At 43.7% G+C, this 72,089-nt stretch overlaps 1 protein-coding gene across 1 annotated transcript; it reads right to left on the bottom strand.

Annotated features, from left to right (window-relative positions):
* Window positions 1-24,170: 24,170 nt before the first annotated feature.
* CYRIA (CYFIP related Rac1 interactor A) lies at window positions 24,171-55,373 on the bottom strand. The gene is given in 13 exon segments (XM_082218402.1): window positions 24,171-25,779; window positions 27,760-27,830; window positions 29,253-29,379; window positions 31,071-31,150; window positions 31,272-31,388; window positions 32,269-32,346; window positions 32,474-32,610; window positions 33,958-34,063; window positions 36,099-36,220; window positions 42,951-43,016; window positions 43,019-43,030; window positions 43,209-43,288; window positions 55,338-55,373. Coding segments are annotated over 12 exon segments (1,050 nt in total). The 5' UTR covers window positions 43,279-43,288; window positions 55,338-55,373; the 3' UTR covers window positions 24,171-25,715.
* Between the last annotated feature and the right edge of the window lie 16,716 nt (window positions 55,374-72,089).

Raw genomic sequence — 72,089 nt, 5'->3', positions numbered from 1 at the left:
CACAAGAAAAGCTCAGTCCCTAGTGAAGGCCAGCTGAACCTCAGGGGTTGTGGGAACTACCAGAAGTGCCCTGTGAGAGGATCTCAGTGATCAAGGTGGGAAATATTCTCTTGGGATTGCATGTGAAACGTGGGGAAGGCGAGGAACCTCAGGCCAGAAGGCTGGACCTTGGGACACCCTCTAGGCCAGTGATGGCCAAACTTGGCCCTCCAGCTGTTTTGGGACTACAATTCCCATCATCCCTGACCACTGGTCCACCTGCAGCTAGTCAGCTTCAAGGACACAGAGGAGAAGGCACTGATAAGAACCAGCTGGCTTCAGCCTTCTTAAGCAGAGCTCCCAGCAGCAGTCAGATGCTGGAAACAACGCCAGGGGTGCCCGGTTCTACCTTGTTGCTTCCTGCTCGCCATCTGGACCTTTGGCTTCATGATCATCGGATTCCCTGACCGCTGGATGGTCTGACTATGTGGACTGTTGTTTGCCCAACCCTTGGAACAGACTTAACATTGCATGCCGACTTTGCCAAGCCTATATCAGAGACTCTTCTGTTTGTTTGGCCTCACACACTGCTGAGTTCTGCACGCTATAGCTCAAGCATATCGAGCGCCGTGGTGCAAAGATCCCTCCAGTGCCCCCCCCCACAACTCCAAAACATGGGAGAGGGGGTGGCTGGCACTTGTTGTAGCTTCCAAATCAGGCACAAGAATAGCCCCACATGCAATGCATTACAGTACTCCAGGTGTGAAGTTACTAGTGTGTGGGCTGCTGTGGGAAGGCTATTCCTGTCCTGGACTGGACATAGCTGGTGAACCAACCCAAGCCACTCGCTGGGAGTAATGGGTGGTCCAAGCCACTGATGTCATCATGTGGTACAGAAGGTGCCTTTCCTGAAGGAAGAGTTTGGATTTGATATCCCACTTTATCACTACCCTAAGGAGTCTCAAAGCAGCTAACAATCTCCTTTCCCTTCCTCCCCCACAACAAACACTCTGAGGTGGGTGGGGCTGAGAGACTTCACAGAAGTGTGACTGGCCCAAGGTCACCCAGCAGCTGCATGTGGAGGAGCGGAGACGCGAACCTGGTTCCCCAGATTATGAGTCTACCACTCTTACCCACTACATCACACTGGCTCCCAGGAAGGTGTGTTCAAGTGGATGCCTCCATACCACTGCTTCCTGGCTGAGAAGAAGTCTTCAATCTAAAAGTTGGCAACCCCTGTTATAGATAATACTGAGTCTATAAGAATAAAAGAAAATTTGTATAAATTAGCTTGGAGATGGTATTTAACACCAGTCAGATTAAAACAAATAAACGAGGAATATTCGGTGTTATATTGGAGGGGATGCCAGGAAAATGGGAATTATGCTCACATGCAGTGGGGGTGTAAATCTGTACAATTTTTATGGCAAAGGGTGTTTAAGGAGATAACAGAAATCACTGGGTTAAAGCTGACCGAAAGTCCAGAGGTAGCATTATTATCAATACACGATGGGGTGGAAGTTTCGCAGGCTATGAGGAACTCACTCACAAATTTATTGAAAGCTGCACGAATTATGACAGCTAGGAAGTGGAAGGGGCAAGCAGAATATAAAATGGCAGAATGGTATAAAGTGGTGTGGGATATAGCTATTAATGGTAAATTAACATGTGTCATTAAGGTAAGATGGGGAATATGCAGGAGAAATGGTTTTGAGGAGATACGGAGGGTGTTTGTCGAAGTTGTACTGTTAAAACAGAAAGGGGTCAAACAACCATAAGAGGTGTTGAAGTTTTGGGAGGCTGGGTAGTTACAATGGAATGGTCTTGGTGATGGGGTGCACATTTTTATTTATGTTTCTTTATGATTAGTCCTTTGTCGAAATAAAAAATAAAAACAAAAAATTAGGAGGGGGGAGATAATACTGAGCTACATAGACCTAGCCTGTGGTTTGGTATAAGACAGCTTCCTAAGCACTGGCAAAGATTGCACAAAACCATGAATTTGCAAAAGAAGCACAATGGCATTCCATCCTCATTCTTTGCTGAGGTTTCGGGGTGTGTGTGTTTTTATTTAAGATAATGCCTCACTGCTAAACAACAATGGGAGGTGAAAAATAAAGAGGGGAATCCTCTCTCTGATCATTTTCTGTCCACCTCTAACAAATATTTAACTGTTAACATAGCTCTCAGATTATGCCTCACATCTTCAGGAAATGTCAGCTCCCTAGTCACACAGCTGACCTCTCCAGCATTCCTGACATTGCTTCCGTCAAGCTTTCCTGGCTGAGATCCATAAACAGTCAATTTAGCTGACATGAAGAGGGTTCCTCTTGACACCTCAGGTTAGAATTCAGGCAAGGTTTTGCTAATCTAGGTCATAAAACATTTTCTTAGCTTGTTGTTCTTAAAAAGGTGCCCAGAGTGAGCTCCACTTCCCTCCTGACCTAATGATATCAGTCTGTCAGAGCTAAATGGGAAGAGGAGCAGCCCGGCTTTTCCCTCAAATTGCCCTCTGGTTTGTTTGTTTTCACAAATCATCTGTTGTGATTGTGACAGACCAGTTTTTATCTGAACATCCAAGTGTCCCTATTTTCCAACAACATCCCTGATTTAGAGAAGCTGCTCCAGTTTCTGATTTGATCCTGGAATGTCCCGCTTTTCCTTAGGATGTCCCTATGTAGGTTATCTGAAGGCAATTCTGTATAGGGAAGTTTTTAAAAAGGTTTTATGTTATTATATATGTTGGAAGCTGCCCAGAGTGGCTGGGGCAACCTGGTAAGATGTGTGGGGTATAAATTGTAAAATTATCATTATGGAATGGGATGGCCATATTTTCGCTGGATAGATGTTGGAGGGTATGAAAAAATATTTTATTATTTGTATCCTACCTGTCTGACTGGGTTGCCCCAGCCACTCTGGGCAGCTTCCAAGAAAATATAAAAACACAGCAAGACACTTAAACATTTAAAAATTCCCTATACAGGGTTGCCTTCAGATGTCTTCTAAAACCCTGTGATAAGAATTTTAAGGTCTTAGATATGTAATAAATGTTCATAAATATACCAAGCAAACATGTACATATATATATAAACCATATGTCTGAAAACCCCACAGAAAAAAAGGCCTGAACAAACTTACCTCAATTATTTCTCTGCAAGGTCAAAGTTGGAAACCTCCCCATTGTCTTTTTCCTTCACAAATCCTGTCTTAAGGGCATATTTAAGATATGAATAGGGTGTGAGCCTGTGACCTGGCTCAGGAACTAAGTATTTATCATTACAAAAGACTGGCCAGGCTCCCCAGGCAATCCAATCAAGTGACCATTAAACAGGCAACATGGCAGACAGGAGCTAAACAAAGCACTCAGATTTCTGCTGTAGACCTCCCTTTCTGTGATGTATGTATGATGTTTCTGGGTGTGGTCATGATCTACAGGGTGGCAGTTTCAAAAGTCTATATAAGGGCTTTTACACCATTGTTCGGGGTTCCTCCTCCCTCCTGCGTGTGGTGAGGACCCTGTTGCAACAGATCAATAAAGATCAGGCTTACTAGCTGCTTTGCTTCTCAATATTCTCTGGTTGGACTCTGTTATTTTTTCCTACCAATAGGGAACCTACGTAAGGACTCTATATGTGCTCTTGAATACCCCATAAGGGGAAAAGGGCAGATTTTTTTGTTTACAACAACCCCAAGAACACTTCATTCAAATTAACTTTAATGGAGCCCATCAAATGATTCACCACTGTCTCCGGAACTGTTTTATGCATAAAACTTTTTTTAAAAAAGAAATCTTCACATGCAAGGTGCAAATTGAAAGATGAACTTCAGGAGCAACATAGGCGAGCTAATACACATGTGAACTTGTTTTTCAGATATTTGGCAAGGAAACCTTAGTGGTTGCATGGCAGGCTAAAATTCAACTAGTGAAGCTGTTCTCTGCATATACAACTCCCCTATCAATGTGTTGTGATGGACTTCCAACTGCTATGCATAAAGAGAGCCTTTTCCTGGGAAGCAGGTAGCAAGTAGACTGCTCCATTACCCTGTGCAAAAAACAAACAAACCGCTTGTGGAAAGTAACTTGGTGGGAGACAAAGTAGCCAAGAGAATTGGCCAAGAAGGTGACTAGAGAGATCAAGACCACCAAGGGAGCCTGTGGTTGAGCTGCAATTTACACCCAGGTCAAAAGCCAAAAATCTCTCTCTTTGCCCACACTGGCCTATAAATCATGTTCAACAGACAATTTCACCCTAAGCAGAAAAACATGGATTTATTATTATTTGGGGTGGGGTGTGTGTTTAAAATGAATGCTACAGTAAATGAGAAAGGTCCTTATACATCCGTGAATTGCACCGTCTTATGTACGAGGGTCTCGCTGCCCAGTGCAAGAGCTGAGGGGGATCACTACTTTGCAAAGTGCTGCTATTATCAAGCTGCTTTAAGGAAAACTGATAACTGGAGAACAAAAGGATGAATAAGATCCATCTTTCCTGGGAGGCGGGAAACCTCATGGCTTTGCTCTGAAAATAGAATGGGTTGCTAGGCAGAGAATTCTGTAATCAGAAAAGCTTCTGATAACTGAAGGAAGGGGGATATTTGGTATAGTTTTTGTTTTTTTAAAAGATGCCTGCAGTGATATCCCTAAACCAGGGGTGGCTAAACAGTGGGCCTTCAGACATAGTTGGACTACAACTCCCATCATCCTTGCTCATTTGCCATGCTTGCTGGGGGTGATGGGGGCTGGAGCCCAGTGGCATCTGAATGACCACTTACTCAAAGCTTGTGTTGTCACACTCAAACAAGCTAGAGAGGCAGAGAATCCCATCTCCTTGGAACTGCATACCTTCAGGTGCCTCATCGCTTCCTGGTTCTGTTTACTGGCCTTACAATTTACTGTGACGGAATCTCAGAACCTTAAAAAAGAAGACAAAACCTGTGTACACACCATACATTTAAAGCCACCACTACCCCAAGAATCCTGGGATATGTGGTTTGTTAAGGATACTGTGAATTATAGTTCAGTGAGGAGTAAACTACAGTTCCCATGATTATTTCGGTGTACAGACAAGGGAATGTGCTTTAAACGTATCCCCTCCCCCAAGGATCCTGGGAAATGTAGTTTGAGGGTACCATGAACTATAGTTTGCTAAGGAATAAACTACAGTTCCCAGGATTATTTCAGTGTTCAGGCAAGGGAATGTGCTTTAAACGTATGGCATTTATGCAGCCAGAGGGGGTAAGATGTTAGCAATCTAAAACATCCATGAAATGGTTGAGCATCTTCTTTTGAACAACTTAATGCTCAACAAACATAAGAAAAGCTGTGTTTGCTTTCGGATTGCACTGGTGAGCTAGTAAGCAACACATAACCTCACCACGCCGTCGTAAAACAGCAGGTAAGAAAGTTTTCAAAAATGAAATGAAATTGGTAGTTTGAGGCATACAGGATACAGCGTTGACCGTATTAGTCCCTCGGGCGGGGGAAGGAACGATGCGTGTCAGTTGCCGCTTAGGAAAAATCCCGGGTTAAAATAATACAGGTGAAGAGGAAAAAACTCCACGGGTCACGGAGCCTGAACATGGCTTATGTTTCCAAGCCGCCTTGGCTCTGCGCTTAATGGCACCTTTTGCTGTGTGTGTCTCTGGAACTTCAGAGCTGCTCCCTGTAGCCTCTCAGGAAGTTGTGTGAGGTTCTTTCACAGTCCATCTTTTAAATGACCCCATTGCTCTGGGTGCAAAAGGAAGACACAGGGAGAGACCACATGCCCCCAGCTGCCCTGTTGCTGATCGGGAAGAGATTAAGTCAAGAAGCTGAGCATCTCCGTCTCCTTCTCTCTCTCTCTTTTTACAAAATTGCAGCAGTTAAAAGGAATGTTTTCCTTGACAACCCCCCTACTAAACTGGGATTAACTTCAAGGCTGCAAAGTGGCAACAGCTCTAGAGTGACCAGTAATCAAGACAATAGACAATGCTGCTTTCTTTAATCTCAGGCCTGTTGAAACAGCCCCTTGACAGGTGATGGATTAGCAGAAATACACAACTTCCTAATGTCTTCATAGAAACACTGTATGGTTTATCTTCAGGCACACTGAGGCCATTATTTTGCCTCTTGCAGGGCCTTCCTTCCTTAATCCTACTCTTTTCCTTTTGCTGTGGATTCCTTCTCCTTGGTTTACCCTTCTCTCTCTCTCTCCCTCTTTCCAAGGCCGCTAGAATCCCCTTAATCAGCATCTAGCCGGCTGCTGTCACAGCAGGAAAATGGATAGGATCTGCATTGCAGATGAATCGCCAGAGAGCCAGATTAAAGCTGTTTCGACTGACTGAGGCTGGGGCTGGGGCATCCTCCTTTGCGAATGTTGTCGCTGGAGGCACTTTCCTTTGTCTTCAGCTCTGTGTGTGCAGTCTCTCTCTCTCTGTGTATGCAGTTTGATGCTTTCAGCTGTTGGTGCCAGCCAGTTATACTGCAGCGGACAGATGGTGCAGGCTTATCCCCACAGAGCAGCCACACAGCACCACCAAGCTAGATATCAATAAAAAAGCGGATGTAACTCTGGACGGGCGATCGGCATGCCTGCTGGACAAAGGGAGTTCAAAAGGCGAAGCTGTTCTCAACCAAAGCCAAGACAAACGGTATCAGGCTAATGTAGGCTGCCTATAGGAGGAGAACCTTGTTGTAAACAAAATCTGCCCTTCTTCTCTTATGGGGTATCCAAGAGCCCGTATAGAGTCCTTAAGTGGGTCCCTATTGGTAGAAGAAAATAACAGAGGCCAACCAGAGAATATTGAGAAGCAAAGCAGCTAGTAAGCCTGGTCTTTATTAAAGCTGTTATAACAGGGTGCTCCCCTCACATGCAGGAGGACAGAGGAGGACCCAGAGCAAAGGTGTGCCTGCCCTTATATAGACATTTTAAATTCCCTGCCCTGGAGCTCAAGACCACCCCTCCATACATCATACCTACATCACAGAAGGGGTGTAACCCAAGACACCCACACCCACCCATCATACCTACATCACAAAAGGCAGTCTACAACAGAAATTTGAATGTTGATGTTTTTCCTGTCTGCCAGGTTATCTGATAATGCCTTATCTGATTGCCTTTCCTGGTAGTCTGCCCATTCCTTTGAGATGGTGATTACCCAATTCCTAAGATAATGGGAAGGTCCCCTCACCCCCCCCCTCCTTGCGGAGAAAACATTTGGTCAGTGTGGGAGTCAAAATGGTTTCAGGGCGGGTCTTCCTGTGCTGCTCCAGACATGTGGTCCACATATCTATATATGTGCTTGGTTGGTACATTTATGAACATTTATTTTATATATATATATATATATATATATATATATATATATATATATATATGACCTTAAATTTTTTATTACAACCTCCACATCTGGGTCTCCTTCTTTAGCGATCACTCGTAGCCGAGTAAGATTGTCTTCCATGAACAGTGAGTCTGTAAGTGACTGCGGAGGTCAATTCTGGATCCACACATCCTTCCACAGTGGGGGACATAGGTTTCCGGGAGGGAATTGATCACAGTGAGGGTTTGCCAAGCATGCCTTCCTCTTAGCATGTTTCTCCCTTTCATCCTGAGTTCAAGCATCTTCAAAGCCCATGACACCTTTGGTAAAGGCTGTTCTCCAACTGGAGCGCTCACATTTGTCATTCCCATTTGTCAGTGCTTATCCTACATTTTTAAAGATTTGCCTTGACAACGTCTATACCAGCCTTGACAACGTCTATACCAGCATTATGCTTTCCATTCTTAAGTTGGGAAAAGAGTAGTTGCTTTTGGAAGACAATGATCAGGCATCCAAACAACACAAGCAGTCCAACGAAGTTAGTGTTATGTTACAATATTTTAAAGGTCTCAGATGTAGAATAAATATTCATAAATGCACACATATCTAAATATATAAACCATGTGGCTGAAATAGTACAGGAGAGCAATCCTGAAGCCATTTTGACTCTCCCAATGACCTCAAATATTCCTGTGTAGTAAGGATTTCTATATAAAAACAACTTGACAATTTTGCAGGTGTCAGGTATTTTACTTTCTGAAATATGGCACTGTATGATTACAAGAATGAGAGACAAATTTTAAATACAAAAATATTCAACTTGGGAATCTTAGGAGCAATTATTCAGGTTTTGCATCCCATACTGCCATCCGTGGAAGGAGCATAGCACTGAAGGCATTTTGAGTTCAGTGGCCATGCTGTGGGTTGTATTCAACATGGTGCCAAGTTGAATGTGCCGTCAGTGCAAGGTTTTCTCTTTGTGCAATGGAACATTCTCCCCCTCTTCTTCCATCCCTTCCCACTCCAAATCTGTTCTGGGGTCCCCCCCCCAACCTTCTGGAAGAGATTTGGGGGCAGTGCAGAGCATGCAGAGGGAGAGGAGAGGGGGAAATCTCCTTGCACTAGCACATAAGATTAGTTGAAGGGTACCAGATTTTTTTCAGTGAATCCGGGGACACTTTAAATAAATACTACACGTTTGGGACGTTGATGCTGCAGCGATGGCGGTGGCAGAGGGGCAGCCGCCACCTTGACCTCAACTGCCATGTTTCCCCTTCCTCCGAGGCTTCTATCTCCTTTCTCCATGCGCCTGGGCAGCCCCTGAGTTGTTGGTTCTTCGGTGGTGGTGGAGGTGAGGAAGTGGTATGCAGTGGATCAGGCATGGAAGGCGGAGAAGGAGGGCCAAGATCGGTTGCGGCGGCGAGGCTTGGGCAGCGCGATGCCTTCCTTCCCATCGGAGCAGTCCCAATCCGATTCCTACTTGTGTGGAAGCAGGAGGGGGTGGGGATCCCTCAGCTGGGAAGGGAGGCTTCCATTGCCTAACTGAGAGATCCCCGCCCCGCTCCTGCTTGCACGCAAGTAGGAGTTGGGAGGCTGCTCCGATAGGCAGCGTGAAGCCTCCCTTCCCAGCTTAGTTGCTGGGGTCAGGGAAGGTGGAGGCAGCCCGGAAGCTGTATCTTAGAGCCCTTGCACCACCATCATATGGGGACTTCCGAGCAGCTCCTGAAGCCAGCCAGAGCCAACTGCTCCGGGCTGCTGAGACTGCTGTGCTTCCCAAGGACATTAGATGAAATCCAGGGATAGAATTTGTCCGGGGACTTATTCGCAAATCCGGGGACTGTCCCCAGGAAATGGGGATGTCTGGTGACCCTAGCTTAGTTGAATGCTACCCCATACTTCCAGAAAATCAAAGTGGGATACCTTATGCTTTCAGAAGCATAGCAGTAGGGTTACTCATGCAGCCTTACTTCAAATTATATATTAGATAATATTAGTAGTACAGGAAGCTTGCAACTTAAGTGCACCCAACTTGTACACATTCAGCGATTGGCCAAAAAAAAGGGGGGGTGGAAAGGGGGTAGGTGTCAAGGGGAAAGGATTTTGGCACAATTCAAACAGGAAAGGGTTTAGGTGTTTGCAAACAAGCCAGGTACTTACATGAGTATAAAGAGTAAGAGCAAAACAGGAATGAGACATTAAAATATTTGTACATTTATTTGTTATTAAAATTTACCTACTGCTATTTTCCGCGTCGCTTTAAACTGGTTTTTTTTAGCTGATTTTATTGCATTCTGCCCTGAGACATGTGTGATTGAATTAATTAATAATGCAAGATATTTTTAGGGATCTAGATCGATACTCTTGCCAGGAACTGGATAATGTACCACAAAAAGTGTCTCTCAGTATGAGCTAATCAGCTTTTATTACATCCCTCATATGCAGCTGAAAACTGAAAGCTTTATAGAACTTCATAGGCCGAAACGAACCACTATTATTAATTTGCGTCTCATCCTATTTTTAACATTTTATGAGCGCTCTGGCCATGTTACAACCCGGAGAACTTTCCGGGCCTCGTTTCCTGCCACAAAGGAGAATGTGACCACAACCTCACCCCTACGCTTGTCATTGTCACATTATTCTGGGAGCAGTGAGCTTTCGGATGGGCACATTAGGAATGTTCAGAAAGTGCTGGAAGTACGAGTCAGAAAACTGGAGCTGCGGAAACAAGGCATAACACTGTTATAGGAATTCTAAAGTCTTATATATATAAAATAAATGTACAAGGCAAACACATACATAAGCATATAAACCATGTGTCTGAAACAGTACAGGAGAACAATCCTGAAGCCATTTTGACTCTCCGAAATTGACCTCAAATATTTCTCTGCAAGGAGGAAGGAAATGGGAAAAGCTTTCCAATTGTCTTTGGACTGTAGGGGCTTATAAAAGGTAAAGGGACCCCTGACCATTAGGTCCAGTCGTGGCTGACTCTGGGGTTGCGGCACTCATCTCGCTTTATTGGCCGAGGGAGCCGGCGTACAGCTTCCAGGTCATGTGGCCAGCATGACTAAGCCACTTCTGGCGAACCAGAGCAGTGCACAGAAACACCATTTGCCTTCCTGTCAGAGCGGTACCTATTTATCTACTTGCACTTTTTGATGCACTTTCAAACTGCTAGGTTAGCAGGGGCAGGGACCGAGCAACAGGAGCTCACCCCGTCGCGGGGATTCGAGCCGCCGACCTTCTGATCGGCAAGTCCTGGGCTCTGTGATTTAACCCACAGCGCCACCCGCGTCCTTGTTGGGGCTTATACCTCCCTGTAAATACAGTCTGCCAAGTATTTGTTAAGCTGAGCACACTATCTATAGGAGTAAGAGATTCAGAAACTATTTACCATCTCAAAGGAATGGCCAGGCTACCCAGAAAAGGCAAAGAGATAAGGCATTATCCTGGCAGACAGGAGAGAAGCAACACACTCAAATTTCTGCTGGGGACCGCTTCTTTCTGTGATATATATGTATGATGTTTTCGGGGGTGGTCTTCAGCTTCAGGGGAGACAATTTCAAAATTCTATATAAAAGTTTGCACACCAATGTTCTGGGGTGTCCCTCTCCTCCCTGCTTGGGGTGAGCAGGGGACCCTGTTGCAACAGTTTAATAAAGATCAGGCTTACTAGCTGCTTTGCTTCTCAATACAGTGGTACCTCAGATTAAGAACTTAATTCATTCTGGAGGTCTGTTCTTAACCTGAAACTGTTCTTAACCTGAAGCACCACTTTAGCTAATGGGGCCTCCTGCTGCCACTGCGCTGCTGCTGCACAATTTCTGTTCTCATCCTGAAGCAAAGTTCTTAACCTGAAGCACTATTTCTGGGTTAGCGGAGTCTGTAACCTGAAGCGTATGTAACCTGAAACGTCTGTAACCCGAGGTATCACTATACTCTCTGGTTGGCTTCTGTTATTTTCTCCTACCGACAGAGAACCTACATAAGGACTCTATACGGGCTCTTGGATACCCCATAAGTGACAAAGGAGCAATTTTTTCTTATAACAAAACAACATGGCTACCACAGAAAAAGAGGCAGGGCCACAAAAAAGTGGGGGTGACCCCTATCTGCTCTCTCATCAATGAGAAAAGACTCCTATTTTAGTTAGCACGACACAAAGCTTTTTACACCTCCATGTTGTTCAGAACAGAAGGGAGGGCGGGTGGGATTTTTTGGCAGTTTTTCTTTTAAAAAAAGGTAGAAACTTATATTTGTGTCCCCGTCCGTCCCCCGTCCCCCCGCAAATAGCTCAACAACTTTTGTTTTCACTTTTTGAAATATAGCACTTTTTGAAATATAGCAACCCTGGTTTAAGGGGCACACTTAATGTAGACAAGGCTCAGCCCGGAGAAACAGGAACTGAGCATGAAGAACAAACAGTATCTCACATAAATTATATTTTTCAGGGGACATTTGTTAGTGTTTGCAATGTAATTTCGTTGGGAATATATTTCACAAAGAATAGATGATGTCGGGAAAAGGAGCTGACAATTGGGAGTTGCTAGGTTATTTCTACGAGTTCTTTCTTAATACTTGTTCTTCCAGTAAGAGGAATATTATTATTATTATTATTATTATTATTATTATTATTATTATTATTCCACTTATCTGACTGGGCAGCTCCCAACAGAATATTAAAAGCACCAAATGTGGAAAAACTTCCCTAAACAGGGTTGCCTTCTAAACAGTGCAATGACTTTTGTGATGCAAGAGCTGAAGTACCTGTGGGTACTTTTTTCCAGCTCAGTGTGTAAGACGCAGCAATGGATGAGTGGTGCTCACAAATAACTCCCTCGAGCGCTTTTCAGAGCAGGAGTGTTAACACTTAAAACATGGCCGGAGTCCAACTCGGTAACTGTACCACATACACGCCCAAGTATAATTTCAGCTGCAATGAGAAATCTCCTTTGTATCCGCCGGAATTAAACCAGCGAGGCTTCGCTCAGGAGCAATCCTGTGGCCATCAATCAAAACACATCAAAATTAAATGAGAGTAAGGTTACTCCTGATAAGGCAACAGCTCTTCATAAATAGGGTTGCCAGAATCTTACCAGGAAGGAGGCTCTATGCACCTTTTAACTGATGACGAACACTTTCCCTCCAGTTTTGTGGTGAGGAAAGTTTCAGCTGTCATTATTTCTGCCTGTTATGTCAATCTGGACTCTTTGACCATTTATGCATTGCCTTTATCCTGAAGAGTGCTCTCGTTATGAAACAAGCCCTTGTAACATGGGAGGTGCCGTGAACATGGAAGCCAGTGCTGGATTTAAAAGCGTAGAATTGGCTGGTTAAGGGAAATAATTGACACAAACATTGAGATTTGAATTATCACTTCAAACGTTCAGGGCTGCTGTTTTCATTCATATTAGAAGCGGGAGACTGATGACCCTTCTCATATTGCTATTCAGCTGTTGTTGGACTACAACTCCCATCATCCCTTGCTAGGGGTTGTCCAACAACAGCTGGAGACCCAAGGTTGAGAAACACTGCTATACTACAGCTCCCATCATCCCTGACAGGCTTGGGGCTGATGGGGTTTGGAGTCCAAAAGACATCTGGAGGGTCTGGGGTTGTCCTCTCTTGCTATCCAGATAAGCTTCATGTAGGGAAATTTGGATGCTGACATGGGTGATTGCAGTTTCCAAACACATATCATTATGAAGAAGCAGACCTATGTGTGATTTTTTTGGACTTACAGTGGTTACATACGCTTCAGGTTACATACGCTTCAGGTTACAAACTCCGCTAACCCAGAAATAGTGCTTCAGGTTAAGCACTTTGCTTTAGGATGAGAACCGAAATCGTGCTCTGGCGGCACAGCAGCAGCAGGAGGCCCCATTAGCTAAAGTGGTGCTTCAGGTTAAGAACAGTTTCAGGTTAAGTACGGACCTCCGGAACGAATTAAATACTTAACCCGAGGTACCACTGTATAGGCATCTAGATGTCTAGGTCTAGACTTCAGGTCTATGCAGATGAAGCGGATCTTCTTTGCTAAGGCAAGACACCAAGTGTTTTCATTCTTCTCCCTGTATTACAATATCGCTGTGTGGCTTGGACAAAGAGAATGGGTCACACTGAACGTCCTCCAGAGAAACCAATAGCAACAAGTACCAGTCATTTAAACCATTGCTCTCATTTTCCAGTCAAATGTCGACAGCTGCAAGGACAGGTGAAGAGCATATCTGGTTTGCCAGCTAGCAGCTGATGCCGTTGGGCGGGAGCCAGACGATTACATTTTATGTGTGTGTTGGTCCATGCTTTCTTGGGCTCTCTGGGCCATTCCTATGCTAAGAGTGAGCAAGCTGACAGAATGCCTTTATTCTATTTGCATCTGTGAGTGCCCACACATTTTTTTTCCCAGCAGGCAGAGGAGATGATCCCAAACAGCTGAAACTGCTAGCCTCAAAGAAGCTCAGTTTTGCTTAAGAGTTGTGAAATAGCCAGGGACAAGTACTGTATATACCATGGGGGGGGGGGGCGGACGTTGAGCAGAAAGTAGATTGGGATCTACCAGCAAATCTTTGGATGGTTTGCAGAAGATTGGCAACAGCGTCTGACTCCTCAGTTGTTCAGCAATGGCAACAACAACAATTAGGTATTGAAATTAGGTATTAGGTACAGTGGTACCTCTGGTTAAGTACTTAATTCGTTCTGGAGGTCTGTTCTTCCTAGAATCATAGAGTTGGAATAGACCACAAGGGCCATCGAGTCCAACCCCCTGCCAAGCTAGGTTAAGAGCAGTTTCTTAACCTGAAACTGCTCTTAACCTTAGGTACCACTTTAGCTAATGGGGCCTCTCGCTGCTGCCACAGCACAATTTCTGTTCTCATCCTGAAGCAAAGTTCTTAACCCGAGGTAATATTTCTGGATTAGCGGAGTCTGTAACCAGAAGCGTATGTAACCTGAGGTATGTATGTAACCCGAGGTACCACTGTATTAGGTATTACAATTAGGTATTGAAATGAAGAGAGCTTGGCTTAACCAGAAGTGGAGTGTGTGACTTCACAAACAGCATTCAGGTATTGAGAACCAATCATAGTTAATTTTCCTGGCTTGGAGGGTACTCAGAGGCACTCTCTTTTTCCAGTTCTACCTGTGTCTTTTGCAACATGCCTTGGATGGTAGATCTTTGGGTTCCAGCAGTGTAATTTTTCTAGAAGAAGAGGTGCCGGAACTCACCATGAACACCTCCTTCGTTTTCTTAGAATGTCAATGGCACCTACCTGAGAGGTGCTGGAACTGAGTTTAAAAAAGCCCTGGTTTCTAGTATGAAAAAGCTCCCAATTAGATCCGCCAAGCCTGAAATTTGTCCACCCCTTCTCCATACCAAAAGCATTGCCTGTGGTATCCGACATCGGGGACTGTGAAATCCGTAGCGCGTAGGTGCCATTTGGTCAGAACAGTCTGGAATGCAAATTTGCTTCATTTACCTCCAAGCGTCCAAATCAGGTACATTTCCCGCTGCTGAAACTGCTGTTCCCGTTTCCCCATTCATCAAAGTAGCGGCAGATGGTGTCAGCGTTTATGAATTAAGCAGCCTTTCAAGCACAGCCAGACATTAAGGTGGAATATTTCCTGGACTGTCAAGCGTGCTATAAAATTTGTCACCTTCTTTGCCCTGTAGCTGTTAGCCGGGTTGTTTTGTTTTATGATAAAATCCCTGAACTCCTAAGTGAAAGCAGATTTGCTACAAAGGCCAGTAATTAAGCACATTAAAGCTAGCTACTGAGAGATACAAAATATGAGCAGCACACTGTTTCTGTTCTGAAAACGAGCTTCTGTGAAATGCAGCTCTTTGATTCTGCATAGTCCCGTTTTGTTATTTGTAGAAGGCTTAAAAGAGGGGGGTGAGACACTGAGTACCACATCTATCAATTAGACATCACATGTGGGGCCTTCAACAAAATATTGCAGTATATTCACACACCCTGAGTGCTCTTGTTCAGGGTTCTAGCCAGGCAGGCCTTCCTCTGGGATACCTTTAAGCCCAGCATGGGTCTCCCACTGTTGTTGAACTAGAAATCCCACCATCCCTAGCTAGCAGGACCAGTGGTCAGGGATGATGGGAGTTGTAGTTGAACAACAGCTAGGGACCCAAGTTTGCGAAATATTGCCGCAAGCAAGCAAATTTATTTTCTCTCCATTTCCACCTTGGTGGTTTGTTTTTCGTGTGTGGCGGGTTTTTTTTTTTGGTAATTTTGCAAAATTGATACTCTCCTTCATTAGTGGTTCCATTTTGTTGCCATGTTTGTTAGTGCTTACTACCTGAACTTGCTATTGGTGGGAACAAGGAGCTGTGTGTAAGCTATCCAGAATTGGCCTCCACAGTTGCCTACAGACACATTATTAAGATGATATTTGTGGAAGACAATATTACTCGGCTGCGAGTGATAGAAGAAGAAGAAGAATCCACAGGAGGGCACCCGCAGTTTAGGCCACAAGCAATGAACATCTCTCAAGAAATCCTTTGCATGTGCTCGTGCTGCTTCTAAGCATCAGTTGAGGGGGGGGGAGAAACCCAAGGGATTTTGCACCAAGTCTTTGCCTCCAAGTCCTCCAAGTCTTTGGTTTTAGTACAGAGACCTGTAAAAGTAACCCTATAAATATGCAGTGTCAATATATTTATCATTCACATAGCCTCAGCATGCAAAGCCGTGAACATGAAAGAACAGACAAGGTAGAGATAAGAGGCCAGGGACTTATTAATGAGTAGCCAAGAAAGGCTATGAAGAGAGAGAGAGAGAGAGAGGTGTAAACACTGGAGAAAGGAGCTAAGATAGGGCTAAGGTTCTTCAGGGAAGGTGTGATCTAGGAATTGAACAATGAGATGGCACAGAATGGACTTTTGGAGCAATGCAATAGCCTATCAGGTGACAAAATAAATTTTGTCAGCAGCATTATTCAAGCAGACAACTAGGGTGCAATAACGTCTACAAACCACAAGCAGTTTTGTTCCATTGTTGTTGGTAAAAAAAGAAGAGTACACCAAGGGGTGAAGCAGGTGTAGCAACAGCAATGGGATCTCAGGAGAGATGATCAGAGGATTATAGCGTCTGCCTACTGAAAAGGATTCAAAGGGCTCTAATAACAAGAATAATAGTAGTAATAATAATAATAGTTTATATGCCGCCCATCTACCTGGGTTGCCCCAGCCACTCTGGGCGGCTCCCAACAAAATATTAAAAACACAATAAAACATTAACCCTTAAAAACTTCCCTGAACAGGACTGCCTTCAAGTGTCTTTTAGAAGTCAACCTTGACATTTCCTTGACAGGGCGGGCACCACTACCAAGAAGGCCCTCTGCCTGGTTCCCTGTAATTTCACTTCTTGCAGTGAGGGAACCACCAGAAGGCCCTCAGAGGAGGACCTCAGTGTCCGGGCTGAATGATGAAGGTGGAGATGCTCCTTCAGGTACACTGGGCCGAGGCCATTTAGGGCTTTAAAAGGTCAGCACCAATACTTTGAATTGTGCTTGGAAAAGTACTGGGAGCCAGTGTAGATCCTTTAGGACTGGTGGCCAGATCTATTGCCTTTAACTTATGTGAAAAGGCACCACAGAACATAGCCACTGCAATGTCTCTGGAGTTGGTATTTTTTAAGATGAGGTTGACTATAGCGGGCAGACTTGCTTTCTAGGGGAGCCCCCTGACTGCTATGACTGACCATCTTGTCAAGATTCCCATGTCTGCTTTCCCAAAACAGGTTCCAAAACACTTTTGACACAGCATTGTGTCCCAGTTCCATCAGACCCTAGAGGAATGAAAGATGGCCTTGACATCAGGGGAGAAGCATGTGGCTGTTCCAAACCTGCTCAAAGTTATGTAGGGAGAACTCGAGATAAATTCACCCCTGCATTTTCAGCAAAACCTTGAAAATAGCCCTGACGTACTTACCGGGGAAAATAAGAAATCAAGATAACAAACTTTTTATGAAAGAATGGAAATGGTTTCTTGAATATTTTACAAACAAACTGCAAACAGATAAGAACATTGACACGATTATTGTATTAACCTACAGCTTTATTTTGCTGAAATAATTTTCAATTTGATTTTACAAGTGTAGAGTTATAACAATACAAAATGCATACCCAAATTTAGAGGTTTCTCCGAATCTCTAGACTTCCCATCTTCCCCTCCATTGGTCTCATTATAAACCTTTTCAACAGCATATTATTTCATCATCCAAATTTTATGTCTCTCCATTTTGTCTATAATATCTTTTATATTACAGTTATCTGAAGAAGTGTGCATGCACACGAAAGCTCATACCAATAACAAATTTAGTTGGTCTCTAAAGTGCTACTCGAAGGAACTTTTTTATTTTGTTTTTTACATTACAAGTGTTATTGTAATCCTGAAAATATTCTCTTCTGCTTACAGTGGTCTCTCAAGTAAATTATAAATTTTCCCCATTCTTTATTGAAGTTTGGGTCTTCTTGGTTCCTGAACTTTCTGGTTAGTTTTGCCATTTCGGCATAGTCCAACAGGTTAGATTGCCATTCTTCTCCCCTAAGGACTGTGTCTTCTTTCCATCTCTGGGCTAGTGTAATCTGCAGCTTTATAAGAGTATCATTTAAAGTAGATTAACAAATGATTAAGTTAAGTTAATTTGAGATATGCAGAAAATATAAAAAAATAAATTTAAGGGACCCCAGAAAGAGAGGGAAGGATGTCGAGTTTGGAAATGTTAAAATGATTGTAAAATTATTAAAATGTATAAAATTGAAAATCATAATTTATTTTTTTTAAAATAGCCCTTTCTTTTATTTCCTGTAAGTTGTTACCTTGTCCAAGGGTGGACTTTGGTAATCTTTCATAGTATGGCACCCTGTACAAAGCCAAAATTTGGTGCCCCAAAATGGTCTTCAGTCATGGATCTTCTCAATTTTGCACCCTCTTGGCTCAGCACCCTGTGCAGAGAAACCATCTGCGCCACCCTAAACCCGACACTACCTTGTCTCCTTCTTTACTGGAACAGCACCCTTTTTTGTCATTATTTGAACTTTTGAGAATAGCTTACTCCCTGGTGCTACAGAACAGGGATGGGGAAGCTTTCTGCCCTCTAGATGTTGCTGGATTCAAAGTCCTATCAACCCCAGCCAGCACAGCCAATGGTCAGGGATGATGACAGGGGATGGAGTCCAAAAACATCTGGAGGCTCTAGAATGGCTACATTAAAAATAAAAAGGCACTGATGCAGACTTTAGCAAGAGAGGAAAATAGAAGACCCTTTATTTCTACACAGCACATAATACACTAAATTATTATGTCAAAGCAATATCACAGCAGCATGCCAGACAGTTTTGTTGGAACTCACAAAAAAATGTTCCATTGCTTTCCTTTCCTAGGTCACTCGTATTCCCATTTCACAGCCTGATTTTGCTGCATAAAGGGCAAGGAAGTTTGCCGAACAGAGAGACCTTAAGAGTCTACAATATCAAACAGAGAGATGACCTTAAAGGAAAACATATTCCTTCTTGGTTGGGGCAGCGGTGGGGCTGAGGGACACACACAGGGAAAACTATCCCAAACAGAAATATGGTTTCTTTGCCACCCTTGGTTATTTTACTCACCTATCTCTGCTTCTGCGGTAACACATGTTTCGCATGAATCTATATTGAGATGAATTTTAACCTACAAATAAGTAGATACAGCTATGCAGGAGGGAATTCCTCCAGGATGATGTCAAGTTTCTTAAGCAGTCAAATTAAAAATAGCACATAAAACCTGACCAGTCATCTTGGCTCTGAATCCAACCAACACATTTGGGAAACATTATCGGGCTTATCAGGGGGAAACATATCACAGTAAATCTGCTTCTGTTTAAACACCATTTTATTATTCATTTTTGACATTTTCCTTTTTTCTTCAACCAGTTCCTCCTTCGCCCCCAGCAGATAAACATTAAGCCTGAGTTGAAATGCAAAACAACAGTGAAAGATTTCCTCCATGTTGCCCATACTCCCCCCTCCCCCCCCAAAGTTCCACTTTGAAGTATATATGAATTGAAAATGTTACCATTTAGATAGAAGCTCTAAGCTTCTAGGAAATGCAAAGCTGAAATATTTTGAGGTGGACTACTACTCAAGGGCTCCCCGATGTTTGATGGGAAATGGATAAAACGGATTAAAAGTGACCCATGTTATGCATACAGTAAATTATGGAGTACAAATCGCTATAGCACGAGACAAGGATACAATAGGATCTCGTGCTCTTCTGCATCAACAACAGATTATTCGTAAAAGCATGTATATTGCAAACTCTCAACCTACATGATAAAAGTGCATCAAGCCAACTGACGCAGACCAGACAAAATATTGATCGTACCTAATATAGAAGGCTTACATTGTAAGAATTTTTCTGCAGGCAAATGTGGGCTGGTGAAAATACAACCATTTTCAAGGTAAACAACCTTCCGTCCCCTATATTAAAAACCACTGATCTGTGCTAGTTTCATGACAGCTGAAAATGACTGTGCCTTGACACGTGCCAGTTAGATAGTTAAGATAGTTTTTGCAGTTAGCAGGAAAAAATCCTAACTGGGTGTGTATGTGGGGTGGGGGGGTGGGGGGGAGAGATGATAAAAATTGATGGGGAAATGAGACCACTTCATCAACATCTTACCACATCCTTTCACAATACATGTCATGTGAAACCAGGGTTGAATCTACACCTATATTTTTAAAAAACCACTGTGAAAATGCTTTTTAAAAGAAGTATGTGTGTGTGTGTGTGTGTGTGTGTGTGTGTGTGTGTGTGTAAAATTTGCCTTTAGCTCACTCTCACCATCTAGTGTCACATTTGTATAATGCACTTAAAACACACGTAAAGGTAAAGGGACCCCTGACCATTAGGTCCAGTCGTGGCTGACTCTGGGGTTGCAGCGCTCATCTCGCTTTACTGGCCGAGGGAGCCGGCATACAGTTTCCGGGTCATGTGGCCAGCATGACTAAGCTGCTTCTGGCGAAACAGAGCAGCACATAGAAATGCCGTTTACCTTCCTGCCAGAGCGGTACCTATTTATCTACTTGCACTTTGATGTGCTTTTGAACTGCTAGGTTGGCAGAAGCAGGGACCGAGCAACGGGAGCTCACCCCGTCTCAGGGATTCGAACCGCCGACCTTCTGATCGGCAAGCCCTAGGCTCTGTGGTTTAACCCACAACGCTACCCACGTCCCTTAAAAACGCACTTAAAACGTTCTATTTGCAGCTGTATAGCGGAGTCCCTGCTCCCAGGTTATCTTCCTGTGAGGAGAGCCTTGCACTATGCAGTGAGGATCACACACCTAGACACTTCTGATATTGCGCACAATGGAAACAGGGTCTAGGTGTGCAGGAATCCCACGCACCTACTGCCGAGAACCTCGCACTTCAGCACAGATTCTCTACCTTGGTATTGCTCCCTGTTCACACTTCCCCGCTCTGAGTGTGCCAGTATTGCCAAGAGCAAGGAAACACAACAACAGTTGCTTCCACTCGCTTTGCCCTTGCGGGCAGTCTGGGCCTGAAGGCACAAGGCAAATCAACTTGCAATGGTGGCAGTGACAAGGTGGTAGACCCCACAAAAGATCTGGAGCGTGCAGTGTGTGTGAAGGCCTAATCCAGAGGTTCGGGGGTCCATGGCTCCCTTGACCAGCTGCATTCTTTCTGCAGCACCCCTGTGGGTCTCAGGAGCCCAGTTATATCACCCCATGTCTGCAAAGCTGGCAGCCTCTCACCCTTTTTCAGACTCCCTCCCTTGTGGAGTGTTCCCTCAGCCTCCTCTCCTTTCCTTGGGAGTCCTCTGGGCAGCAGCAGCTGCTGCCCCTGGTCTCTGAGCTGCCCACCCCCCGCCCCAAAGAGAGGTGCCTCAAGGGCCTGGGACTTGTCTGTACATTCCCAACAGCAAGGGCTGTCTGGCTGGGCTCCCTTGTCCGCTTGCTTGCTTACTCCGAGGCCACCTCAGCTCCTGGCAACCAGCACCCCCTGACCAGCCCCAGAGGTACCATTTGCTTGGAGCCAGGGCTGCTGCAACAAACAGCCACACAAGCCTTTGGGAGGCAGAGACGCAAGAGGGCATCAGAAGAGGGATGGAAAAGGGGCAGAGGCCAGTGTTGCCTGCAGCAGCCCTGACCATCATTCAAGGTACCCCAGGGTGCTGCGGCACACTGTTGAAAACCACTGGCTTAATCTATGTAATCATTACCCCAAGAAAGTGGGGTCAATGGTCATGTGTGTTTTATCCATCCATCGGATTACATATTATAAAGTAACATTCCAAATAGATAACTCTTCATTAAGAAACAATATAAGATTCAGCTCAAACCTCTGAAATAAAATTGCAACCATCACACAATAGTTTTTGGAACTTTTTTTTTATTACACAGAAGGCAAATAACTCTCTTCTTTTGGCTTTTATAAACAGAACTCCATAGTTTAAACATTAATTCCAAGTACAGTTAAAATCAGTCCTCAACCATGAATAAAATTAAGGAAATCTGTCACATCTACTGCATGTGTCTAGATCTGGACAGACTGTCAATTTCCCCCCGATAGGGAATAGGTTACTTTGGGCATGTATGTACATTTGTATGTAATTTGAGCAATGCTTAGGATGTGTGATGACCACATCTTGTCCTGGGTCGAGCAAAGGAAAAGAACAGGGCTACACATTTGCAGCAGAGCCTGGCTGTGCACAAATGTTATTGGCTGGAACCAGTGATGACACAAAAACACCCTTCGCCGCCTCAGAGCCATTTTCAACTTTTTAATTTTTTTAAATGCACTACTTTTCAACTACATTTTTTTTTAAAAGAGAGACAAATGCACATTTACTTTAATAAGCATACATGCAGCACTTTAAAAATAGAAAGTTGGGTGGTCTGCCTAAAATATAGGCAAAGGGGCAAGAGATTTGGTGACTTGAGTTTCCAGTTCACTGAGTGGTGCAACAGTTGCCTTTGAATGAGGCAGGAATTTGCCCTACAGGGGAGCAAAGTGCCGCAATTTCTGTTTGTCTGTCTGTTTGTGTATGCACCTATTATTATTATTATTAGTCTACTCTCACATATAAAATCAATCAAGAGAATTGGTTCCAAAACATTAGAGGTTTGATCAATGGGTCTGAAGAGCAGCCAAGACTTTTGAGTTCTGCACCCAAGCATTACCTGCACCCTACAGCATCAAGTACTGACAGTAATTATTATTTAAAACAAGCTTCAGATTCAAGCTGCATAGTGCTAAATCCTATCAAAGATATAAAAATAGAAAGCTATTCTTGCCCCTAAGCACCTAAAAAAGCTGGATCCCAAATAACTTAATGTAGTCAAACCAACTTCAGTGTAACTACTCCAGAAGATTTAGTTTCTGGATTTGTAGGAAGTTAAGTTATTATCCCAGAAGACTTTCTGAACCATTCTGGGCCAAAAATTTCCCTAAACCCATACACACTCTAGCCAGCATGCACAAACCTTGTCTAATTCAGACAAATAAAATACAAAACAATCGAACGAAAACTGAGACTCATTGCGGCACAAGCGGCACAGGGTCTAAATATATGAATACCATATTCCATATACACAAGCAAGGGATGTTATTTTTGAAATCTTATAAGCTAACCACCTCACAGCTGCTGCAGATCACTCAGAAGATACAGTCAGAAGAGGAACTGGCAAAAGGTTTTCGGTATTCCTTGAGTTGGGACTCCAGTGGGAAATAAAACAAATGCAGCTCACAGTGAAGAATCTTTGTTTCTTGGAAGTGTCACATTGGGGGAACTCTGGACAGCCAAGAAAAAATAACGTAAACTCTCAGGTTTCACACAGTGGCTAACAGCCGTAAAAGGAATTCGGTGGCATTTGTGTAAGCAACTGGGCTCTTTGCTTACAGTGGAATCCTTGCTTTCTTCCTCTATTAATGTCTACGCACCTTCCACTTCAGTGCGGCAAAACAGCACACAACAATGTGCAAACCCCCCAAAAAGACAATGCTGTGCAATGAGTTTGGCTTACATAAGCTGCCCGTCATTTCCAAGTGTAAGAAAAACTGTATTTTGTCTCCTAGTAAATTAAGAGCTAGGTTCTCATGTCATTATAGATGGGTAATATGAAACATCCCCCAAAGATCCATAATTATTAGCAACTAGACCCTGCTTCCAACTGCTTTCTAAACTGTATACAACTTTGGGATTTGTAGAGTATGGCTTTTCACATGTGCAATCTGGGAGTATTTCCTTCCAGTGAGTTTCCCCCATCATGCAGAGAGTTGGCATGTGTGAATGGTGATCCCCTGTTTGTTAGGCATATACATACAATGGCAGGAAAAAGGCCCTCCTTGTTTGTTTAATAATATGTTTGAATGTCAAAGTAGTATTATGTTATCCCTGTGACACAGTTTCTGCCGAGAAAGGGATTCATGTGAACATTATTTCCCCCCGAATTAGCTTTTTGCTGACAATGAGCTTTATGCCAAGGATTTAACCACAGCAGTTCAGGCTATGACAAAAAAGACCTTTGCTGATGTGGTCAATGCTTATTTTTCTTAAAAAAATGTTTAGGGGCGCTCTCATTTTGACTCAAGAAAAGATAGTTCAAATCGGGAAAAATAAATACAGTAAATGGACCAAAGCACAAAGATTCACAAAATGTTTAGGGGTATGCGTATCCCTGTGTACCCCCAGGAAAAAAAGCACTGGATGTGGTCAGTACATCCTGCAAATTATATGGAGAACCAGTTCCTTGCAAGCTTCCTATGTGGTTCTACAACCATCCAGTTCCCTTTCTCGGCCAGCCATAAATTTACGCCATAAATATAAGGGGGACTTTACCTGTCAAATCCAAATGTAGTAGCGGAGAAAACAGAAAGCTGCTTATCATTTATTTTGCATTTATTTTCAGAAACTTTCCACATGGCTCAAACTGAACTGTAAGGGCGGCTGTGCAGCATTCAAAATGTACAAAACGATAACAAAGAGATTACTGAGCTGGACTCATTCAAGTAGCTCAAAGTGAGCCTGAAATAATGTGATGTTCATGCAAGATAAATCCAAGAAACAGTGTCTAAAATAATAGCACCTAGCCAATCTCTTCCACTGGGGGTTATATCCCGGATGAGCAAACCCTAAACTTGTGCATATTCGTGGGGTGGGGAGGGGGAAAGGACACAAATGCAAACTGCAACATTGGTGTGTTGCATTGTTAAAAGTGAGTGGCAACCCCGCCCCCCCATCACATGCATGATTCTCTGAGCAGCGGAGCAAATCCCTAAGAGAAAAGCAGGGAACCCCAAACACAACAAAGCCACTCTCAGTGCCATCGGTATGATACAGAGCATATAAAACTAGGCAAAGATATATATACAACAGCATTGCCTGTCTCTCATTGGTCCCGATTCCAGTGTACATCTCAGGTTATTAAACCGAGGAAAGCACAAGCTTTGTGCCCGAGCGTTCCCATGTTCACACTGGCCCTTCTTGCTTCTTGTGTGAAGTCGGTTTAAGATCCTAGCTTGTTCTGGTTTCAATGTAACAGGAAGCTAAAAGTCCACGCAGGAAAAGTGTTGTGAACTCTGGCATGCCAAGGAGGTGGGAGCGAAGAGGCAGCAGCACGCCGACATCCTGATTCGATAAGCTGAGATAAATACACCCAAACGGCGCCGTATATTTTTTTATATCGATAATTTACATTTCCAACTATCTGCCCAAAGGCACACTGCAGACGCAACGCTACGTAAATTTTAAAACAGCTTTAAAAAAAATATTAAAAATTAAACGTGCATGCACAGGTTTCAGTGCAAACCCAGCGAAAACTCTGTCAGGAGTCTTTCTCTGCAAGATGAAAGTGTCAATGGTTGACCACTCCACAGTGCCTGCAGTCAATTGCTATGAAGATCTGGTTTGAAGGGAGAGCAGAAGAGCCTCCCAGAATCCTTAGCCATTGGCCATGGTGGCGGAGGATTCTGGGAGCTGGAGTCCAGCAGCATTCGCAGAGGTGCACGTTCCTCAGCCCTGTTCTAGAAGCTTCCACACCAAGATCTTCAGTGGCACGTTTCCATGTGTGGAACGGTTCGAAGACGACAATACAGAATTACTGCATACATCCACAGACAAAAGCCAACCAATAAACACATAAAAAGCAAGGCACATAGACCCCTTTTTTGTCATTTATATATTCAAATTAAGGTACCTCTTTAAATTGCCAAGTGGTAAGACTAGCATATAAACTGGACGCTGTACCATATGGAGTCAGTCGGTCAGGTTATCGATACAAGTCCACGGAGTGCATCAAGGAGAATAAAACCAGCCATTATGTTATTTAAAGTAGGCAGATGTATTAACACCACACACTATTAAATTATGTAAACAAACATCTTTTTTTCTAAATAATACAAAAGTCCATTTGTCAAAAGGAGGGCGCTACTGAAGCATAGCTCGAACTTGTTTCGAAGTAGACTCGTCGTTCAGATGTTTCGTGGTGAACCTGGAAGTTACAAAGACAGAGTCAAAAGACTATCCTGTGAATTTCAGGCTCCGTCATGCACCTTGATAAAGCAGCAACTTTACAGAGCAATGCTTATGCACATAAACACACACACACACAAAAAAAAAAAACAGTCCCGTTGTGTTCAGGATCGCAGCTCTGAACACGCAAAGTGCTTTAGATTATTCAAATTAATGCTCTCTGTGGTTGTCTTAGCAAGATTGTGTCCCAGAAGCTATGAAAGGCCCAACAGCATTAAATAAAGGCAAGCAAAGTTAAATGAGTGCATTGATTAACAGCAACAAAGAGGGAAACGGCATTCATCAAATTAAATGAATAAAGTAAATGGCATTAAATAAACAAATACAGGAAGACCCATGCATGAGCATACCTGCATAAAAATACATAATATAAAATAGAAGAATGGTATAAAAAGGTGTGGGATATAGTTATTAATGATAAATTGACATGTGTAATTAAGGTACAGAAGTGATTTTGAGGAGATATGGAAGGTGTTTGTAGAATTTGTACTGTTAAAACAGAAAGGGTTCAAACCACCGCAAGAGGTGTTGAAATTTTGGGAGGTTGGATAATTACAATGGAATGGTCTGGGGGGGTGCACATATTTATTTATTTATAATTATTACTTTGTCAAAATAAAAAAAAAATTAAAAAGCAAATAAAACTCCTCCACTAAGACTTGCCTATTGTAATGTTTCTATAACAAGGGTAGCCAACATGGTCTTTTTCCAGATGCTGTTAGTTCTACAATTTCTGTCATCTCCAGCTACCATGACCATTAGTTAAGGATTTTGGGAACTGTAGTCCAACAACAAATGGAAAGCACCCTAGCAGCTAACCCTGTCTTATATGCAGCACAGCATGAAATGAGTAATCAAAATACTGTATTTTTCTGTCTATAAGATGCCCTCATCATGCATAAGACACCCCCTATTTTGGGGAACTCTGATTTAAGAAAATGGGAGGAGATGGCCCCCATGTATAACACCCCCCCAAATTTTGGACATTATTTTTATGGGGGGGGGACCTAGTCTTATACACGGAAAAATATGGTAATTTGTGAATTGAAATGCTTACACAAAAAAAGGAAATGGTAGAACTCTGATGCTTGCTGCACCGGAAGTACATCTGCCTTCCCTCCCTTACCTGTCAGCCCTGCCTCCATCCCCTTCCTTTACTGCTACCTTCCTGCCATGTTCCTTTCTTAAGTCCCCAAACCTACTGCTTGAATTGCAAGCGTATTGTTCCCTCGATAAACTAATCTACCAGTGGAGTTTGGCTTTTCAAATTTCAGTGGTGCTCTACGATAGGTCAAAATTCGGCATCCACCCATCACCCACCTCTCACTTTCCGTCCTGTGCATGCACTGCCTCATAGTTATGGCACCCCACTGGGCTTGGCACCCGGTGTGGGGGAACAGGCCGCGCTGCCTCAATCCACCTCTGCTCCCAGGAGATTACAGTGGTACCTTGGGTTACAGACGCTTCAGGTTACAGACGCTTCAGGTTACAGACTCCGCTAACCCAGAAATAGTACCTCGGGTTAAGAACTTTGCTTCAGGATGAGAACAGAAATTGTGCTCCAGCGGTGCGGCAGCAGCGGGAGGCCCCATTAGCTAAAGTGGTACCTCAGGTCAAGAACAGTTTCAGGTTAAGAACAGACCTGCAGAACAAATTAAGTTCTTAACCTGAGGTACCACTGTACAACCAATTCTGGTGCTCTAAAACCCAGAGGTCTCGTCTACCCATTTAACGGTATGCAAGCCTACCCTGCTCTGTATAGTTACCCCTCCGCCTGTCATGGCAAAGAGGTCTCACATTTATTCTGAAAACAGGCAGGAGATGGTCTTTGATGTCCAGTCCAGCAACTTTTATTATTTTGTTACACTTCCGGTGTGGTAAATCAAACACGATGGACGATCACATGGTTAAAATGAAGTTAGGCAAACATAATGGGTACCTGAGAGCATTCAAAAGGCCTTCAACTGTGTCTGCTGGCTCTTCCCTTAAAACCTTTATGCAGCCTTTCATCTGCGAAGAAGAGAAGACATGGAAGAATAAGGGCTACTATTTGGATGCATGCATGAAATACCCAAAAAGCGTAAGAGAACGGACAGCTGTTATTCTACCGGTCAGAACGTGTGGACCTTCCTTGAATGCTGTTCCCAAAAAATGTGCTAGGTCACAGCAACACCTTCCCTGCTGGGAAAGAACAGATGGGAAAGTCCTACCCATAATATGTGTAGAACCTGAACCTGGTGCCTTCAGAACTTGGTGCCTTCAGAGTCAAGATTTACCAGCCACTGTATTATGCACAGCCACTAAGAACGCAGTCATCACTGAGATTTGGAAAGGGGAGGAACATTCAAGTTCCCACAAGCCTGCTGATACCTCGCTCATGTGTGCAAATGGCGCTGTTTGGGCTACAACAAAATTCATGCTCACAGAATGAATTTGCTATTAGTATGCCTGATGGGACGGCACAGTCTTTCTCAAGGAGTGCATTTCAGCAGTTTCCAGGACAGGGACAACTTGATTGCCGTTGTTCATGCATTGGTAATCATGAGACTTATTTACTGCAATGTTTGCTTCAATGGTTGTTTCCCCCACCCAAGACCCTCAATTTGAAACTGAAAAAAGATTATCACCTTCCTATTCCTACACTTGGGATGTGGGTGGTGCTATGGGTTAATCCACAGAGCCTAGGACTTGCCGATCAGAAGGTCGGCGGTTCGAATCCCCGCGACGGGGTGAGCTCCCGTTGCTCGGTCCCTGCTCCTGCCAACCTAGCAGTTCGAAAGCACGTCAAAGTGCAAGTAGATAAATAGGTACCACTCCGGCGGGAAGGTAAACGGCATTTCCGTGCGCTGTTCTGGTTCGCCAGAAGTGGCTTAGTCATGCTGGCCACATGACCCGGAAGCTGTACACCGGCTCCCTTGACCAATAAAGCAAGATGAGCGCCGCAACCCCAGAGTCGGCCACGACTGGACCTAATGGTCAGGGGTCCCTTTACCTTTTTATCCCTACACTAGCGTCCTATCTGGATCAGGGGCAAATTGTGGTTGGGTGGGTGGGGAGTATAGTTGAGCCTTTAGTGAAGACTTATATTCTATAGAAGGCATTTGGGGAACAAGACTGATGTTTTTAATTATTTGTATGTTTGTGTGTTGGATTTCAATGCTACATTGTATTATGCTTTTATTCAATGTCACAGGCTACAACTGAAATTTGCACGGGACCATGTGCCAAGCTCTCTATTGCAAGTTAACGTTGCATTCTAAAAAGCAAACGTGCAAAAGAAGTCATTTTCCTAAGGCTACAAGTACAGCTCATGTGATTGATGCCTCAAACCACAAGTGAAGAAGACAACATGAATTGAAGTGCACCCCACTTCAGAACACCCCACAAAGCTTTTGCAGGGGATCGCAACACCTTGCCATTCATTATTCTTACATCAATCTTTGAGGCTTTGGAGAACGCTCCCACGGGATGGACGTGGTCGTAGAGAATGATGACGCCAACCATCACTCTCATGCAGAACATAAGGGTTTCTTCGCTGGTGAACCTACTTCTGTATTCTCTGAGAAAGGGGAGAAAATGCTATTATTCTGCCTCTATGTCACAATTCAAATTAAAACCTTCACTTTCAAAGCAGCACAAGGAACCTTGAGACACAATCTAATAAAGTTAAAAGAAAACTGCCAATAAAAACGGCTGACAGGGCAGACCATGGGCAAATCGACATGTCTACTGCCCCTGACCCCATGGTATGTTGGCACAGTTGTCCTACCCACAGGGATGAGGGGTAGCTGTTGGAAGGGGGTGGGGGGGTCTGGCCTTTCCATTCCAATCCTTGCACCCCACCCTGTGGCTGTACAGAGACTTCCTCCATTGCTGGACCCTGGGTCCAACTAGCAGAGTTAGAGGTCTCAGCTTGCATGGTGGGCTTCCATCACCTCGTCCATCATTGTGCCTCTCAGAAGCAGCCGCTGCCAGCAAAGAGGTGCCTGGAAGGGAGACAGGCCCACTGCCTCAGGGGATGCCAACATCAGGCTCCAGACTTGGCCAGCTTTCTTAAAACTGGGAACGGTAGAAGAATTCAGTTCCTTCCCTTCATTTCCCAACTGATAATGATGTCTCTGTTGTTCCACAGGTAATGGCAAAGGGCACCCGAGGATGCAGTAAAAAGTCCATATCTTAGGTGACCTTTTAAAGAAGAGATTCAAAGCATGGCTGAATCTCCAAAGACGGAGGTGGGGGAATCTGTGTGTGCCCCTCCGAGTTCTCTTGTGCTCCCCACGTCTGGTGATTCCTGACAACTGGCCATGCTGGAAGCGGCAAATGGGAATTAAGAGCCCGGCAACCTCTAGATGGCCACAGGCTCCCCACCCCTCAGTCCTAAGATCAAAGGACTGTCCAAAAAAATTACTTCTGCCACACATTCCAACTGAGGAGGCAGCAAAAGGCGCAATTAAAAATAAATTAAGAAAAAGATGATGATTGAATATGTTTGCATTGTCTATGTGTAATCATGTCAGCCTGGGTGATGAGTGCAAGGTTCATTAGGTTTCCCTGACAGAATGACCAATCTTCAAACATCAAAGCTTGTAAAAATACACAATTGACCAAAAGGGTAAGTCATGTGGAAAGTGACCTGTTTTAAAGATATTTGACCCCTCCCTTTTTTTTTGGTCCTGCCGTAACTTTTTTTCTTCTTTCTTTCCCTCTCCAACTTTAAATATTTGTCAGAAGGACAAAGCCAGAGCACTGTGGCCCTCAGAGAAAGCGGGGAAAAGAAAGACTTTCTTCTTCTTTTTCCAACAGTGCAAAAGCTCGTCTAAACCGGGATGGATTTGTATTTTAAAAAATAAACCATGACACATCATGACACTATGACTATCCCTAGATATTACAAGGGAGAAGATGATGACCCAGAGCTGCTGCTTTTGGTTTAGTTCTACCACATATGCAACAGACATCATTACCAGCAGCGTGTAAAGATACACTCATTTTTTTGTTCCACTATAGTCTCTGCTCAAACATGATTCTAAAGTCATGCAAAACCAATTTTCCAGAAACAACAATGGAGTAAAAGTACATGGCATGGTCTTTTTCATAATCTCCAAAATAATGGCTACCTGTCTCCAGCTTCCCCAAAGGTTATAAAAGTAGCATTCAATTACAAGCTTTTGTTAGATTTCTTTGAACTATTAAAACAAACAAACAATCAAACAGACAGACATTTATTTCCCTTGCTCATATCTAACTTACGGCGTTTCCAGCATGACTTTACATACGCTGGCCATCGTACTTAGACAATCTGTCGTATTCTCGATTGGTAGGGTTTTGTTCTGCAGAGGTTAAACCAAACCAACAACAATAACAAAAAAAAATTAGGTCAGTTATTCAATATTTCTCTGTAATATGCTATTGGTTTTTGGTTTTTTAAAGAAATATTAGATCGTCACTCACTTCTGCAACAAACTGTGTTGTGGCATTGCTCAGTGTTTTCAGCACTGGTGTAGCTTCTGCATAAAACAGGGACATTCTGTTAGCCATCTCGTTGTTCACTTCGCTCTCAATGCCGAGCTGATGAAAACACAAGGGAACACTGATTTTTTAAAGAAGTTGCTGTGTGCGTTTGCACATAACGCTAAGCCCCAGCTTAGTAAACAAACCACGAGTTGTCTCCTTGATGAGCAAACAAGGCACCCTTTCTTTCTCAACAGCTTTGGTTTGTTTTCCAGCTCCTCTTCTCTCTGTTGCTTGGAGGGGCCACACAAACCATGGGTTGTGCAAGACTGTTGGGTTCACCAAATGATAGTTCAAACAAGCCACGGTTTCATGTCAACATAAAACCCATAGCTTCAAGCTGCCGGAAAGCAAACAAACCATGCTTCGTCTGCTGGGCTAGGTTCAGACGTTGACACCACTTTGCCTCAACCAACTGTGGCTTTGCCTTATATGCAAACCACATGTGCCCAACCCGTTGCCTGAAACAAGGGATGTGCAGTTACCAAGTTCTTGTGCAAAAAAATGAAATCTGCCTTGATTGCAGATACAGCAAATGAACAGGAAAACACATGGCAAAGAATGTGTTTACAAAGTAAAATACATCATCATCATCATCATCCCTTGTATCTCCAGACAGAACAAGGAAAGCCTCCTGTTGAAACCCTAGTGGGCCACTCATGCACCTGGTGGTGCAGAAAAACTGAGGTAGATGGACTGTATTTAGTATAAACCAGCTTCCCACATTGCCAGACTGTCTTCTAGTGAAGCAGCAGCCCCAAAAGGAAACCAGGTTTTCGGCCATTAAATAATCTATGGCCTGCTGAATGTGAGGTGGGGAGGGGACTGTTATTATGATTATTTTATTATTATGCTGCGTAAATTATGTACTGGGATCTTTGAATAAAGGGCGGTATAAAAATTGAATTAACAACAGTAACGACGACGTTTCACTTACGTGCATATTGTTTATTCTGTTGCGATTCAACGTCCTCCTATAATAGCTGAAGTCGTTCTGTATCGCGGGGTTTCTCATCTTAGTGCGAAAATAAAAGGGGGAAATAAAATTTAAAAATCAAGAAAAATAAGCTTCCAGTGCTCTTAACCCAAAAAGCCCCTTAAACATTTTATGTGTTAGCTGACCATCCCGCCCTTGTCCTTACCTTGAGTTCGTCAAAGCGGAGAGTGAAATGTAGGATCTCTGCAAACTGTTTTGCTAGAGCTTGCTCTCGCTCTAAGTGCTGAGTTGGTGCATAGGGAGGGCTGGTCAAGGATTCCAGTAAACTCTGCAGCGCTTTCTCTGAAGATGAAGAAGGGAGGAAAGCAAAAACAAGTGAAATTGCAGATATATGTCTCGTATTTCTTCGAAAAGAGAGCATTTCAAACAAACATGCAAACCCATTTTTCTACTAGCACAAGGCTCATTGATAAATATTTTTTACAAATGTATCTGTTTGGCCTTTCCTAAACCACGTAAGTGTGCAAAATATCTTTTAAACATGGAAAAACTTAATAAAAGTTGCTTCTGGGTGAAGAAAGCCAATCATCTTAATGGAGTTGGATTGCTGGGATAGCTCAGTTGGCAGAGCACGATACTCTGAATCTCAGGGTTATGCGTTCGAGCCCCACGGTGGGCACAGAAGGGGGTTGGGCTAGATGTCCCTCAGGGTCCCTTCCAACTCTACAATATGAAGATGTAATGAATAAATTAATTTTTTTAAAGGTATGATATTGTTAGTGGAATGAGCATCTTTAATTGCTTTTTCCTCACCAAATGATGATTGAGAGGTATCAGTCTCTTGCTTACGGACGTCTGGCAATACAGCTCCATTACAAACAATATCAAAGGGGATTTTCAGGTTAAAAATAAGCCTCTAAAGTCAGAGTTTCCCAAACTTGTTTTTGGACTACAATACCCATGACCCATGACCCCTGGTCCTGCTAGCTGAGGATGATGGGAATTACAGCTGGAGACCAAAGTTTGGGAAACATTGCTTTAAATGAAGGGCAGGGAAATGCACAATTGCTTCGTTCTAAGTGCAAGACAGGGACGTGGGTGGCACTGTGGGTTAAACCACAGAGCCTAGGACTTGCCGATCAGAAGGTTGGTGGTTCGAATCCCCACGACGGGGTGAGCTCCCGTTGCTCGGTCCCTGCTCCTGCCAACCTAGCAGTTCAAAAGCACATCAAAGTGCAAGTAGATAAAGAGGTACCGCTCCGGCGGGAAGGTAAACGGCGTTTCCGTGCGCTCTGGTTCGCCAGAAGTGGCTTAGTCATGCTGGCCACATGACCCGGAAGCTGTACACCGGCTCCCTCGGCCAATAAAGCAAGATGAGCGCCGCAACCCCAGAGTCGGCCACGACTGGACCTAATGGTCAGGGGTCCCTTTACCTTTAAGTGCAAGACGTACACCAAAGGGCAGAGGGAACCAAATACCACTGTCAAAACAGCAGAGCAAAGGGTTGTTCAGCAACACACTAAATAAGTTTTCCTGACTTGTGGTCCCTCCAGGGATGTTGCTGGGACTACAGCTCCCATAATCCTTGGCCACTGGCCATCATCCTGGCTGGGGGCAGCATGTTGGGAAAGGCTGCATCCAAACATCAGAGGTGAACAAATTCTATGGAAACAATAGGCAGATCCTCACCTAGCCGGAGAGAAAACTCATAGAACCGCTTCAGCCTCACAACCAGAGGACACACAGAGTTCCAGGCTCTCTCCTGAAGTTGGATATCATTTGGGTTTTGTATTGCCTGGAAAACAACGATACCTTGATCAACATCAGGTGGCTGGCAAAGTACAAAAAGGAGGACTTGCTGCTTGCCTCTATATTTAAATATAAAATATCTCAAAATGATGTTTGTACAGTGGTGCCTCGCAAGATGAAAAGAATCCGTTCTGCGAGTCTCTTCGTCTTGCGTTTTTTCCGTCTTGCGAAGCAAGCCCATTAGCGGCTTAGCGGATCAGCTGATAAGCGGCTTAGCGGATCAGCTGATAAGCGGCTTAGCGGATCAGCTGATAAGCGGCTTAGGGGATCAGCTGATAAGCGGCTTAGCGGCTTGGGGAAAAGGGGGGGAGGAAAAAAAACCCCGCAGGAACTCGCAAGACATTTTCGTCTTGCGAAGCAAGCCCATAGGAAATTCGTTTTGCGAAGCACCTCCAAAACGGAAAACCCTTTTGTCTAGCGGGTTTTCCATCTTGCGAGGCATTCGTCTTGCGGGGCACCACTGTATAACAAGAGCAGAAAGTTAGGGGCAGGTGGGGCTTGTCAACCTCGGGAGGTAGCTCATCTAGCAGAAGGAAAACTCGGATCTGCTGTCTCGCAAGATATCTTTGCCAGAAGAAAAGGCCAAGGAGTGAACCCTACACAAATCCAGAGTCCCTAAGACAGTTGGATGGCGCCTTGTACATCTCCTTTTGGCAACTCCTGCAGCCAAGATGGTGCCAAAGGTATTGCTCTGCTTTCCTTTGGACCACATCAGGCCAAGAGGGGGGTCTTGTCAATCTGGGAAGCCCAGAACCCCTGTGCTCCAGGGAGGTCCCTTCGGGGTTTGACTTCACCCCCAGAGGTGCATTCTTATTCTCTCGAGACAGACGGATGTCAACAACTAAGTTAGAAGAAGGGACATAGTTCTGTGGATGAGCATCAGTGTTTCATGCTTGAGTCCTGACATTACCAGGTAGGGCTGGGAATGTCCCCTGCCTGAAATTCTCAAGAGCCATTGCTAGTTAGTATAGTCAAGATGGATCCATCACCCGACAGCTTCCAATGTTCCTGTAAGATATTCCAACTATTTCATCTGATTCAGCCCTGTTTCTCCTTCCTTCCCCTCCTCTCAATTGGGCCTACTGCCCCCAAAGAAGCTTGCAAGCTCGCTGGGGCAGGAACCTGCTTAGAGTTTTATTTTCTGCACATGTTACTCCGTAACACTTCATGCACGGATGGCGTCGTATAAATTAAGAACAAAACCGTTCAAGAGGTTTTGTAAACGCCACACACAGACCAAAAGCCGAGCCACTTTTAAGTCCATCTTTGACGTCGCACCATTTAGCACTGGAAAGCTTTCAGCTAACGTGTAGTCCTCAGACTCCATCATTCATCTTCGGGGTCATTAATAAATAACAGCCTTTGCAAAAGCTCTTTGCAATCTTGTCTTGCCCGCATGCAGGGGTAAACATAATCCACACCACATGCATGCGGAGATACACATAATCGTGTGTTCTGTGTGCAGATATATGCGTGCACGGCACATCTAGAAAATCTGTTTTTAATTTGGAATCCTAAGGAGTGTCGCTACAAGTTTCAATGAGGTTCTTGACTTCGTTCAGTAGCCTGATTGCATCGGTAACCGTTTGTCTCCAGAAGAGATTTGTTCAATAGACAGGAAAATTCTTGTCATTTTTAGTTTTAATTTCACATAATTATGACCATTTTTTTAAAAAAAAGAAATATTGTATGTACAGTGATATCTCTGGTTGCGAACGGGAACCGTTCAGGAGCCCTGTTCGCAACCTGAAAGGAACACAACCCGCGTCTGCGCATGTGCATGATGTCATTTTGCGTGTCTGTGTATGTGCAAGTGGCGAAAGCCGGAAGTAACACTTTCCTGTACTTCCGGGTCACCGCGGGACACAACCTGAAAAAACATATCATGAAGCAAACGTAACAAGAGGTATGACTGTATTTGCTTGGGTATGAAAAGAAATATTGCAGACTAGTGTTTAATTTTTCCTTCCTCGGATTTTTTTGGGGTGTGTGTGTGTGTGCCATAGTATGGTTTAACGCACATCTCTAATTTCCTGTCCAGCTCCTTTGTAGGATTGCAGGTCTGAAAGCATGCTCTCCGAATCTTGTAAGACAGCATTGACTTGGTTCCATACTTCCCTCTCTCCATCTGTAGGCTGAGCATCTAGGTGAGATAAAAAGCAAATATTATTTTAAGAAATGTTGGCTGCAAATAGAGCTAGCATATGCACTCCTGTGGTTTGCAGTACAACAGCCCTTTGATCCATATTTTATTATGTTGCAGACAATTCAGGCGGTGCTTCATTGATTTCCATATCTATGCCTTAGTATTTAGCTCCAATGTAACTAGGATTAAAACTGCTGCGCCCCACCCACCATCAAAAATTCCTCATGCAAAATGTACTTACATTAAAATAAAACAACAAACCCCCAAACCAACTATATTGACTTCAGCAAATTCCATGTCAAAACGTATCACGGACTCCACTGAGACAAGATGAGTTGGATACATTTTTTAAAAAACCTGTGAAAAAAAATAATCTTGCTGCAATCCTTCCCAGTTGGAATTTCTGAGTAAGAAAAAAATGAGGACAGCAGTCCGTAAAAAAGTTAGTCCTCTATGCAGAAGTACAGCTTGGCAGAATGAAAAGCTGTTTTCATCCTCACCTGCTATATTAAGACCCATGAATGATCATGACTCTTTCCCTTCTTTTCCAGTTTTAAAACACACCATAATTCTGTGTTTCTTCCCCCTTGGCCTATCTTAGAATTATATGTGAATCACCAGGAAAAGTTATCGCGGAAGATGGACCATTGCTAGGGACACTCAAACCCCTTCTGCCTTTGACCTGCCGATGGACTCATCGTTTCAGTTAAACGTTACAGCCACTTTTGCTTGGGTCCTCTTCAAAACTCTGTTTACAAGTGTCCAACTTAACAAAAGGACACACATTCCACGTTTTATCGCTGCCAAGCCTTTCTTCGGGGAGACCCAGATCCGTTCCAACGATTCTACAAATATTCATGGATTCAAGGGGGTCATGTGCTAGTCTCTCAGTGAATTATATTGAAATCACTTTAAGTCGGTCTAGTCCAGTTATCTCCAAGCCAGTGAGGGAAGAAATGACAGCGTGTTTCAAAGCCTTTGAAATGACACTCACTGTAACTGATGCTGACACACTTAGGAAGTTTGTCGGAGCATCGTTCACTTGGGTTTGGATAAGAGGGGCTCCCTCTCCCTGCATGGGCCCAGCTCCTCTCCCCCCCCCCTACTATTTCCTATTTGTTTGCCTTTCACTCTGGGCCTAATCCAGGCATAGGCAAACTCGGCCCTCCAGATGTTTTGGGACAACTCCCATCATTCCTGACCACTGGTCCTGTTAGCTAGGGATGATGGGAGTTGTAGTTCCAAAACATCTGGGGGGTTAGTTTGCCTATGCCTGGCCTAATCCATCCCTCCCCAGAAGAAGACAAAAAGGTATGCAGAGGTTGCTCCTCCTGACTCCTCTTACTGATCGCTCACTTCAAGGGGGAAGGTGAACTGGTAGGAAAAGTAAAGCGGGAAGTCCTGCTGGATAGCTCAGCTGGTTAGAGTGTGGTGCTGATAATGCCAGGGTTGCAGGTTCGATTCCCATAAGGGACAGCTGCATGTTCCTGCATTGCAGGGGTTGGACTAGATAACCCATAGGGTCCCTTCCAACTCTATGATTCTGTGATAAGACCTGAAGGGCCAGGAAGTTCCAGGGATTGGCAGCGAAGCATGGGGCCAACTGGAATAAATGTCTCAGGAGGTATCTGGCAATGCCAATCCATGATGCTGTCCTGGTTATCCTACTTGCCATTGGACTATTGCAATGCGCTCTACGTGGGGCTACCTTTGAAGGTGACTCAGAAACTGCAACTAATCCAGAATGCGGCAGCTAGACTGGTGACTGGGAGTGGCCGCCAAGACCATATAACACTGGTCCTGAGAGACCTACATTGGCTCCCAGTATGTTTCCGAGCACAAGTCAAAGTGTTGGTGCTGACCTTTAAAGCCCTAAACGGCCTTGGCCCAGTAGACCTGAAGGAGAGTCTCCACCTCCATCGTTCTGCCCAGACACTGAGGTCCAACTCCAAGGGCCTTCTGGCAGTTCCCTCACTGTGAGAAGTGAGGTTACAAGGAACCAGGCAGAGGGGCCTTCTCAGTAGTGGCGCCCACCCTGTGAAACACCCTCCCATCAGATGTCAAGGAAATAAACAACTATCTGACTTTTAGAAGGCATCTGAAGGCAACCCTGTATCTGGAAATTTTAAATGTCTAATGTTTTAATGTGCTGTAAGCCACCCAGAGTGGCTGGGAAAACCCAGCCAGATGGGAGGAGTATAAATAATAATATAAATTTTATTATGATTATTAAATTGTTCCAAGATATATTTATTTTGAGCAAGAGATGCCTGGTCCAGAGAGGTTTACGAAGAGGTCAAAGTCCTGAGTGTGCTGCTGTGTAATGCTGCGTTGACTTTTTAAGTCTCTACAGGAAGGCCTACCATATTATTAAAAGTCAGTAGAACAAATAACTGAAGAGGTCTGTAGGCAACATTCTGTTGAAGCTCAACAGAACTGGACAAAAGTGGGAGTATTCTTAGAAACTGCATGTTGTATGAGGAGAGAAAGGGTGGAATATTATCACCTATTATGCAGGGAAACCAAAGTTTGGGGGATTTCAGTATGTTGGCTGGTTCCACCAGCTGTACAAAGGACAGCCACCTTTCCTCTGTGTGTTAATGCGTGCGTGCATCAGGTGTTTTGAGGGTGTGTGCACACTATGCTCAGTCTGGGTCCTTCTATTTTAAACAGGAGATCAGGAGATTGGCATTGTTGTCCTCTGAAAGCAGTGGCCACACCAGGCATTTTTGAGCATGCACTCCCTGACAACACCCATCATTCTGTTACACTCTGGGTTCTCTAAATCAGGAATTAGAGGGCCTGTTAACATTGTAGACTAGGAGGGCTTCTCTTGCATACGATTTTCCTCTTGCTTCATACACATCAAATAAAAAGCTTCTAGCGCAGCCGTAAAATCTAGCAGGACACATTTTATGAGAAAAATGCCTGCTGTAAATGGCCCGAAGTGTTCAAAATTCAGCTCAGTGGTTATTAATTTAGGCAGGTACAAGGCCTTAAAAAAAAAAGCCTAGAGAGATCCTTAGTTTTAATAAGATGCATTGTGGTGAAATTCACTGCAGGTGCAAAGAAAAGCCTTCCTGAGAGAGGTGGGGGGTGGGCAGGGAAACACGGGCCTGCAGCACCCAAACTGAGCGAAGGTTTTGAACTCTCCTCATTTTAGCAACCCTGGATATCAGGATTTGGCTGGCAGAATGACGTGGTTTCTTAAATCCATCTATTCCATATGCAGCCAGTGCTCAGATGCACAGCCTCTGCTTGCCACACATTCACACGTGACGTGTGTAAAATCCTCCCTGGTATTTGTCACGATGAGACAAATGGTCAAGCTACTGTCATCTGTTTGGGCAGAGAAGGTGGCCAAGAAACAGAAGCCACAGCTGACTTATGCAGAAGGGCACCGCTTGAACCTCAATGGCTGGGATCACCAGGGACTGGGGAGTGTGCTTAGCTTCCCCCGAACACTGTCCAAAAGTGGATCCCTTCACTCTCCCCCATGTATAAAATCATATAGCTGCCGCTCATCCCTGCAGGGAAAGTTCGAGTGCGGCGCTTGGGAATTGCTGCTGCGGGAGAAAAACCTGACAACAAGTGGGCCGGCCATTAGAGAGAAAAACACCTTGTGGGAGGAACCATGGTGCTCCGCTTCTTTTGATTGGTGGGAAATTCAGCAACCCTCTACCAACACATCAAGTTTGACAGGCCTTTAACACTATCGAATTAATGCAAAGCTTTAGTGCACAGTAATCCCAGAACGACTAATGTCTGAACTCTCAAGGCTACACATTCAATACTGCCTATGTAATTTTCCCCCCATGGGGGAGGAGTTTCTGATGTGAAGGGTGCTTTCAAACAAATCGCCTTCATTCCAGTGGTGCGGCAATAAAAACTGCGGGCACATTTGCAAAGCTAAGCAGGATGTGGAATGGTTTCGAATTGGATGTGTTGAGATTCCTGTATTGAGGGGTTGGGCGAGATGGACCTCGTGTTGTTCCCTTGCAACTCTACAATTCTATTATTCTCATGCGCATTCTGTGATGGGATCCTGCTTTGAGAGGACTCCACCATACGAGGCCTTGCACGCTTGGAAGTCATTCTACAACTTGTTTCCAGGGATGCAAAACTTCTTGCTCAATACGCAACTCTCCAGTTCCTCCTCATCTCTCCCTACTGACTCTTTGGAGCAATGGTTGTGGGGTATTTTTTGGGGAGAGGAGAGTCCTTCAACCAGAAGTATTCTATTAACTCATTCTGAAGTTAAGCTTTTGCCTCACCTCCCAGCCACCTTTGTGGACCCTGCCATTTTCTTATCAACTTGAACGGTGCCCCTCAACATAAATGCTAATATGCAACATTTCACAGTTCTGCTGCCAATAGCTGTCCTGTCTCAGCAGGTACGGTCCCTTGTGAAATGCTCTTCACCAGAACTTCTCAAGCCTTCTACCTCCAGGGCCCACCTGAAAGCGTTGTAAGTTACTGGGGCCCGCTAGTCACAAAATTAGGCTGCGGGGCAGGACCAGTTTGTCGGTTTGAGAAATGGTACTCTTCAACAATGTACAGAAAAAGGGTTGTGCTCTTGAGCGATGCAACCAGAGTCTCTCAAACACAACATCATTCTAGAATGTGGCATAGATTGCCCAACATCAGGAAATGCCTATTTCCATAATGACTCCCTCTTGATGTAAGTTGTCCATGAACTTCAGGGAAATGCAGTTTTTGCTTACTAGGCCATTTTTCTTGCCTGCGATATTGGTTGCAGGTTCGATTCCCATATGGGTCAGCTGCATTTTCCTGCACTGCAAGGGGTTGGGCCAAATGATCCTCAGGTCCCTTCCAATTTTACAATTCTACGATTCTACCTCTTCAATTTCTTGACAGCTACCCCACTTTTTTTTTTTGCAATGAAGTTAAGACATTCAGCAACAAACCTGGCTGACACAGAAAGGCCCTGAATGTTGAGCTAAATAGCTGGAATCTAGTGCAGGTATTCTTATGCATAATTATCAGGTAGCTTTGAGAAAATACAGATATTAAGAAAGACTTATAAAAGGAAGTAGGGGGACTGGGTTGAAACTGACACTGTGGCTTTCGGAAAGTTTTCCCCATGGCGTATTAGTTATGAAACACAGCAAACTGTGCCGAACAACAACATACACCTGTCTTGTCCGTGTTTAAAGTGCTATTATGCAGCAAGCAGAGCAGAAATGTATCTTTAGTGGATGAAGGGAGTTTTAATGCATTTTCTGATCACTTTTCAAAGAAATGCTCAGACGACATGCATTTAGCCTGTAAGCAGAAGGATTATATTAGCTGTAAGATGTGGTTAGAAAATTAATGTGTGAAGTAGATTACATTTCACCAGATGATAGATCCAAGGCTAAGGGGAATGCAATCGAGCGTTTACTTCAATTGCCATATTTTGTTTCTGCAATTAATGGAGGTAATCACATTAATTCGACAGTGAACAAAGGCAATTCCACACGGAACAAAGGCAAGAAAAGTGTCATATTCACAATGAATTAGTGTTTTCCTTTAGAGTACAGATATACTTAAAATGTTTTAAGTCCTTCAGAAAGTGCTGAAGGGTCAATGGGTACTATCAGAAAACTTTAAATTTGCTCGTGCACTTTGGAAACCACAGTGGTACCTTGGTTCTCAAACGCCTTGGTACTCAAACAATTTGGAATCCAAACACTGCAAACCCAGAAGTGTTCTGATTAGCAAACTTTTTTTTGGAAGCTGAACATGCTCTCTTTTGAGTGTTATGCTTCCTATTTGGGTGCCACACTTCCGTATTGAGTGTTACACTGAGGTTTGTCTGTTTTTGCTATTTATTTAGCGTTTTTGTTTTTATGGCTCTATTTTTTTGTTTTTGTGACTGTGTGGAACCCAGTTCAGCTACTGATAGATTGATTGTGTGACTGCAATACATTGTTTATTGCTTTCATTTTATGGATCAATGGTCTTGTTAGATAGTAAAATTCATGTTCAATTGCAGTTTCAGGGGTTGTTTTTAAAAGTCTGGAATGGATTAATCCATTTTGCATTACTTTCTGTGGGAAAGTGCACCTTGGTTTTGGAACACTTTGGTTTTGGAACAGATTTCTGGAACGGATTAAGTTTGAGAACCAAGGAACCACTATATAGGGAGAAAGAGGTGTTTACTCCCATATGCAATACTGAGACACTTTTCTGCCCAGCGGGATTTTAAGAGTTTCACAGTGCTATGCTCCTACACATTTTAATAAAGTGTAAAGGGGGGGGATTGCTTGCAAGTTTCTTTGAATACAGCACAAGCCACTTATAATGACCAACTTGTACAAAGCATGCAACCTTGAGGCTCACTCCTGCACCCTCCATAAGTATAACTCAAGGAAGAAATTTACGACTGAACAGTGCCATGCTAAGATTCACTAAAACCTCTCTCAATGGGCCCTGTTCTTTGTCAATAAAAATAAGAATACCTTCTAAAATGAAGGTTGTTTGACAGAGGCTGTTTGACAGAATGCATGGCAGTTCTTTTAGCCGAGCAATGTTAACATTTGCAAAAAAATCTATATTGTTGGTGTTTTGGTTGAACCAAGCATCTGATTTTCAGAATGAAGCAGGAAAAGTATAAGTGCCATACACTGTACTAGTTGTATGGTAGATTAATACATGCAATTGATTAGGGTTTTATATATTAGAAGGAGAAAAGAATGCAAGCCAGGCAAGGAGTTTTGCTCACTTTCAAAGTCAAGGAAAAAATTTGGCCCTTGATCAAAGTCTGTGCAAGTGAGAACTTTTAAAAGATTTCCCATTTGGTTCCTGAAAAATAGAGAAAAAAGGAACAGGAAAGTGGCTCAGAGAACAAATCTTGAAAGCATCGAGTCAGATCATTTGCACTGCTTGAACATGTTTATCTGTCAAAGCAAATCAGGCTTAAACATTCCTTCTCAACCAGTTCCTAAGTCAGGGGGAAAGGATGTTCCAATCTTGAACTTACTTTCAAAATCCAGGAAAAAATGTGGGTAGTTTTCAATTTCCCTGGTAAGGACTTTAAGAAGATTACCCATCCCAGCAAACCTAGTGAATGCAACAAAATCATAAAGAGTTATATATGCAAAATTAGAATGTTGAAATAGTAAGGGTTTGACATGCTCTGCTATTCTGATTTCAAATCGAAACAATGAAAACACAGTCTGTTTTCTAGTGCTACATTGAAAGTAAGCGCCAAAGGCGAAGACTCATTGGGAGCAGTTCACACAGCAACCAGCGGCCAAACAGAGAGAACCCAAATATACAAAAAGAGATGCCAAAATCAACCTTCGTTGCTGAGATTGAGGACAGATAGTATTTCCGTGAGTTTGAAGTGGGGCAATAGAGGCAGACTTGCATTATCTCTGGTCAGAAAGCTTTTGCAGGTTTTTAGTGCGGTGCGAAAACCTGGAAAGTGTGACTGACCAGAGGCGTGAATGAAAAATGTACGTACAACATTATGACATATTTTCCTCCCTTTTTGTTTTTTGTTTCAGTGTTACTGTGTTGCATTTCATCCAAGAAAAGCAGAACTGTAAAACTGTTCCAATTTGTCCATACACAATATATCCAAGCAGAGTTTTGTTTCTTTCTTAACCACCTTTCTATTCGGTGACACAAAACAGTTTGCCTTATTTCTAAATTCACTTTTGATTACTTGGGAGTGCAAATAATCAATAGCTTATTTACAACCAAAGAGAGTTGGCTGGCTTGTTGGGAGTTTTTTGCCCCTTTCAGGCTACTGGTATGTCATAAATGGCTTACATTAAATACCAGGCAGTCGATCTAGTAAAAGTATTTATGTGTGAGTATCCAGATGGGCCGGGTATAAATAATAAAACGATGAGATGATGATTCTTATCTGTCCAGCTGATTTAACTGAGAATTAATTTACATGTAAGAATTTGTTATATGGCCTCCTAAATAATCAGATTTCAGTAATGAAATAATGGCCAAGAAGAATTCAATGGAGCACATTATAAACAAAGGGCAGTGAATGATAAGAGGCTTGACCAAACCTGTGGGTGAATTTAGCGACTGGTCCAGCGCCTTACTGAGTCTTCTTAAAAACCAATTTACCACTTTCAATGTGTTTTTAGTCCAGCACGGCTTAAAACTAGCACCTGAAAACCTTGCCGGACGTACCGCATATTCCCTCTCTATCAGCAGGTATGTCAAACCCTTTCAGTTAGTGACATTTTGCATACAATGTATTAAAACATGCAAGACCACCATCACTTTAGGAAAGCATAACCGGTTTATATGAAAGTAAAGGGTTGGGAGGCAACAGGATCACATCTGCTTCTCAAATCGAAGTTTGCAATACGTTGCAACTAGGTTAAAATAAATCAGGATAAAAAATTAACCTTAAAAACACAACTATACCTGGTTCAGTGTGTGTGTGTGTGTGTGTGTGTGTGTGTGTGTATTCAATACCATCAATAGTATTCCACTATCACCAACCTTGTCATGCATAAGGGTGAGTACACAGAACACAACATTCATGCTAAATAATTCTGAAGGACAATTACTCTCATATTATAATGTAATGAGGGATTACATGCTTCCGACTTCAGTTTTTTGAAAAAACTTACCTCATCTTAAAAATGAAATCAGATTACAATCTCGAAATGTATTTTAGTTCCAAACCACCCTAGTTACTCTCAAGGTATAAAATTAGAAAAGGCAAGCAAGCTGATCCCATAAATCAGCGTTTCCCAAACTTGGGTCTCCAGCTGTTTTTGAACTACAACTCCCACCATCCCAAGAGAGCAGGACCAGTGGTCAGGGATGATGGGAACTGTAGTTCAAAAACAACCGGAGACCCAAGTTTGGGGATTCATATACTTGCAGGGATTCCTGTTCTCTACAGCGAACATGACAAATGCATCGGAGCTGAATGGCCCATGTTTCAAACAAAACTTGTACCACAGGGAAAAGCTGTAGTTCTCTTTCAAGTGTGTGCTTGATAGCAAACAGTGGATTTACTGCATTGTAATACGCAAAAGGGGGGTGCGGGTGGCACTGTGGGTTAAACCACAGAGCCTAGGGCTTGCCGATCAAAAGGTCGGCAGTTTGAATCCCCGCGGTGGGGTGAGCTCCTGTTGCTCAGTCCCTGCTCCTGCCAACCTAGCAGTTCGAAAGCACGTCAAAGTACAAGTAGATAAATACTTCCTCTGGCGGGAAGGTAAACGGTGTTTCCGTGCACTGCTCTGGTTCGTCAGAAGCGGCTTAGTCATGCTGGCCACATGACCCGGAAGCTGAACGCCAGCTCCCTCGGCCAACAAAGCGAGATGAGCACCGCAACCCCAGAGTCGGTCACGAATGGACCTAATGGTCAGGGGCCCCTTTACCTTTACCTAATGTGCAAAAGGGCCTCAAGTTGCTCTTGAGTACTTAAGGAATACAGGAACAGGAAAATGGGGTTGCCTCACACTTCCAGTTCCCTACATTTCTCAGCAACCTCTGCCCCCCCCCAAAGCATTTATTTTTACATTTTGAAGAAAGAAGAAGAAATGTGCCAATGTTTATGCCAGATTTGATGTTTTCTCGGAAATCTGCTAACAGCCCAAGGCAGCCTCCCCAGAAGGTGGATCCGTAGGGAATAGTGTTTCTGCAAAATGTATGAGACAGATCCTTGTGCTTCCACTAGGAACATACATTCCTCGCCCCCATCCTCTAAATCTGTGTGTCGTGCCCAATTTATTTCCTTTAGCATTTAACGCAGCAACATAGCTTTATGACTCAGGGATTCAGAGCTCCCTTTCTTAACAAAGAGATTTCAGAGAGTGGTTGGGCTGATTGTTCAGCCGGGTTTTGATAGAACCTGTTTTCCATATTTCCCCCATCACAATATACAGCCGTACCTTGGAAGTCAAACGGAATCCGTTCCAGAAGTCCGTCCAACTTCCAAAACATTCGGAAACCAAAGCGTGGCTTCTGATTGGCTGCAGGAAGTTCTTGCGGCCAATTGGAAGCCACAGAAGCCCGGTTGGACGTTCGGCTTCCAAAATTAGTTCGCAAACCGGAACAGTCACTTCCGGGTTTGTGGCGTTCAGAAGCCAAAACGTTCGAGAACTAAGCTGCTCGAAAACCAAGGTACGACTGTACATCCATATATACTCTGCATATATCTTTCAGTGCTCCACTATGTGACCTTCTGCAGTTCTGCCTGTACTTGGTGAGTTTGCAAACTGGGACCCTGCCTTGTGAACGTGGGCTCTCTTACCTCAACCCCTGCCTACTGGGAACAAGTTCTCCCTTCCTTGCTGTTTAGCCACCATCAAGTTTAACCAGGTTTTCATAAGGGACGTTGTTGTTCAGCCGTGGTTGCAGATTAAGGAAAATCCTGGTTAGCCTGAACCACAATGAATATTAGAGCAGATGAACTTCACCCATCAGAACATAACACCAAAGGGTCCGTCTGCTCCAGCATTCTGTTTGCAACTATGTCCAGTCCAGTTTAAGGCCTCTGGGAAACCCATTGCCGGGGCACAAAAGCAACAGCCTTCCCCTACTGTCAATTGGTATTCAGGGGCATATACCTTGAATTCCATCTCTTTAGCCCCACCTATATAGCTCAGTTGGTTAGAGCAGGGCGCTGATAACGCCAAGGTTGCAGGTTCAATCCCCATAGGGGACAGCTGCATATCCCTGCATTGGACTAGAGATGGTCCTCTGGGTGCCTTCCAACTCTACAATTCTAAGGGGGGGTAGGGGGCAGCACTCCTGTGCTTGAGTCCTGCTTTTGGATTTCCCCACCTGCATCTTGTTCATTTGGAAGTGAAAATGCAGAGGTCTCCTGATTAGGTATTTCATGTCTCGTCTACTTAGGCCCACAGACTAATTTTAAAGGGCAGATCTTCCAAGACTTCCCTTCCCAGATTCCACATGCATATAGATTGTTCCATTCGCTGTGAGGACTGGAATAGCCCTGTTCTGTGTACAGCGCTTCCAAAACGGAAGTGACCCAAGGAAGCTCCATGTGTGCACTTGAGATCAAGGAGAATTCCTCCATCTTCCATGGGCTCCTAGGACATCCTGAATACCCCTGACATTTTCATTCACTCTGTCTAAATGTCCTCTCCACTGGCCATCCAAACCACACGTACTTTTTTTTATATAGTGAACAGATCACATAACAGCTGGGCGCATATTAATGAGCAAAAAGTATCACCTCTGCATTATGTCCCGGCTGAAACAGTAGAAATACTTGGGCAAGACATCAATCGGGTTTAACTACAGAAATGCTTAAGATCAGCCAGTTCTGCTCAATCAATTTACTCTTATTGTGCCTTAGAACAAGGGCCTATTGCCCAGAAAAGTGAACGTAATGGCTAGTCTGCAATAAAAAAAGGCCAGCGGCTGATAAAAAACAAAAAAAATGCTCTCAAATACAAGCAAACACACATTCCAAGTTTTTAAAAAACTGTAAAATGTAAATAGTGGGCTTTTTAAAATTTTAAAAAGCGGTGCATTTAACAGTAAGCAAGTAGAAACTAATCTCGACCCAGCACTAAAACCCATACAGTAACATCTTGTTAAGACAATTAAGTTTATACAAAGTCCCACTTATACATTCAAGATCCAGTTTGTCCAAAAGCTGCTCGTTTTAAGCCATGACAAATCCACAGGATGATTAATCACACACAGAGCCACCCTTTATGGCAAATATCATTTGCTCCTTTCCTAATACTAGGTGCACGTGACTAAAGTGATCTATTATGCAAAGAAAACAGACATTGTTCAGCGATGTGAGCAAAGTTAAACATATGCACAGAAGTGGACATTGTGCAGTTGTTTGGACAACCCTGCAGTGCTACACAGTGGATTTCCTGTAAAGGAGACATTTAAAACTCGCAGACCAGTCTAGAGACATTTGCTCATTCAACATGGCTTCACATGAAGTAAGGGGTGGGGGAGAGAAACAGAAGCTCAGAAGGGGTTTTATTAATCCCGCAGTGCCCTCTGCTGTTTGACACTACAACTAAAAGAGAAATGTCTCTCTCGCACACGCTTACAAAAATGTGCATGCATGCGAGCGCGCACAGTGCTTTTCGTTAAGCATTCTGCATTTCAGCAAGAAATTACTTTTACATGTCATGCTGAGAAATAAAAAATGGAAATGATTTCTGAGTAACTTCCACATCAGCGATGTGTAGCACTGGCAATTTCATAGAAAAATTCAAATTGACTAAGGTTGGAATTTGAACCAGATCACTAATGAAAATACAAAATTCTCACTATGGACAAATACGGAAAATGAATAACAACATATAAAATGGAATGAAATAATGCGATAAAATTATATGTGATATAAAAAACCAGAAGAAGGAAGGAGGGAAGTCAGCTCTGAAGAGCAAGTATAATGTAAAACGTAATACAATGGTACCTCAGGTTACATACGCTTCAGGTTACATACGCTTCAGGTTACATACTCCGCTAACCCAGAAATAGTGCTTCAGGTTAAGAACTTTGCTTCAGGATGAGAACAGAAATTGGGTTCCGGCAGCGCGGCAGCAGCAGGAGGCCCTATTAGCTAAAGTGGTGCTTCAGGTTAAGAATAGTTTCAGGTTAAGTACGGACCTCCGGAACGAATTAAGTACTTAACTCGAGGTACCACTGTACAATATGTGTATGTGGAGTATCTAATTGAAAAACTAATAAATATTATTTGAAGGGGGGAGGGAAGAAAATACAAAATTCGAACAAGTCTCATGTACCGTATTTTTCCGTGTGGTAGTCTAAAATTGGGAGTCATCTTATACACAGATGGTGAATGCACAGGGGCTCAAAGTTGTTCTGTTTGATGTTTAAAATATTGATTTATTTGGGGTCCAAAAAAATAGGGGTCGTGTCGTACATGGGGGTGTCTTATACAGTGGTACCTCTGGTACCACAATTTCTGTTCTCATCCTGAAGCAAAGTTCTTAACCCGAGGTACTATTTCTGGGTTAGCGGAGTCTGTAACCTGAAGCGTATGTAACCTGAAGTGTATGTAACCCGAAGTACCACTGTACATGGAAAGATATGGTAATATCCATCAGGCAAAACATCAAACTAAAAAAAAAAAAAAGTGAGAGGCTGTGGGCTAATTGGCACATCCATTTTAGAAAAGTAGCCTACAGAACAAAAGGAATCACAGAATCACAGATTTGTAGAGTTGGAAAGGACCACACGGGCTACCTAGTCTGTCCCACTGCGATGCAGGAATCTCTCATCCAACATGGGGCTCAAACCTGCAACCCTGAGATTAAGTCTCGTGCTCCACCTGTTGTTGAGGAAATTTGTTCCCTGTTGTCTATTCGCACCCACTTATTCTGTGCAGCGCTGATAGGTAGCAGCCCAGCACAAGTCCTCTGTTTTGTTTACCACCCACCGCTGAAGGATTTTGGAAGCAGAATGCCACCAGTTGCACTGGCAAGGCAAAGAGACATCAGCCAGGTTGCAAAAAGGATGCTGCCAGGTCATCTCAGGCAGCTAAGATCTTGCAAATAATGGGGCCTGAATGGCAGAACGTGGGTTCGAGAGAGGGGGGCGGGGCGGGGGGCGGAATTTACTAAACTACTTGTTGAAATTTTCCTGTATTAATAGCTGTAATAATAACGCCCAGCTCCCCAAGGGTGCGTAAAGAGCAAAACAACAGAAACAAATGTTAGCCTATATATTCATGCATTCACCTGCATCTCTTATGAACAGTGTCAGAAACTGAGATATGAAAGCTAGGAGCTAAATGGCAGCTTCAAGCTTAGTTGTGGGTGCAACAACGGAATGTCTAGATGCGGTTTTTAATGACAAGAATACAAAGCTGAAAATGAATGAACTGCAGCTAAAATATTATGTTCATTTCCTACATGCTCTAGTCCTTCCCCTGCCCACCTCCCTAATATTCTTAAGAGGGTCTCTTTTCCAGTCTTTGGAAAGCAGCTGGAAGTGGCAGGGAGGCAGAAAAAGGTCCTCCTTTCCGTTCTGCAGTTTTAATCTGAAATCTTAGGCACAATATTGCGCCCAGAGCTCAGAAACGGCTCGCGCTAATGAAATTCCATGTCACAAAATGCGCCTAGAACAATGGGAGTTTCAAACGCTGCATATGAAGTTACGTCTTGGGCTCTTACTGTGCACCTCCTATCTTCCCACACCGGCAGGCTCCCCTGCAAACATCCACATATTGGCATCAGGAGGCCCCTACAGCAAAGGCAATGAAAACCTCAGATTTGCCTCCTGAAATTTGGTTTTGTGCATAGTCTACGCTCTCATATGTCTAGAGATGGGAGCAGTGCATCTTAGATGCTCACAGGAAAGTGATTTTACAAGTGGTTTTCGTTGTCATTGCTTCCATCCCATTGGTCCCCATTCCTTCTATTACAGGAGTATTTCCCCCCTCTAGGTATATTCTTGGGGCTGTTGGGTGAAAGTGTGTAGGGTTGGGGTCTTTTTTTGTTACATTGCTACGGCTGAATCATGTTTACATGATTATTCTTTGAAACATTTCTTAATCTAATGATCTAATAAAATGTTAGTAAAAAGGCTCCTTAATCTTGATTTTTCTATATATGATAAGGAATCCTTTTTCCTTCCCTGTTACACATTTATAGCTTTTATACGACAGTGGTACCTTGGTTTGCAACTGTTTTGGATTACAACCATGTCAAAACCAGAAGTGTGCGTCCCTTTTTTTGGATTACAACCAACTTTGGGGGGTAGGCCCCATTGGCGAAAGCGCGCCTTGGGTTACAACCTGCTTTGGTTTGCAACCAGACCTCCAGAACAGATTATGGTTGTAAACCAGGGTACCACTGTATTGTTCTAATGTTGGACATGTTGTCAAGACATGCATGAGATTTAGCTGAGATTCCTGCATGGCAGGGTGTTGGACTAGATGAGGGACACAGGTGGCGCTGTGGTCTAAACCACTGAGCCTCTTGGGCTTGCCAATCAGAAGGTCGGTGGTTCGAATCCCCATGGCGGGGTGAGCTCCCATTGCTCTGTCCCAGCTCCAGTTCGAAAGCATACCAGCACAAGTAGATAAATAGGTACCACTGCGGTAGGAAGGAAAACAGCATTTCCGTGTGCTCTGGTTTCCGTCACGGTGTCCCATTGCACCAGAAGCGGCTTAGTCATGCTGGCCACATGACCTGGAAAGAACTGGCTCCCACGGCCTGAAAGTGAGATGAGCGCTGCAACCCCATAGCCGCTTTTGATTGGACTTAACTGTCCAGGGGTCCTTGACCTACCTTTTACTAGGTGGCCCTTGGCGGTCCTTTCCAACTCTATGATTCTATGAGTTTCTTTATAACCACATAGAAATTCAATATGGACATGTTGGGCAAAGTCTCCATTTAATTTAAGAACTTTGGCAACCAAGGTCAAACATGCCAATCAGCAACAGGCCTTTCATTTATCTTTTGAAGATACTGCAGTTAGAGGAGTCATCCACTAAGCGGCAGTATTTGCCTTCCGAAGAGCAAAACGGAAGCGGGGCAAAAAGCGCATTGCAGATACTTGCATTCTCAAAAATGTAGGTAGGCAGGATAGCCAATACCTCTCACTGTAGGTACCGATCTATAGCAGGCTGTGTTTTCTACAAGGATCAGCAGGACTCAGCCACAGACTTCCGGAATTGATTCAGTTATGGCAAGGAGAAAAATGTAGTCTCCATAATGCACAGCAACACAAAGGAAATTCCAGAGCTTTTTGACAAAGAGGAAGCAACTATGTTTTAAACCCAGGCCTTATGGGTGTAATTGGAAGGTTGAATAATAGCTGTGAAGACAGATGATAGATAGATAGATAGATAGATAGATAGATAGATAGATAGATAGATAGATAGATAGATGATGGATAGAGATAGAGATAGAGATAGATGATGATAGATGATAGAGATAGATGATAGATAGATGACAGATAGATATAGATAGCTGATAGATAGAGATGATGATGATAGATAGATGATAGATATTTAAATAGATAAATGATAGCTAGATAGAGATAGATAGATGATAGATAGATAGATAGATAGATGGATGGATGATAGATGACAGATGACAGATATAGATAGATAGGATAGATAGATGATAGATAGATAGATAGATAGATAGATAGATGGATGATAGATAGATAGATTAGATAGATAGACAGATAGGTAGATAGATATTGATAGAACGAGATGATAGATGATAGATAGATGATGGCAAGTCCACATGAATTTCTAGTTCTCATGTTTTATTCAATATTTTAAAAATTGATAAAATGTTAGTGCTGGGGTTCTTTTTATGGCACAGCAAAATGAATCAATAATCTGTCGCTGTGAATCAAGGAGATATCAAGGTATTACAGTGCACAGCTCCCATGTGTACATTATGAATGCAGAGATGCTGCCAATGACTACCCTTGCCAATAATGGGGGAGCCCTTTTGATGCTTTGCTCAGGATTGCATCACAAGACGCTGCCCCCATTACCATCAGGTGACAAGACCCAAGAATCAGTAAGCAGCAAATAGCTGGCGACCAAAGGGGAGAATGTTTGCCTCATGCCTGGTTCCTCCACACAAGTCACAAGCTTATTAAATCTGTGTGGCATTTGTTTTCAGGGCACACATTCAAGCTTTTAAGGCTGCAGTAGATGAATAGCCCTTCTTATCTGCTGCATTTCACACCAACTGGCAAACAAAAACCAAAAATAACCACAGTGCTAATGTCATGAACAGTTGGAGCTGACTATAAAAGCTCGGGCACCTCAAATCATAAAATCCTGAGATCATTTTAGATCTACAGAAGAAACTGGCAGCTTAAAAGAAATTAAGATCCGAGTGCTGATCTTTATTGCCAGCATTAATCTGTAGTTCTGTCTAAAACCCTCTGAAGTACTTTTTGCTTCCATGTTTTTGGGCTTTATTCGATTTTTGAATTATAGCAAACTTTACTTAAAAAGTTCTCTCTGGCTTTCTTAGTCTTTTTGCTGCTGCCTATTAGTTCCAGCAGATAATTTGCTATCACTGTTCTCTGGCATTACATTTCTTGAGAAAAGAGTAGCATCGTTTTCGCTCTTCTGCTACCTCCACCCAAAAATTTTGTTAGCTGTGTCACACATGCTTTGGAAATCCCAGTGCTGGGGTTCTTGGGTGGGTGGAAAACCATTTAAGTAGGGGTCTGGTGGTTATAGCTTTTTGAGGGAGGCCAAGGGCTTTAGAATACAGAGTTATTTTATTGTACTTTGACAGTTCAGGTTTTTAACAACTGTGATGATGATGGCAACTGCTTCTACTAATAGTTATAGGAAATGGAGATCATTTAAATTCCTGCTTTTCACCTTCTTAATTATCACTGCTATTTAGCAAAAGGCTTTCAGAGCTCACCTAAAATGCTCACAAACTAAAAACCCAGAAATGTCTCCAGTGCAAATGGAACAGTATACAGCCAAAAAAACAAACAAACAAAAACACCCTAAAAATTGTTTACTGTTATGCATGGGGGCGGGGGAGATTCACAGAAGGAAAAGTCATTTTTTCCACTAGCTGAATGTCTGAGTGACATTTTATAACTGCGGTATTCAAGAGAGTCCACTCCTCAGTATTAAGAGAGCCTTTATAAAAATACCACAGTGGACATTTATCTACTTATAACCAAAACTATTCTCCATCCCCCTGAAAGAAGCATCAGGTCTATGCTATTTCCAGATGCTGTTCGCACACTACGGAACAGCATCCTGTTTTTTAACTTTGCCTGGGTGTGGCTCCAAGTCCATTTCTGGCAACATGTCCTGCAATAGTAAGCATCCAGATTTGTTCCTGCTACACAGGAAAAACAGACCGGTCTCTGGCTCATCTGCCTCTTTAAATGTACCATATAGGCTAGTTCTCCACCAGTCTACAAGCAAAATGCTTCCCTGCAGACAGAACCCTTTGCCCGAGGGTCTCCAATGTGCATCACTGCAGTGGTAGTCAAACAATGAGCATTGCCAAATCAAAATGTCAACAAATAAGGGTCCATTTGAAGCTGCGCTGTCCGAGATAAAGGCAGCCATTATACAATATGGAAATGAGAGGCACCCCTAATATCCGAGAAGACTGATGCTCTGACAATAAAGGGATAACTTTTGAAAATAAGGATAAATGGGAAAACCTATTTTTTATGGATGGCACAGCATGATAATACTGTTATCTCATTGGAGACAAATGTCCAGTTACTAGTCTTACAATTATGTCTATTTCTCCATTAAATCTGAATCAGGTGTGGCCCTATAAGTTCTGGACTAGGGTCCAGATGAATGAGTGCCAATAAATTGAGACTTACCATATTTTTTGCTCTATAAGACTCACTTTTTACCTCCTAAAAAGTAAGGGGAAATGTGTGTGCGTCTTATGGAGCGAATGCAGGCTGCGCAGCTATCCCAGAAGCCAGAACAGCAAGAGGGATCACTGCTTTCACTGCGCAGCGATCCCTCTTGCTGTTCTGGCTTCTGGGATTCAGAATATTTTTTTTCTTGTTTTCCTCCTCCAAAAACTAGGTGCGTCTTGTGGTCTGGTGCGTCTTATAGAGCGAAAAATACGTAATTCTGGCAAGATAAAAGCCCTGTGTTGCTAGGTCTAGGATATACATCCGTCGCCTGTTCTGGATGGGTCTTCACACCAGTTTCATAGTCTAAGGATATTCCTGGATGCAACTCCCATCTCTAGAAGGCCAAGAGGCCTCAGGGGCTGGAAGTGTCTTTCTACTGGTTTTTTGCTGCTTCACCAGCTACAATTTTCCCCGGGCCAAGATAACCTGCTCAAAACGGCCCTATAAGAACACTGAATAGGCTATGCGTTATGTAAATGTACATTCTCCTCCTAACTTAAAAATGAATTTTTGGTGGTTCTGATGAGCACCCAAGGCTCCAACAAACTGAAAGGGTACCATGGCTTCTTGCATTCCCTTTGGTTGAAGTCATAATTATGTAGCGCTCCTTGTGTGATTAGGTCCCTACAGAACTTTAGCTCATGGACAAGTGTATTTATATATAAATGAAACACACAATGCTAGATTTACAAAACAGACCTAGAAATATTAATCGGTATGCTACGTAAGAAAGCATTTGATACACCGAGTAATTTCTTACCTGGAAATGTGTTTGTCTTGAATCTGGTTCGGTAATCTGCAACAATGGAATCAGGGAGTCAGTAATCATCTTATGCGATACTTGAGGTTTACATATACACAAACCCTGCTCAAGCAACTTTTCCTATAGCGTCACAGTTTAGACTTTCTTCTTTGTTCTTAAAATCCTAACTGCTAACAGTCAATGAAAAGGGACTGCAATGTCAACGTTCATCAAACGTATGGAAGTATAACATAAACGGGTGGAGAGTGAGAAAGGCACAGAAGAACATTCTCACATTTAACACCAAATAGGGCAGGGCGATGGGATGCGGGTGGCGCTGTGGTTTAAACCACTGTGCCGCTTGGACTTGCTGATCAGAAGGTCGGAAGGCCGCGACAGGCTGAGTTCCCGATGTTCGGTCCCATCTCCTGCTAACCTAGCAGTTCAAAAGCACACAGTGCAAGCAGATAAATATGTACCACTCCGGCGGGAAGGTAAACAGCGTTTCCGTGCGCTGCTCTGGCTTCGCCAGAAGCGGCTTAGTCATGCTGGCCACATGACCCGGAAAAACTGTGTGTGGAAGCGGACAAACACCGGCTCCCTCGGCCTGTAAAGCGAGATGAGTGCCGCAACCCCAGAGTCATTCACGACTGGACATAACTCTCAGGGGTCCCTTTACCTTTACCTAGGGCAGGGCGATAAATCGATATATTGTCCCAAACCAGTTTGAAGTCCATATTGTGATATAGGCTTCACAGTTTTTGTTCTGGCAATATATTGTGAATCACGATATGCCTGTGTACTATGCAAAAAACTGACAATGTGGGGGAAAGCATGAATCCAGCCAATGCCTCTACAGAGCTCCATCCTTATTTCATCCTTATTTCAGACATTGTGATATATCGGTATATCATGATGTTTAGCTGGTGATATACTGCGATGTTGATATCGCCCAGCCCAAATACAATGTTGGCTTAGAGAGAGGCCAAGGCACAGAACACAAAACCTAAATCTCATATCACAGTATCTCACATATATTCCTAGCTGCTTGAAACAAACAAACAAACAAAACCAACTACAATGTAAAGAGCACCAGAATCAATGCAACTTACTCACAGGTAACAATGTTTAGTGACCTGTAGTCACTATGCCCCTTAGTACCTAATTCCCCGACATTATGTAGGTTTTAGTATTATTTCTATCTAACCAAGTACAGTGGTACCTCGGGTTAAGTACTTAATTCGTTCTGGAGATCCATTCTTAGCCTGAAACTGTTCTTAACCTGAAGCACCACTTTAGCTAATGGGGCCTCCTGCTGCCACCGCGTTGCCGGAGCACGATTTCTGTTCTCAGCCTGAAGCAAAGTTCTTAACCTGAAGCACTATTTCTGGGTTAGCGGAGTCTGTAACCTGAAGCGTATGTAACCCGAGGTACCACTGTACATATCCATCTTTGGGACTCCCATCAATTAAATTAGAGCTACACATTTAAAGCAGCAATTACAGCCTGCCAACAGTAGGCATGTCCCATTTAATCAGAAACCAAAGTACAGCGATACTTTTAAAGTGACACTTCAGTTCAACTCTTATGGCATCCATCTGCAGATGCCTGTGTTATTTTGCTCTAAAAATCAGAACACATGTTTGTAAAACCAATAAAAAAAAATTTTTAAAAAATAAAAAAATAAAAAATAAAAATCAGAACACATGATTGTTACATGATTCTGAGCACTTTAAGGTCTGGGGTTGAAAAGAGGGTTTAAATTTGCCATGTAACCTGCCTTCTGTTTGAGTGACCTCAGGGACATCAAAAATTTTATAAGGGGTAAATATATTGTGCACATAACTCTGAATGACCAGCGTTTTTTAAGGCTGCTCCTCATCTGCGTGTAAGTGGGTGTGAAAAGCAATCATAAAAAGCCATTTCCACAACTTTTCCGAAGGCCGGGCCAAACCATTCAGCCTATAATTCAGATACTCTGCGTGTCAGATGCCTCACAGACGAGCAGATGCAGACACTACTCAGATTTCCCTTGGGAGCAGAATAAACTCAGTACTGCAGTTAGGGTGGTACGATGAATGTTGCGATTATATTATTTATTTAGTTTCGGGACATTTCAGCCTCTTCTTTCAGCCCCCGAGGCAGTTCCCATATTTAAAACACACACACAAAAACCAACAAAAATAAATGGGGGGGGGAATTCAATGCATCAGTGAAGGCTCCAGGTCTTAACTGAGCAAAGCATCCTTGGACTCAGTGGGAATTACATGCCTAGGACTGCAGTGCATAGCAGTTTGAGTGAGGCATAAATTAACCATGTCAGCTTCAAAATACACGGTCAAAGAGGGAGGTTGAAACGGATTCACTGTGCAATCTTATTCATGCATACTCAAAAAAGAAGCGCCACTTAAGTCAATGAGCCTACCTACAGCTAAGTGAGTACAGGATTTTTACCTAACAGCACAGTGGAATAAACAAAGTCTTCGCTGCCTCTCCTAAAACTGAAGAGAGAGGGCACCAGCCAAACCTCTTTCAGGAAAGTTTTCCACATTCTGGGTGCCACTACAGAGAAGGCCCTCGATGCTCCCTGCTTTCCCTTGCAGAACATTAACGGCGCACTAACCTCAGACTTACAATTTGATTTGATTTGACTGATGGTATCGCTGTGCTGCTTTCAGAGCTGGGAGATATGTCGATAAATTGCTTAAATGGCATTCTGATCGCGATACTGTTTCAGACCACTTGAGTGGGCAATACATTGTGCCAGGTCAAATTGCCTGCAGATGGAGTTTGAGAAGGTTCTGGGTGTGCACCTTTCAGGCTCCACCTGCCTGCCTATCTGCCTGCGCCTTTGAGGGAGCCCCCCAACCCTCCAGCTCATATGAGCCAGAGCGGTATGGGGGCTCACTCAGCTGAGGGGCAGGAGGCTTCTCGCCCCCCAGCTGAAGAGTACAACAAAAACCCCAATGCCCCTCAGGCTCACATGTGAACCAGAGAGGTATCAGGGCTTTGCTCACTATAGGGCTGGGCAATGTACCGGTATCTTGGCTGCTTCCTCCTCTACGGCGGAGGAAGCAGCCAGGATACATTTCAGACATCGTGATATATCAGTATATCGAGGTATTTAGCTACTGATATATCATGATGTAGAAAGCCAGATATCGCCCAGCCCTTAGCTGCTTTTCATTCAAATGAATCCCAAAGCAGCTTACAAGCAATAAATAACAGATACTTTAACAGAACATCACAATTGCAGCACAAATCATATGAAATAATCAACAAATAATCATCAATAAAACAATTACTTTATATAAAACACCATTTAAGAGACTCAGACTGATCTTCCTACAACAGGGATGAGGAATCTTCAGCCCACAGGTGCAATTAGGTTCACCAGATCTGCCCCAAGCCATGCCCATCTGCCTTACACCAGGCATCATCTAGGATGTCAGGTGTGGGGCAGGTAAGGGCGGGGTTTGGATGAAAGGGGCTTTTCAGATGCTGCTGAGCGGCTGCCCCTGGAGCAGAACTTCCAGAACTGCCAGCTATCAGGTGATAAAGGTGGAAAAGCACTGTCCCTAGGGCTTCCCCAGCGCAGACAGTCGGTCAATCCCAAGCGCTCACAAAGTGCTGTACAGGTGGAAAAAAACCTGACATCATTGCAACATCAGATGATTGACAGCACTGGCCCATGGGAGGGGGGTGGAGATATGGATCAGGCCCACCAGCCAGATCCCTTTCCCCACTCCGGTTTTGCAAGGTGTCCAATGTAAGCTCAGTTCCAATTGTGCGCACGATTAACCATGCACATGGTATGCTATTTTGCAAGTATCAAAGGATTCTACATCCCCTCAGGTTACCAAAAGTCATCAGCCTCTGCTGTGGCAACATCTTCCCAAGGCATGTGGCAAGTGATGCCCTTAAGTAATCCACTGACTACGATGCAATTTTAAGGATGACTTCACTGTACGTTATTTTTTCCCTCCCACTTCTCAAAAATGAAGCAGTTTCCCCCTCCTGCCAGAAAGAGGAAGCGTGAATTTCTTTATGACTGCTACCCCAGTTTGAGCCTGCCCATCAGCATTCCCTACGAAGCGAGTCGGAACGGAATCTGTGAAAGTAGCTGGAAGCAAAGCATGAGAAATAGAGAACTGGGGCAAGGAAGGGAGCAAGAAATCAAAGTTTTCACGTCTTTGTGCACTTTCAAAGTTCCCAGAGCAGGGATTCCAAAATAGTGATGACTAACTATTCCAGTTAAACCAAGTGGTGGAGGTCAAAAGCTTTCTAGGTACTGAAGTAAGCAACCAACAAAAATAGAGAGATGATGATAGATTAGATAGATGATAGATAGATATACACAGACAGACAGATGACAGATGTGATCTTACCTCTTCAGGAATTATCCAAAGTCTCCTAGAGATCTAAGCGAAGAGCGAAACCTGCCAATTTTAAATCCAGAACATTGTTATTAAATAATTGCACTGTAAGTGGAATGCAGCTCAAATAACCTGTCATGTACTACTACTACTACTTCTAATAATAATAATAATAATTTATTATTTATACCCCGCCCATCTGGCTGAGTTTCCCCAGCCACTCTAGGTGTTAAAAACAATACAGCATTAAATATTAAAAACTTCCCTAAACAGGGCTGCCTTCAGATGTCTTTTAAAGATAAGATAGCTGCTTATTTCCTTCACATCTGATGGGAGGGCGTTCCACAGGACGGGTGCCACTACCGAGAAGGCCCTCTGCCTGGTTCCCTGTAACCTCACTTCTCGCAGTGAGGGAACCGCCAGAAGGCCCTCAGCGCTGGACCTCAGTGTCCAGGTCGAACGATGGGGTGGAGACGCTCCTTCAAGTATACAGGACCGAGGCCATTTAGGGCTTTAAAGGTCATCACTAACACTTTGAATTGTGCTCGGAAACGTATGTTTGACGTTTCTGTTTTTCCATGCAAAGGTGGGCTGACGAAGAGGCCAGAACCCCCCATGGGGGTCCCTCTCATGCGAACTCTCTGCTGTGTCTCTTTTCATCATGAACCATGGTACGCATTTGCACCTGCACCAGATTAATGCTCTTCATAGTTAGCTTTAGACCAGAGTTTGAAGACAAGGCTGCAAGGCAGTTTGCAATCCTTGGTTCAAGTTACAAACAGCCAACCCTCTTTTCCTCAGCTGAGGAGAAATGACTGCCCCCTCTCTGCTCCTCAAATGATTGATATGTATCCTGATCAGGGAACCTCCGCAGGGCTGGGCCCAGCCACTAGACAGGGTGAAGCCACTGCCTCGGGCAGCACCACTTCTCCCTCAGAAGGGTACCAGTGCTTCAGCTGTGACCGCAAATGGGTTGTCACCTTTCATATCCACATAGCTGAATTGAAACAGCCAGGTTCCTCCTTTGTCCTGCTTGGTTACATTCTTGATCAGCCTTTCTCAAGCTTGGGTCCCAAGATGTTGTTGAACTACAACTCCCATCATCCCTAACTAGTAAGGCCAGAGCTCAGGGATGATGGGAGTTGTAGTCCAACAACATCTGGGGACCCACAGGTTGAGAAACACTGTTCTTGAGAGATGATGCCCCCCCCCTTCATCAATGTCACACCTATGAGAGCCATGGATGAACCAAAGCATGCCCAATAGGTTCAGAAACGGGATATTTTTGAATACTGTCTCTTTTGCAAAACAGCCTGGCTTAAAACCCAAATTGAACACAGTCACGTTGATTCAAAAACATGAAGTAAAAGGTTCCTCCTCACAAGGTTTCTTTCTCGTGAGGAGAGTTATCTGACCTTTGGGGCCAGCCATGGCATGAAGCACGTACACCATGGGCACACAGGATTTTCCTTTGGAGCAGGAAAAACTCGATATATGTATTTTTTTTTAGTGGAAGTGGTAAAGCCAGATTAAACTGGGGTGGGGCGATCTGGGATGGCATTTTGAGGAGGACAACATCATGGAGAAGCAGTGAAAAAGCTGCAGGCCTGAGCAGCATGGAGTCCGCAATAAACTCCCATGTGGAAGCTCCCAACGATCATTCACTGAAGCCACCTAGATAGTCTTGGACTCACGTTTTCATCGTCTACATACAGCCTGCTAAATATGTATGACTTCCGGGCCAAGAAGACAGACCTTTGTTTTCCATCTCATGGAGGAATACCGTCTCCCCCTGCCGCTTTTGCTTTTGGAAGATTCTGTCCCTACAGCCTTCAACTACATTTAGAGTTTTGTTTACCATCCTCATAACTGTACACAGTCAAACAGAGAGCCATCTCTTTCTTAAATATTTCTTCTCAGCAATAGAAACTCACATATACAAAGCCAGGCACCAAACAGCTCCTTCAATCAGGGTTACAGTCACCCAAACAGAATGCCAAGTTGCCATTTTGGGGCCAGGCAGCTCAGAAGTCGTATTTTTTCAATATGACTTTTGGGTTCCTGAAATACATTCTGATCGTGCAGATAAAATATAGTGGATAGAACTCTACAGGATGTGTTGCTACTGTGTGAAAACAGTCCAGATCCAAGGATCCCCAGGCATGCACCTCAGGCGCAAGCGGCCAATAGCCAGGTGCAAAATGCGACTGGCAAATTTTGAACGCTGTTTCTTCTCTTATGTATAAAATGACATAATCTTGAAGTCCAAGAGCCACATGGACTGCATGACCAAGATGCCATACTATGTAGCAGTCTTCTGGCTTCACTCTAGCTTCTACGTGGATTCAGTTCTCCATATGACCTCCACAAAATCCTAACCTTAGTAACATTCATAAACCCTGGTTCTTAGTATCCCCAACTACAAAAGAATGGAGCAAGAAGAAGAAAGCTTTCCACTAGGGAAAAAAAAATTTTTTTTTCAAGTACAGGTGAATTATTGGGTGCTGGAGACAGCAGACATTACTGAGTGCTGGTATCCAAACATGTACTTTAGTCATGCCCAGAGAATCTTTAAAAGAAAACTTTTTTTAGTGAATAGCAGGTCCCCATGCCACCTTACAAATTGCTTTTGAAATTCCCTGGGATTTCAAAAGTGTTCAGCAGTGTAATAAGAGAGAGAGGCTTGGTGCTGAGAAATGCACAGCCCCACTCAGATGCATAGCTTTTGGTTCCTAGTCAATATATTCCAGTAAAGCAAAGAGAATTATATACGTTACAGTTTAGGAGCCATCTAACAAAATTGTTTTAGCCATAAATAAAGCACACTTCTTTTTTTTAAGGAAGCTAGCTCAGTACCTATAACTCAACTGCCCAATCGTATGTTCTGGGAGAGAAGCTTATCACACACGCCAAGTTTGAGCAATCACACTTTACAGTCAATTTAACTTAAGGCAATACACAGCTGCTCGCTTTGGAAGTTTCCTGCTGAGGAAGAAATAATGAAGGCCATATGATCAGTCTTCCAGCTTGCATTAAAAATTAAGTCATGGGAGTGGGAAGAACTGCGTAACAGCATGGTTAAAAACAACATCGACCACGGACTAGCAAGATAAAAGGCTCCAGTGACTTTTCTCTTTTTTAAAAAAATCCGGTCCTCCGCTATTCTACCCTTTAATTGTTATGATGACATGCTGAACGGTGGAAGGCAGAACATAAGCGTCATGCAAATGGGTCTTCTAAATGTACTGACCACTGCTCACGTCTCATGAGGAAATTGCAACACTGGCTGCACAGAGGAGAAGCATCCGGGAACCTTTAGCTGACACTGGAGGCCCACATGGTCTAGCAATTACAGTGTTGGGACTTGGGTGATTTGCAAAATGTTACACAAGATCACCCTGTAGAATGCTGAGCTGTGCTTATTCAGACTGCAGGTCAGTAGGCACTTTTCGTTCCTGAAGGCAACCCACAGAAAATACAGTGGTACCTCAGGTTAAGTACTTAATTCGTTCCAGAGGTCCGTTCTTAACCTGAAACTGTTCTTAACCTGAAGCACCACTTTAGCTAATGAGGCCTCCCGCTACTGCCGCGCCGCCAGAGCACGATTTCTGTTCTCATCCTGAAGCAAAGTTCTTAACCCAAGGTATTCTTTCTGGGTTAGCGGAGTCTGTAACCTGAAGCATATGTAACCTGAAGCGCATGTAACCCCAGGTACCATTGTACTCATAGACTGCATACCATGGATTTAAAGCACATGGCTTTCCTCAAAGAATTATGGAAACTGCACTTTGTTAAGGGTGCTGGGAATCGCAGCTCTGTGGGGAGTAAATCACAGTTCCCAAGCTTCTTTGGAGGAGTCAGGTGCTGTGTATGAAGCCCCTACATGCAGGAAACCAGAACATCAGGGGAAGAGAGCTGCCCTGACCTAGTTTCCTTAATGTCCTGGTTTTCTACATGCAGGATTTCTAAATTATTCCTATTAAAAAATTCCAATCAGAAGTGATGCCGCCAGACAACTCTGCAATCTCATTCTATCCTCTCATTTTGGGCAACCTGAACTTAATGGTGAAGGATGAAGGGAGATCTACAGACCTAGATCAAAGAATGGTAGAGTTGGAAGGGACCCTGGCGATCATCTAGTCCCACGCCCTGCAACGCAGGAATATGCAGCTGTCCCATAAGGGGATCGAACCTACAACCTTGGCATTATCAGCACCACTCTCTAAGCAACTGAGCTACCCAGTTGACAATGAATAAATTATGGGCCATAAAGAAGGTTGATCACCGAAGAACTGATGCTTTTGAATTACGGTGCTGGAGGAGACTCTTGAGAGTCCCATGGACAGCAAGAAGATCAAACCTATCCATTCTTAAGGAAATAAGCCCTGAGTGCTCACTGGAAGGACAGACCCTGAAGCTGAGGCTCCAATACTTTGGCCACCTCATGGGAAGAGAAGACTCCCTGGAAAAGACCCTGATGTTGGGAAAGATGGAGGGCACAAGGAGAAGGGGACGACAGAGGACGAGATGGTTGGACAGTATTCTCGAAGCTACCAGCATGAGTTTGATCAAACTGTGGGAGGCAGCAGAAGACAGGAGTGCCTGGCGTGCTCTGGTCCACGGGGTCACAAAGAGTCGGACACGACTAAACGACTAGACAACAACAAACACACAGCAGCAGATGTCATGGTAGGCTGCCAAGGCTCACCTGACCTCCAGCCTGTTGCATAGTTGCTGCTTACTGGGAGGGAGAGGGGCAAATGCATTAGCAGAACCAACCTGGCCTTTCTGTCAATGTGTTTGCACCACATCAACCTCGCCAAGCCGTCCACCACTGCATTCTAGGCTGAAGATCCCTAGCAATGTTTCAAAGTAGAAGACCTGAAAATTTGATTGACAGCTCCTTGGGCGTTTCCATGTCGTCATGAAATTTTAAAAATGAAGTGAAATGTCATGAAGCAAAGGCCTCAGCTGAAATCATCTTCCTGAATTTCTGCCAATAGTATAGAATCACAGAACTGTGGCGTTGGAAGGAACCATGAGGGTAATCTAGCAATGCAGGGCTCTTTTGCCCAACATGTGGCTCCAGCCCACAACCCTGAGATTAAAAAGTCTCATGCTCTACTGACTCCACTATCACAGTAATTCACTAGTGGTCCAAAACAATCTCAGCAGTCATCCCAATCATAATTCCAGGAGGAACGTCTCCCAAGTAAAAAAGGAAAGAAAAGGTTTGGCTTTGCCTCATCCCCCTGCACCCTAAACTACTCCCTAAATCTGAACACCTCCTAGGCAGTATTCGAAACTCCCCTTGTTCTAGGGGCATTTTTGCAACAGGGAATTTCATAATTAGCGCAAGCAGTTTCTAAGCTCACCTAAGATTTCAGATTAAAACTGCAAGGTGGAAGGAAAGGAGGACCTTTTTCTGCCTCCCCAATTCCAGCTACTCTCCGAAGACTGGAGAAGAGACCCTCTTAAGAATATTAGGGGGCTGGGCAGGGGAAGGACTAGAGCATGTGAAAAAGGAACGTAAGGTTTTAGCTGTAGTTCATTCATTTTCAGCTTTGTATTCTTGTCACAAAAAAACTCACCAAGACATTCTGTTGTTGCGCCCATAACCTCGATTTAAGGTGCTGTTTAGCGCCTAGCTTTCATATCTCAGTTTCTAACCCTGCTCCTAGGCTATAGCTCAGTGGTAGAGATTCTGCGTGGCATACAGAAAGCCTCAGTTCAATCCTCGCCATCTACACAGAGAGGGTGGTTTAAAACCCAGAGATGTCTGTCTAAAACCAATGGCAGCTAGATGGACCAATGGTCTGATTCGGCATAGAACACGGTCTAATTTTTGCATGCAGCAGGTATTTGCCTGGACTCAGGATAAGTAACAAAACCTGCTTGCAAATTAGCTGACTAGACCTACCAAATCGGGCCAGCTTGCCCCTGTGACTTAAATACACATGCAAGCAGGCTAAATAAAGGGTCCCACCCTCACCCACCAGTGGTCTTAAATAATTCCAGAAACACAAAATTATTTCATTATGCTTCCTCATCAAGATGCCTTCCCCAGAACTGAAGGTTACTCAGGACTGTTGGTTATTATGGCAACTCAGTGGAGCTCTCTGCTACAGTACCAATAAAATATCACATCAAAACAGTCGGAGCAAGACCATCGCTTATGGTAGAAACAGAAAGGCCGTGTGAGGAAGGCTAACAAAGCTGGAGAAACATCTCCGAGTGACAACATACCCTCAGAGACTAGCACAAAAACCAAGAGCAATAGCTCCTAAAAGCCAGCATCAATGCCTTCTGAAATAAGACAGGGTTTTGATCTTGTGACTTTTTCTTTCTTTCTTCCACGCACTCTGCAAGTCACATGGTACTGCTTTTCTCCTTTTATGGGCAAAAAAGCAGAAGAAAGCCAGTGCAGTTCAGTTGGGGGGGGGGGCTTGGAGGCTCACTTCACTTTTAGCCGCATGAATTAGAAACAAGGCAAGTTGTAATGCAAGTCACCCTTTCACACCTCGGTGTGTGAAAACACACACACACACACACACACACACACTGAAACGAAAAGCAAACTCCTTTGCTTGTCTTCTCAAATGTGAGCAAGCTACAAACCGATATTCATCATCTGAAGCGTAAAACAGGTTTTCTTTAAAAACAAAACAACCCACAAGTGACACATTCGGTGCTGATATATGCATGTGCCTTCTTTTAAATTCATTGTCGAGCAAATGTGATGATCGCTGCTTATATCACTGGCCTCGTTTCCCCCCCGCCCTGCCGACTGTCACAGAGCAGCAACCAAAAAACACATGCTTGCATAATATGACATTTCCATTTCCATCGGTTTTCTACAGATGTCCTAAGTTTCAGCATCTGCCTCCTACTACTGGTTGGTTAAATTTTGTTTTCCTGCTTTTTTAAAAAAGAAAAAGTAGCTCAGCGCAACTGGATAATAGCTGGACATCTTGCTAAAAAGCTACCATTCTTCCAAGCTGTCCAAGGATATGTATTTTAGACCGGCTGGGATTTTATTTTATTTTTAAAAAAGATTTGTGTACTGCTGTATCAAAAAGGTATCTATTGTGGTGGGTTTACAACAACATTAAAAAAACACAAAAACAAACAATAATATATTAAAAACAAGTGAAACGCAAAAAAGAAATTAAAAACAAAAATTATGTAAGAATGACCTTGGTAAGTTTGTGATGTATAATCCACAGCATCTTATTATGATCCTCTGCTTTTATTACATATACAGTCAGTGGTTGAACGTAATCTGTTCCAGAAGCCCATTCGTCTTCCGAAATTTCGGCAACCGAGGCGCAGCTTCCGATTGGCTGCAAAAACTTCCTGCACTCAAGCAGAAGCCAGGTCAGATGTTTGGCTTCTGAAAAACGTTCGGAAACCGGAGCATTTACTTCCAGGTTTTCAGCGTTCAGGAGCTGGAATGTTCCAAAACAGAGCCATTCGGGAAGCAAGGTTTGGCTTGCAGAAAAATTAATCTCAATAAAAGATAGCAAAAATCCCTATGCAGCCCATAGTACAAGACAATTTACTCAAAAGGAAGTTTCTTACTGATTTGGTATTTTTTTAAAAACACAAACATCATACCCACATAAATAGCTTGATCCCATTCCTTCTGGTCTCCTAGTTAACCCAAGGAGGACTTTTAATTTATTTTTAAATGTGCATGGTGCATGACAGAATTGAAAGTATTATGTTCATTGGATGGCAAGACGGCGACTTTGCAGGTTGCTGCATTTGCCTGGTGACTGAATACTGTGATGTTGGATTTGATCACGCAAGGTTCACTGGCACCAAAGGACCATTCATTTTGGAGCAGACAGCAACGATTTATTTCTAAAGAGTTTTCTTTACCCACTTCAAATGTCGCTGGATTTGGCCATGGCTTCTCTCCACTGAGTCATAAATTACGGACTCCACTACATTAGGAATAAAACAGCAATTTGAAAGCACTATCAACATGCCACACCAGATGGCGTCAGAGAGCAGCAAATTTTTATACGCGATTTTCCGTAGGGATTTTTTCTTTCATTATAACCATCTAATTTCTGACTTATTTATAGTGTTTTCCCCCTGTGTGTAGATCCACCCTAAGTCTCAAACACTTGCATGCTTGCAGACTCCCTAGAGTAAGATGGAGGCAGCACTTCAAGACTGTCTTGAGGACAAAAGGTGCTGGATGAAGGACAAAGAAGAACTGCTCTGTGCAATATATCAATTCCTGTCTGATATCCCTGGAAACCGTCGAATAGCACTGATGCAACTGAATCTGCTGCTCCTGCCCCACACAGGTAATGGGGAAGGATAGCCTATGTCTCTAAAACAGCGATTCTTAACATTTTGGGGGGTCACAAACCCCTCTGAGAATCTGCTGAAATCTTTGGGCCCCATTCCCAGTATTTTCTCCCTTCACAAATATACATTTCAAAGCAACAGGAAGGAAACTGAATGAGGGAGGGAATTACATTTTTTTTGCACCTGGTTCACCCCCTGAAACCCATCCTAGGGGGCGTCTCAGGTCAAAACCCCCTGGTCTGTAGGGATCCCTGTACTAGTAGCCTAGCTAAAAAAGGTGGAGGAATCCAGCTGAGGCAGCCTATAAATATACTTATTAATCAACTCAGTTACATGCAGGGCTTTTTTTCAGGCGCAACTTGCCAGAGCTCAGCCCTGGCACCTCTCAGATGGGCACCATTGCCTTTATAAGACAACAAGAGAGGCGTTCATGGTGAGTTCTGGTCCTTTTTCCCCTACAAAAATAGCAATGCATTACATCACAAAAAAAGATCAATGTAAACGTATAAGGAACACTTGGGTGGAATCTACACACATATAAAAACCGTTCTGAAAATGCTTTTTTAAAAGGGGGTTTAAAAAATACATTGAAATTTCCATAAGGCTTGCCATCTAGTGTCAGATTGTATATTGCACTTAAAACACACTTTAAACATTTTATTTGCAACTGTATAGCTGAGACCCTGAACATTTAATAAAGGTAAAGGTAAAGGGACCCCTGACCTTAGGTCCAGTTTCGAACGACTCTGGGGTTGCAGCGCTCATCTCGCTTCATTGGCCGAGGGAACCGGCGTACAGCTTCCGGGTCATGTGGCCAGCATGACTAAGCCGCTTCTGGCGAACCAGAGCAGCGCACAGAAACGCCGTTTACTTTCCCGCCGGAGTGGTACCTATTTATCTAACTGCACTTTGATGTGCTTTCGAACTGCTAGGTGGGCAGGAGCAGGGACCGAGCAACAGGAGCTCACTCTGTCACAGGGATTCGAACTGCTGTCCTTCCAATTGGCAAGCCCTAGGCTCTGTGGTTTAGACCACAGCACCACCCGCGTCCCTTGAACATTTAATAGTATCTGCTATATGGAAAAAACAGCATAGGAATAGAAAACTAAACAATCCCCCCCCCCATAAAAAAATGGATGACAAAAAGCCACTTGAAGATGAAAGGGAGTCTTTAAACAAACCATTCAATGATTCTACGACTCCTGGAGTTTCCATAAAGGCTGTGACTTTGCCTTTCAAAGCCCACCTACACAAGTTTGTGCAGCACATTAGCTACCTGTGGTCCAAAACAAAAGAAACACCCTTTTTTGTTGTTGCAAAGCTCCCCTGCCTTCTTGCTTGAAAGTAATCCCTGCTCACCAAAGGTAAGAATCCTCTCCACATCCTCTGGTATCAAGCACTTCTCCGTGGCCACCTTTTCAGACGGCCTGCCTCTAACTCTCCAAGCCTGTTCAGCAGCTGAATAGCTAAGTGGGGAATAATTTCAACTAATGATTCACTCAGTGTTTTTATTCGTGCAGTTGGTGTTCTGCAGTGCTTCAATCGAGGGCTGACTTACACAAACCTTCATTATTCTCCATGTCGGAAGGAGCTTGCTCTTAACGCTTAAATTGGTGGCAAAAGAGACTTTTTGGTGCAAGCTTCAAAATCTGCATCGTGCAGGGGGACCCGAAAGGAGGAAAAGGACGAGGCAGGCTCTCTAAGCCAAGTGGAAAAATAGGACACAGTTTTGACGCTTATAGCTTTCTCACTAATTTGGCGTAAAATAAGTTGGGACGCTGCAACGCTGCTGCCGCCAGCCTGCCTAGAGGCAGGAGAGACTGATCCAGCTCATGCGCTGCGTAAAGCTGACAGGGGAACAGATGATATGAGCAGCTCAGGTACCTGTATCAACCAGCCAAATATGTGGCTGGAAGCCAGTCCTCAAACGGTGGCAAAAGATACAAGCTACACCTCCAGAAATAATTCATAGAAACATAGAATTGGAAGGGAACATGAGGGTCATCTTCCTACAACGCAGGAATATTTTGCCCAATGCAGGGCTTGAACCCACGACCCTGAAATTAAGAGGCTTGTGCTCTGCCAACTGGGCTCTTTATCTCATTCCTCTTCTATACAGTGGTACCTCCGGTTAAGTACTTAATTTGTTCTGGAGGTCCGTTCTTAACCTGAAACTGTTCTTAACCTGAAGCACCACTTTAGCTAATGGGGCCTCCTGCTGCCGCCACACGATTTCTGTTCTCATCCTGAAGCAAAGTTCTTAACCTGAGGTACTATTTCAGGGTTAGCGGAGTCTGTAACCTGAAGCGTCTGTATCCTGAATGTGTATGTAACCCGAGGCACCACTGTACAACTTTTAAAGGTATACATTGTCCTAAGTATCCATGTTAGATTAGCTTATGGTAGGGCTGCCATACATTTCAAAGTCAGAATTGACATTCGAGGCGGCGCTTTGTCCTGGATCTTAGCCAAGTCAGCCGAACATTTTTTTCTTTAAAAATAAAGCTTAACAATTTTGGTGTCTTCCTATAAAAAACTTAACAACTTTCGGGTACAGTTGTACCTTGGATCTCAAACGCCTTGGCTCCCGAACAAATCGGCACCCGAACGATTGAAGTGAGTGTTCCAGTTTTTGAATGATTTTTGGAAGCCAAACTTCCAGCGCCTTGGTTTTTGAATGGTTTTGTGAGTCGAATGGACTCCCAGAACACATTCTGTTTGAGAACAAAGGTACAAATGTATCCTGGTTTTTACCTTTTGAAATACGGCAACCCTAGCTTATGGCATCCAAACCCAGCATTCTTTTAAGAGACTCTCCCATAGGGTTTCTAAAGCATCAGTTCATACAGTGTGAGTCCTTTAAAAGAGGCCCTTGAAAAGACTCACCCTGTACATAAAGATAAAGGGACCCCTGACCATTAGGTCCAGTCGTGTCCGACTCTGGGGTTGCTGTGCTCATCTCACTTTATTGGCCAAGGAAGCTGGAGTACAGCTTCCGGGTCATGTGGCCAGCAGGACTAAGCCGCTTCTGGAGAACCGGAGCACGGCACGGAAATGCCGTTTACCTTCCCGCCGGAGCGGTACCTATTTATCTACTTGCACTTTGACGTGCTTTCGAACTGCTAGGCTGGCAGGACACCCTGTGCATACATACACACACACACACACACAATTTTATTAGTATGCTGCCTTTCCACAGTTCAAACCATGCTCAAGGCAGCTCGCAACATGGAAAAATACGGTACATAACTGCAGCATAACAAAAGCAGTCGTGAGCAATAAATAAAATATTTTTTAAAAAAATGCACAACCAAACTGAACCATTTCCACATAAAGCAGAAAAAGATCTATAGTAAAGATACAAAAACAAAAAAACACAAAAACCCAACAGCAGCAGCAACCACCCCGCAACAACACCCCAGCCCAAATGTCTGTTCAGCAGCCTCAGCTTTTGCAGCTAGAGTCAGTCAGGGCCCTGCCCTCCCAGGCCAGGTAGAAAAAGACCTACAAGGCAGGGAGCAGGTCTTCCAGGACTCACAGCCTCCTCCACGAACCCCCACAACAACCCTGTGAGGTGGGTTAGACCGAGAGATGTTGACTGGCCCAAGGTCACTTCATGGCTGAATGAGCTTCAAATTCTGGCCTCCTAGGAGTTTTAGTCCAGCACTGTAATCATGACACCATACCGGCTTATGAACATTATGGTATCACGAAGAGTCCAGCAGTGTGCGGTGAAATTCTTCATAGGGAAACAGTTAGGGTCACAGTCACCAGCTTGCGAGGGGGGCAACATCGCACCTGTGATATCGCGACGTCCTGATCTTGTGCGCATGAGCATCGTGCTTCCCTCCCTAAGCCGGGCAGAAGCTTCCTGGGTTTTGGGAAGGAGGCACCGGCCTCCCAATTTATTGGGAACATTTAGGGGACTAGCCTAGCCCACTGGCAGCACAACACTGAAAAAGTAAAACAGCACAATAACTTCAACCCCCTTTAAGAAAAGCCGCTTTGCTATGAAGAAGGCAAGAACTCTAAGCCTGATTGTGCTAGTCTGAAGGCTTGATAAAACTTC

Source organism: Podarcis vaucheri (genome assembly GCF_965113315.1).
Source record: "Podarcis vaucheri genome assembly, chromosome: 3".
NCBI lineage: Eukaryota > Metazoa > Chordata > Lepidosauria > Squamata > Lacertidae > Podarcis > Podarcis vaucheri.
The sequence above is the reverse complement of the archived record's forward strand: the minus strand, read 5'-3'. Positions and strand labels throughout refer to the sequence as shown.